Source organism: Rhea pennata, chromosome 11 (genome assembly GCF_028389875.1).
Source record: "Rhea pennata isolate bPtePen1 chromosome 11, bPtePen1.pri, whole genome shotgun sequence".
Lineage (NCBI taxonomy): Eukaryota > Metazoa > Chordata > Aves > Rheiformes > Rheidae > Rhea > Rhea pennata.
Window position 1 is genome coordinate 4,526,248 of NC_084673.1, and position 71,322 is coordinate 4,597,569.

Genomic DNA, 71,322 nt, shown 5'->3' on the forward strand with positions numbered 1-71,322 from the left:
AAATCATGTGATTTTAAAGCTTGACTAAATCTTTAGTCTCAAGAGCTTTCACCTGTCTTACAAATAGTTTTGCTTTATGAAGATCTTTATAAAATGAAGCTGTACCTATGAATTACGAGGCACGTTAACTGGTTGAACATGTCACCCATGAGGTTGACAATGCTGGAATTTTCCCATTAAGTTTTCCAGAACCCTTAATGTGATATGTCAATCTCTGTGTATTACCTTAGACGTTTCAGGCTGTCTTTCCTGTGTCATCTCTGAAGTTCTGTGCTTAGATCCCATTTAAGGGGGAGTTCTCAGTGGCTGTGGACATGTGTTTTCACCTGAAACTCCTTTCTCCTCGCGGGCCCACGGGTGGAGGCATGGCTCCTTCCCGCTGGAATCGCTGCCTGCCCTCACCTTAGGTGCGTTGAGGCCGTCCATTTCTTTCTGAGATGACTTCCACTAAAGAAGGATCCGGGCTAGGATTTGTGGCCATGCTGGGTGAGTAGATAGAGCAGTATAAACACTGGAAATGTGGAACATAGATGGACTTTTCCTAGATTTTACCGGTACCGTAAAAACACTGAAATTACAGACTTCCTCTGGAATCACAGTAAATAAAACTGTTTGCTGGTATAAGTAGGTCTGAGATGTTTTTTTATCTTGAAAGGGATATAGTACCTGCAGACCTACAGTTTGCAAGTTGGGCAGTAACCTCTAGAGCACAGAAAGGGATACAGACAGTTAGCTGTACCACTTAGCTGCCAGATGTCTGCAGGAGGATTTTGAGGGGTCACTCTGCAAAATACAGTGCACGTAGGCCTGGGTTCAATGCTTTGATCACAAAACCAGCATCTGGGCTCCCAGCACTATCCCAGTGTCTCTCCAGAAACTGCTAAATGTTCCTAATATCTCTGAAAGAACAGAGACTATTCTCCCTGGGGAACTAATAACAACAAAATCTAACCATAAAATCCAGTCTAAAGCTTTTGTGAGTCATTTATTTGCTTTAAGAGAGCTGTTATAAAAGAAAAGCACAATAATAATATGGACTTACTTTCCTTATTGCCAAAAATAATATTAAAAATTGCTATAAATAGCTAAAAGTTAGGATTACAAAAGCCCAGCTGGGAGAACTTTGGGATACAACACAGCTGTTCAAGCCTAGGGGAGATCAGCCACTAGAGGAGGAAAGAAGTCAAGATATATCGAGAAGGCAGATCAGATGCCTCTTTAGATCTCAGGTCTATACTGAATTGTATATGGCTAATGGGGCTGACATCCGGGTACCTCACTGTATGGTCAAGAACTTCTGTCTTGGAGGTTTATTTCTGATGATGTTGCAGTCAGAGGTTGTCCCAGTCAGAAAGCCGATATCTTGAGAATCCTTCAGAATAAGATCTGGGAGGGTTCTAGTTATGAGTGAGCATAGTGACTAACTAAACTTGACAGCAATGAAAGCTTCCTGATTCAGAATGCTGTAGTTAGCAGGTTATGTAAAATGTTTCTTCTGTTTGTATTCGCATTCTGCTCCCAATGGCCCGTGTATGATCGCCTATCGTTCTGCAGTACCTTAAACAAACTGTCTTCCATTGTATTGCGTTGACATCACCACTTGAGTTCATTTAATGTTTTCACTCCTACTTACCTACAGTACAAACAAAAATCAGTGCAAGAAGCAGAACTGGAACTAGAAGAGCAAACAAACTCCTATAACTGATGTTTCTACATTTAGTAAGGCAAGATTGAGACTCATACCAAGCCTGACCTGGATGCTGTAGTGATGATAATGAACGTGCAAGAACAGGCACTGCTCCTGTGTGAAGTGACACCAAGCAGTGCCAGATGGTCCTTCAGCTTCTTTATGTTCAGCCTCTCTGGTGAATCTGCTCCTGCTGTCCATGTTTCTGTAGTATCACAGTCATGAAGAAATTTTGTCCTTTACAAAAATTCCTTTTGTCTTATCAACTGTGGTGTCACTGAAGAGGTGTCAGAAAAAAGAGAATTATTGTGTATTATAAATGCATCAGTATTTAAAAAAAATAGGAAATAGACACCCCAAAACATGTATGTTCATTCAAAGTCCTTGCATTCGTTCGATGGTAATTGGGCTGTGAGAATAAGCTTTCTTCTGAGAAGTTCAGGGTGTCCTTTTTTGGAATGAAAAGTATATTTTATTGGTACTTCAAGAAGGCAGCAGAGCTGGAAGTAGGGCACTTCAGCAGTTGTACAGTTCTTTCCTTTTCAAACTTTAAACAACTCTTTCCCCTGGATTTCATTCCTCTGTCTCCTACTTGAACCACCACTCTGGCTGAGGGTCTGCTTTGCCTCAGATCAGTTTTTCTGTGCAGCTCTGTTTCCCAGCATCTGTGTGTCTTTAATCACTATGCCCAGTAATCTCTTGGGAGCCAGGACTGTCTCAGTGCATTTGGCAGCCCACACAAGTTAATGGGGCTTCAGTCCTGGGCTTAGTCACTTTGAGCACCTTTTCTTTTTTTTCCCCCAAAACGGTTGGCCCACTAAGTACATAGATGGATATGCTGTATGAGGTTTGAACTTTAAATTTAAGAGACTGTGTACGAGGCTTGTTTTCTGTGAAATGCTAAGAGATCTTACTGCATTTTTCGGAGTCCAACTGGTCAAGGTCATGAGACGTGGTATGCTTCTCCCAGTGGTGGTGGCTGGGATGAGCACATATAGCTAGCTCTGGCTCCTGGGCATCTCTGCTAAATCTTTCCACTCTCAGACTCTGTCTGCTGTGCACATTTTTTTATTTCCTGCATATATGAATGTAATAAATGAGCCTTCTGTTTGGTTCAGCAAGGAATACATGACCTGGATCTCTCATTTCAGCATGTAAATCCGGTACATAACATGTTATTCCTATTCAGGCACTTTGGGACATGATGATTCAGTCTCTGAAGGTTCTTGCTCCTCAGCTGGGCATCACCATATGGGCCATCTTCCTTCTAGGGATCAGAGCTATGGCTGTGTGCTCTGTGTTTGGAAGATGTTTCTGTAGTTGCTATCTATGTATATATGCTATAAAGGGCTAGGGACTCCATGGACAAGACAAATTGTTAGGTGCCAACCTCTCAGCATGCCCTAGGAGCGGTGGTCCAATCCACTTCCTGTGCACTCCCTGTCAAGGTATCCAAACAGAAAAGTTCAGGCAGATTGTAAATGAGAAACTGTAGCTCCAGCAATGTCTATATTCCAAAACATTTGACTTCCAGGATCGCTTGCATTCAGTATTATTTTGGACGCATCCTGATACACAGTCTTTCTCTAGCGGTTGTGGTTAAGCTAGTATCATAAGCAAATTACTTGCAAAAAGAAGCAGATTTTAGTTATGCCATATCCTTGGGCCAGACTAGGCCACAGCAATGGCAGGAAGAGAAGTGGGCCAAAATGAATGTGAAAATCGTTGAACCCTGCTGCTTCCACTTATGAAAGAGATTGCAGGTTTTTTGGGGCAGCGCTGGGCTGGAAGAGGAGGCTGTTGGAGGGAGTGCAAAGAGAGATTTCTTTGCAGCCCTAGGACAGAATTGCTTGTGTTAATCAACACATGAGCTTCCTCTTTTCTGAAGAAAAGGAAGCTGAAAGAAGTACAGACATCAACAGTAGGTTAAGTCCTACCATAAGCAAGTCAACAGGGTATCATACTCTGTGTGTGTGGTTTGCATACATATATACACAGGACTTCCTAAGACAGCGGAAAGTTAGTGAATTTGATACATTTATATCTTGAAATTTCATAAAACACCAGTCAGATGCTGTTTGGAGGGGAAATAATGCTGTTTCTCCCACATCTTTCAGCATGCTCCTGTTGACTCTGGAGGCATTTTACTTCAGGCAGTTGGGACTTATTGCAAGAATATATTGCTGTGTAGGGTTTGAAAGAGAGAGCTGTAGAAAGATAATCAAGTTGTTACAGATGTCCACAATGTTGTCAAAATTTTATTTATGATGTTAAATTTTCTGCCCAGATTCTCTTGAGCAGAATCCAAACTGAAAAATGACTGCATTTGAGTCATGCTCTTAGACTCAGAGTGCTGGTATGTGCTTCCAATTATACAAAAAAAGCTGAACCCAATTCTCAACGCTGTAGTCTCTATTCGATCCAATTTTAGATGTGATTTGTTCTGCCTGTTTTTGAAGAAAAATGGAGCAAACAGTGATTACAACTAGGCTACGGAGAAGGAGAAGCAAGCCTGTGATAAAGGGATAAATACACCCGGGTGGATCTCACCTGGGGCTAAGCTCACCCAGGACTAAGCTCATGAAGCCATGCTGAGCTTAAGTTTCTAAATGGGACAAAATAACAGTCCTCTGTGGTCATCGTTGCTGTTACAACACTGTTCTTCATGCAATGAGTATTGTTATTGAGAAAGATACCCATCAAAACAGGTGATTGCTGTTGAATAAGGGGCTATGGGGCTTTATAACTTTGAATAGGTGTTAATATTTATTAATATTAATCTTAATATTCAGCGCAGTAGCTGAAACTGAGTACTAAGAAAATTCTGTTGGGCATCAGAAAGAAATAGCCATAAGAAAAGGCAGCTAAGAAAAAAAAATCAAATCAAATGAGATGCAGACTAACTACACTAGCTCCATACTCCTAGACTGGTAGAAGTATTAATTAATATGACAGATGAAGCTCGGAGAGTGCTAATTTAAGACATCCTACAGATTGGAAGCAGATGCCCAGATCAGCTTGCCATGGGAGATAATCAAATAAAAATAGCCTTGAGTTTGCTGCTACAGCTTTTTAAAATCCATTGTTATTATAATAAAGCATAAAATGATTCAATGTAAGACATGACCAGTGAACCATGACCATGACTGCAAAAAGGCAAAGGGAAAACTTGAGCGGGTGAACCCAAAACATATTAAACCTCAGCGTCTCTATTAGCCCTGCGGTAGGAAGCCAGCGTCTCCAGGGCTTTCTTTGACCTAGGAAAGGGGTTTTTGGTGCCAAACGTTAGGACAAAGCTGTCTCTCTCCAAGTCCCACTTAGTGCTTTAGCTGGTACACCAAGTTGCCGTTAAGCAACAGAAACATACAGTAAAATTCTGCATGTGGCAAAACAGCATCTTTCTGATGGCATTTGGGAATTTCCTGTCCTTGCAGTGGAGGATCCAACCTTGCTTTTAACTTTCTGCTCCAGAGGCTGGGCCGGTGCCACTGCGGCGTGTGTGTTTTGCAAGGCTCTGTTTGTCTGATATCCCCTCCTCCTGGGCTAGGACCATGTTACCTATTTTCTTGAACTTCTGCTAATTGGCCTTTACTCTGTGACTTCTCCAGGTGGAACTACAGGCTAATCCGTTTCTGGAGTCTTCCTGCTCTCAAATATGTGGGAGGAGGTGACTTGATAAAGGCTTTCAGTAAACTCCTTTTGGGTAAAACAGAGAAGGAAAGGTTATCGGGGGTTATCTTTGTGTCTAAACTCAAACCACTTGTATGTAAATAAATTACCTTCCTCAGTCCCAGGCCAAGTCACTTTCAGGAAAGTCTAAAAAATATATCTCACACCTTTGAAACGATTCAGCGAGCAAACAAAAACACAGTCAAACAATTGATAGTATCTGGGAGTTGCCTGCTCTCACAGCTTGGCGACAGGCATTAAAGTCTCCTGCGTTTCCAACTGCCATGTGCTAAAAGCGTGATGTGCGGCTTTCCGGATGCATGAGCGAGGGAAGCACGAAGGTGGGAAGGTGGTGAGGCAGCAGGCGGTGTTTTGCATGTGTTTAACACCTCCGGGGAATCGCTCTCGTCATGCAGGCTGCTCAGCGAGAATAAATAACTCTGGTTAGCACGGCAAAGTTGTCATTTCTAACAAGGCTTGCAAGGTGCAAACGCTTAAGTTTTCCTTTGTCCAGGACTTGCTGGCAAGGTCAGGAATACCATTATCTGGAAAAACTGGGAAGAAACTTTAGCCTTCTAGTTAGCATCCTAAAAGATTGGGCTGAGCTTGACAGAAAGGTTTAATCACTTTTAAGCGATTGGCAAAGCCTATTTGGTAGGCTCTCTGAAAATGTAGATAATTAAATGTCACCTCAGCCAGGCTCTGGGGACTGCCTAGAGGACTCAATCACATCCCCTTTGAGGAACCGAAGGACTTCTAAGGGAGCTTTTGGAACTCAATTCCTCCCATGGCCTTCCACTCTCTTCGCTCACACTTAAATCTCTTGATCTGAATGTATCTCTGAATAAAAAAGGAGATTGGCCGTAATGTCTGTTAGGCATTACTGCTGACAGATGATGGTGTGCTTTAGCAAAGAATCAGAACAAGTCTGGTGTTTCCTTTCTGCACTAAATAGGACTAAGCCATAGAAAACATACTAGAAACAGAAATAGTAACTTATTTGAGGTTGTTTGAGCCAAGGAATAGGTCTTACAGAGCAGCAATTAATTGCATGGGAAATAAAATATTAAGATAAAGAATCTTTGGATATTTTCTGATTTTGAACAAATACAAGGGTTAAATGGTCACGATCACATTCTCTTACAAAACCTTGTAATAGAGGATATTCTTGTATAGATAAATGCCCTTTGACAGTTAGGCCAGCTTTCAGTACACTGCTATATGACTCCTATCTTTTCCCTAAAAAGAGAGAGGAAAAAAGCTTATTCAAAGCAAAGAAGGCTTTCTTTGCCGAGTGAGACTCTCCCTCTGATTGTATCCTAGTGTTTTACCATCAAAAGAGCTGAAGGGGGACAGGAAGAATAAAAAAACGCAGAAAGAGGTGTTCTGTTACAGTTTGCTGCAAATAATTTTTAGGCTGTAGTGGCTTTTTGTCCAGAGACTGACTTGCTTTCATAGCTGCAACAGAAATGTACACATGGGACTTTGTTCTGATCACCGGAGTGTTGCTCTATAATGAACAGTCCTATTCCCAAATAACTGTGAAAAAGACATTCTCTAGAGTAAAGAGCCGTCGTTTCCAACACTGAGCAGCCGCCCCTGTGCAGGTGCTTGGCTGCAGATGGCATGCTTAGCACGCACTCTTGCAAGGTGTCTCAAGTCAGGCATCCAGAAAAGATGGTCTCAAGTCATCACTGCGGTTTGAAAGCTTGCTCAGTGAGGTGGATGGGCCCCACCATCAGGACAATCAGCCTGATGAGTTCACTACTATTAACAAGGAGTTGTTTCTTCATCAACAGTGAGCACAAAAACAATCCCTCTATAGAAAATAGTTGTCACAGGCCCGTCAATGCCTGGAGATCTATGAGTCACATTGCCAGCTCCTAGCAACCACTGGTGAGGACATTCTGCTTGCCCAAAAGAAAGCACCCAACCACTTTTGCTCTCTGGAGGTGACTGCTGAGATATGTGTGCACCCTCATAAATCTAGTGCCAGCCCTGGCCAGGAAGGACCCTGCCAGAAGTGAGTGTCGCTATGTAAGAACTGACCTATGTTAGGTGTAAGCTGGTAGAAGGATGTGGCAGTTGAGGAGGGAATCTGCTGTCTCTGGAGAACTGTGCTTGCACTGTGACCATCCTAGGGGTTGTATCATCTCCTTGAAAAACCAAAACATTTGGGCAAAAAGCAGCTGCAAAATCGTAACTATTATCATTAAGTTTGCAATATAAAGATGAAAACGTAAGATGGAGGCACATGTGAAGGGTGCTGTGTCGAGAAGTGAGGTGGCTCCTATGGCCTGTGCACAAAGGTGGTATTGATGTGGGTTACAATGAGTAATTTGCATGAACCACATTCCCCCCTTGTCAGTGTGGGGATCACATGCACATACTAGACAACAAGAAGAAATGGGCATAGTCAGTTTTTATATAAAGTGGAATCTGTGTTGTAAAGGTTGGGGAGAAGTCCAGAGCTGGTGGCGCAAAAGAAGACAAGGAGAAAAGTATCCAGAAAAGAAAGAAGTAGGTACTTATCCATATGGCTCGGAGGTCATCTGGGTGGCTTTAGCCAATACGAGTGACCTAGGCTCCAAAGCTCATGCTCATCTCAGCACTGCATACAAGCTAAGCTTGGCATCTCTTTAGAGGGGTGAGGAATGGAGATAGTGATAGCCAAACAAACAAGTTACACTTGTTATCCTTCTTTCACAATTAAGATTGAACTTTGGCTCTTTCTCACCATCCTGCAATGAAATTGGAATTTCTGTCATGATTGTATACGGCTTAGGTGTTGTGTATGTTGTTTAAACGATGTCTGGGTTACGTATTAGTAAATCTAAGCTGGAAGAAACAGGAGCAGATACAGAAGGAATAGGCTGAAGAGGGAAAAGGAAATAGCCAACACACTATTGTTAGGCAACAGTGTTAGCGAATGTTAGACAGAGGGTGGCAGATATCAATAAAAGTGAGACATTTTATATTGTAATCTCACAAAAGAGCTTTCAAATATAATTAAATCCAACAAAAAAAAAAAGGCCGAGAGAAAACAGCAGATTGACTCGTGGACATATAGTTGTAGAGGGACAGCTGCAGGGTTTGGATGACATCGTCAAGCCTTATTGTTAATTGGGCTTTCATAGCCTCATCACAAGATGGTTGTGTATGTGGTGTGTCTACTGCATCATCTAGGCACGTGATACAGACAGAAGTGACCCTGAAGCCAATACTTGCTGCTATTTCTTCTTTTCATGGCTCTGTCAAATCCCTAGTTTCCAATGCCATCTCAGCAGAATAAAAGAGGGTGTGATAAAGCACTTTTTTTTCCTCAGAAGAAAAATAACTTTTATTTTCCTGATATTAGTCCAGCAGAAATTTGTGTTTCACAGGTACGAGAGGATAACCTATATACTACTTACAGCTTCCACCGCTAGTGCCTCGGAGACACGTTCCAGTAGGTAAAAAGGAGGACAGGTTACACCACTATAGGACATGAAGGCTCTCTCACCAGAGTTTAGGCTTTCTCTCTGAGTTTTAGCATAGTTTAGACTCTGATGAGATGGTTAGATGAACCGAAATGCAGGGTGCCCATCACAACACTCACTCTGTTGGAGGACTGCTTCTCGTAAAGGAGATCTCACACTGGTTAGCAAAAGTCCTTGTCTCTTTTGAGGAGTACAAATTGCATGAGGTATGTTTGAGTTCCTTCCTTGCTGAACGATCTTTCAGATGGTGAATGGGGTAAAGTCTGGGAAGGAGATCCATGCTGTCTTCCTTGATCTTGAAAACAAAAAGGACTAACAGCTTTACGAGGAAAATGTTATTTACCATTTTACATCAGATAAGGTGACTCTGAGTTTGATGCAGAAGAGTTAGTGGGATGACTTGTACATATTTTCAGGGCATTTACCTCTTTCTGGAACCATCTTGATAGTTCTACAAGTCTCCTGTCTCTCATAATACTGAAATTTGATGTTTTTTTCCTCCTTCATATGCCATCTTAGAAATGTAGAAAGTCAAACAGGAAAACAACATTTCATGCAAAATTATCATAATGTTGTTTTATCCTTCTCTGCTTCCTATTAAAAGATACAAAGTCTTCATAAGCAGGAGGTTAGAGTTCCAACACTTCTAGCTTCCAACCTAATTTTTTATGCAGTTCTAAATAATACAGTTCTAAGTTCTGTGGCTGAATTAATACAAATATTCAGGTTAAGTTGAAAGAGAGAGATAAACGATTACAACAAAATAAAAATATGTTTTGGAAAGAAAAACCAAACATTTTTATTTTTGGAACATCAAAGAAGCTTAAATATTTTAACATTTCCCCCGTTTTTTGAAATTCTTAAACTCTTTGCTGAATTTAAGAACATTTTAGTCATTTTGAAATTCATTTCTAATGCATTTGCTATTTAACAAAAACACATCTCCCATCTTCAGTGACTTCTTCACAGACACTCCAGTCATTATAAAACGGACTAGAGTGACTTGATCTTGGCAAATATAGTTTAGCTTGTTTTGTCTCAACTGGGAAACTACCTTTAAACATTAGCTAGAGATTCACCTTAAAACATAAATGTATTAAAGTGATAAAGACTTTAGACTTACTGGCTCTGCTTTATCACCCTGCTAGGATCAACGGCTTTTCAAATGGCTGCAGAATGTCCCTCTTCTGTTTGGGCTTTTGGGCAAACATGTTGCACAGATTATCTTGGAAGGTTGTATCCTCTTCCTCTTCTCTCTTTGTCTCTGCCTGTGGTTACTCGTGTTCAAAGAAGCTTAATTTAGACAGGGAGAGGTGCAGAGAAGGGATGCCAGAATGATCAGAGAAACTGAGATGCGACTAAAAGAGTTTGGTCTATTTACCTTAGGAAAATCAAGGACCTTAAAAGGGAAATGAAAGCTATAGACTAAAAGCAAGAGGGAAGAAGGGAGGAAAAGTGTAATGGGATATCAAAGAAAAAAGAAAAAAAAGCAAATTAAGCCTAAGAACAGTTGTCATAAAGTATGATTGATCTTCAGAGATGTTAGGGTGTGAAACAGAGCAGCAGAGGGAAAACCTAACTGGTTAAAATGAGGTTTGATCATTCTGAGATAGGAATGGAGTGATATTACCTTCTGCAGAATACTAACTGCATGATGCTGATCTGCCTTCTCCAGACTTCTGCTTTAGGTTCTTCTGATCACCACAACAACCCTTCCAGCTAAAGACACTGATTTGGATTAACACTTCCAGATCATCCATTCTAATAAGTCTTTATAGAAATGCTCACATTTTTTTCCTGAGCCTGTTGTAAGAGTGCTTCATATCTTCTTTTAGTAAAGAGTAAGATCCAAATGCCAAGTTTGTTAACATCCAAAATATCTTTCAACAAAGACACAAAATTAGCCATTTGCAGTCTATTTTATTGCTTATGACCTTAGTGTGCCTGTGAAATACCTGACTTTGTTCAGAGTGCCACGTGGTAATTGCATTCTTGTGTTTGCAATCTTTATCTTTCTAAGTGAAAGGACTGAAAAAAGTGCCTGTGTTGTAAATATTATGGTTGAAATATTCAAGCTATTGGATGTGCCATCTGGCCTTGATTTGGGCAGATAAAGAAGGACCCGACCTGGCAGCTTAGAAGCAAAGCTCCATGCAAGTGTCACAGATCGGACTCTTCACTAGGCTTCAGTTTCCTTACAGTAATCCACATCCACTTCATCTTGGCTGGTGCATATCCGTGGAGAAAGCATGTTAATTGTTCAGTGAGCCAGTGAACCCTGAAAGGTCTAATTTATTAAAAAATAATCACCATAAATGTACCAGTGTTGCTGATTAAACTGATACCATAAGTAGTTCTAATCTTAGATGGGAAAATGTTTCTTTTGCAGCACCATGAACCTCCTCTCAATCTTCTGGAGGTTAACAGATGCAAAAATCTATTTGACTAGTGTTGAATTTATGTTTGTGTGTTGCCTCTTCTTCTAATACCAGTGTTTAGTTTGGTTTTGGTGTCATCTTAGCACTAGGCATATACCTGGGCCCTTCTCCAGTAGCCCAGTAAAGAAAGCAACCACGATTTATACCCACGGAAGATTCAGGTAACTACTTGTTCTATTTCCATAGACATATATATCGGAATAGAAGTGATCAAACTATGTGCTGAACAATTCCTTCTTTCTGGAACTATATTCCAGTATCAAGACTCATTTCTGAGTGAACAAATGAAAACATCAACAACAACAACAAAAAAAAACCCCTTTACTCCAAATGAGAAACAATTTTTTCTGTACCTAGCAATGCTCTAATTTAAAGGAGTGTCTCCTCTACACAGAATCTTGTACAACCAAGACTGGCATATTTTACCAAAAGTGAATGTTTGCTGATACGGTAACAAGCATAGCTGGAAAGAATACATCTAAATAGATGTAAGTCATTCAGTATTCATCATCCAGTGTATGACACCATGATTCAGGGCATCATGTTTCAGGACACTGGAAATCCCAGGCGTTATTGCAGTGTCCTATATTAACAGGCACAAAGTGTGCTAAGCGCAGTTCTGCTTTCGTACAGCCACAAGATGCTCATATTACACAAACTATTAAGAAAAAGGTGCTGGAGTGTTTGTGTTACATCTTGCACCACATCAGATGTGCTTGGGATGGAATTATTGAAGGAAGTTTCCCAGGACATTTCCCAGGACTCCTGGCACTGCACTGTGCTATTGGAAAATCATATTACATGATTCTCAAAGGAAGCCTGTCTTGATTAAAAAGTCTAATCATATTATATAATTACATATTATATATTATAATACTACATGATTAGATTCTTTAATCAAGCCAAGTCTTCTCCTTTTGATAGCTTGAAAATATACTTTAACTACCTACTTTAGGCTGCTATATGACAAATAAGCCTACTTACGCTGGTGTGAGAGGCATGTCTGCAAAGCATTTATTTTAATATGTGAACAAATACAATCTCTGTGCCAATTTCTTGGCTTGAAGTAGCCATTTTGTAAACTTCGGGGGCTTATTACTAATATTAACTTCTTGCTGGCTACCATGACTCTGCAATGGATTTGTACAGCCTTTTTACGTGGTGCTAAAAGCAGTTTCATTTGCTCTATGTTGCGTGGAGCCGTTCTGGAGACTTTCCCATCACAGAGAGCAAACCTGGTTCTGTAATTCAGCTTTTACAACTGCTTTTTTTTTTCTTTTTTTTTAATAAAAATCCAGACATAAACCATGCCTTCAGCAATAAGTAAGTGAGCATCTTAAAAGCAACTAGATTTTCACCACAAATTGGAGTGGCTCTTCCAGACAGGCTTCTGTTGATTAACATTTCCTATCAATCATAGAGTATATGTTAACTTTCCTGGGCTACTCAATCCCCTTTTTCAAGGGTCACTGTTGCTATATTCTCAGCAGTGCATACGCACAGGTTCATGTGTCTTGCTTCATCACGCGGAGAGGATGTCAGCTCAGTTTCTTACTTTGCATTCCTGCACCGTGTGCAAACTTTTTTTGGCAGGTCTGCCTGCCAAACAAAGAGAGATTTGAAATGAGGAATGTGGGAGATTACAGGATTGCCAGACTGAGATTATGCAAACAAACGCATGGCTAAAGAAAAGTTGCCGGAACTTTGTGATCAGTAAATTGCTGGATTGCTGCCGTCAGAAGTTGTGGGTAATTGCCCCACAGCTAGAATGGAAAAGCATGACTTCAGAATACTTTTTTCACTTGAACATTAAAATTAGGTACAGAAAGCACCCAAAATTCATGTTCTTAGAAAGAAATTCACAGTGCAAAACTTAAAGTATTATGAACAAAATTAAATCTCTTCTATTTTGAGGTGCGTATCCCTGGGCGTACTTTACAATACAGAACAGCTGCAACTTGGTGGGAGCAGGTTGTTGGCACTGAGTGTTCACTGCTACTTTAAGCAATACAGCAGAGCAGATAACCACAGTACGTTGGTAAATTTTGTCCAAAATTTGTGAATGGTTAATGAGATATTTTTTCTACTAATTGTAGCTGTACTATGTACCTTAACCTTTTCTTATATCAGAAAAGCTTTATCTCTTCAGTATGCAACGGTACTTGCCAGCCCTTCTGTGAAAGGAGAAGAGATAAAGCTCTGTTTGTTCAGTTTGAAGCTCTGATCTCATGTAAATCATGGAAGCTAAAGTGCTGAAATTAGGTCTAGTAGGGTGGAGCTGCCAGTAAAGATAAACTTTTATACTGCATAACTAATAGCAAAGTGTCTTCTAAGGAAACTCTGCCAGCTATACATCCACACAGAGACATTGCATCAGGACTGTACTCAATCCCTTACCCTTCTGTGCTGAGATTGCTTGGTGACTGATAGAGACTTTGGCCCTTCCCCCAAAATAAATTACCAGAACAAAATGGCAATGAAGTGGAACTGAAGTCCAAAACTGTGATCCTCAAAACCTCATGCTCAGATGCTGCATAAGCCTAAGGTGTTTAAACACTAGAGGCCCTCAGGTTAGGTATGGGAAGTCAAGTGCCTAGGCAGATGCTGAAGTCCCTTAGTGTTGACAGTCCCATGTGGCTTGATTGAAATCAGTGTTTTATCAGAAAGCAGGCTCCCTTGGGGCGGTCTGGCCCCAGGGGATATAGGAGCAGGTGCTCGGGGAGCATGCTTAGAGGGTGCACCTCCACGCAGGTGTTGGCACTGCTGTCTTGCTAACGACAAGGCTGTGAGGAGAGGGGAAGTTGCTTGTAACCTCCTTTTGCTCAGAGGCATCCCTTCTGCTGAGATTTGGGGGGCAAATGTGGCTGTTTCTGCTGCTGCCCGAGAAGAGGAGCTGCTGATCCTTTAGAACAGGCTGGAGGGACAGCTACTAGGAAGAGCCTGAGCCCTAGGGCCTGAGCTTCTGTCTGGCTGCGAAAAGAAGGAAAGGCAGGGGAGTGGCAAGGTTTGTGGGAACTGAGGTGTGTGCTCTGGGTATTAAAATAACTTGTGGTGTTCTGATTAAAGCACTTTCAATTCAATTATGGGTTATCTGCGGGGGATGAAGTTTCTTTCCTCTTTGAGAAGATCCAAGAATATCCCCTGGCTTCATGGGAAAGGGGTATCTTGATGAAGAAGGAGGAAACTGTGGGTTCTGGGATCCATGGGTCCAGTCCTTGTGCCTGCAGCTGTTCATATGCTTTCTGTTAAATAGGTATTGGGTAAAATACTGGAACAATCCTACTTCTGCTCTCTTCTCTGTAAGTGCAGTGTAAAAAGGCCAATTCCTGTTATAAAGCATTATTAAATCTAGTGATGAAAAGAGCTATGGAAGAACTAGCCAAGCATTATTATTATTACTGTTATTTGTATTCTTTTGAATGGCCTTTTATTTTCTTTTTAGTTCTAAAGGCATTCAGCTAAGTAATTGTTGTTCTGATGTCCCGGTGATGTGGTTAAGCTTGGGGGAGTGAAGTGCTAAAGGCTGTACGTTGCCGTGGATATTAATGTACGAATTCTGATTTTCTCTTTTATACTTAGAAGTGCCTTATTTTAAGGGGTGATTTTGTGGTGCAATTACTTGATATGGGGTAGCATTTGCTTACATGAGCAGTCCACTGAGTTGGATAGGCCATTTTGGAGAGTAATTGCTAACCTACCGGGATAGATGTCGCACAAAGGAGAGCGTTGACGGAGGTATTTCCCTTCCCGAGATGTGGGGCATGGCTTACAGGCTGCCTTTTCTCCTGCGGTGAAGGAGAACAATCACAAGGGTAATTCTCTTGGCGATCGCATAGCGGGACTGTATCTTAATATGTAAAATTACCTGAATGAAAGGTGGACTGAGTTAAAAGCTCTTTGTTTTATGGTAGTCGATGCCTGTATTTCAAAGCCTTGTTGTTTGTCAAAAGCCTCTCAAGAATAGGCATTTATTTCATCTTCTGTGAGAAGCAGTTTGTGTAACTAATAAGGAGGCGTAGAGGTCAAAAAGCGTAGCATCTCCTGGCTTTGCTGAACTCCACAGACATCAGCACTTGATATCGGGGAAAAATTTGAACAGTAAACCGATAATAAGATTGAGGGACTCACTGCAGCAAACTTGAAAATGGGTATCGTATTTGTTCATGGGCTTCACTGTACTCAATTAAAAATGACTCCTTAGTTTCTATGTCCACACCTCTGAAATATTTCCTAATAGGCTAGTCATTATATTCTGACACTCGTGCATTCCCCTGATCATTAGTCTTGATAATTGCATGCTCCCAGATTCTAGTTTTCATGTGCTTTTGTCTCTTCCCTTTTAGTAGTTGTATCTGTTGTTGTGTCTTTAACGATACTCACCTGAGTTTTGCGTTTCCGTAGTGTTTCATTTGCTCAAAGACAAGTTGAACGTGTTTGGATCACGGCACTGGGACAGTCGGGGAGGGGACGGGTGGAGCAAGGCCTGCCTCGTGTGTCCCTGGCGATCCCAGAGGTTTGTTTGGCACCAGGCTGCTTAGCCCTGGGAAAGCTGAGCTGCTTTTGGTCATGCACAGGGGCCGGACTGGGGCGGGGAGGGAGGGGAAGAGGAGCTGGAGGCTGCAAAGGCAGTTGTTGGCTGCGCTTTGACTCTGCAGCTGGTGAGTGTTTCAGCAGACGTTTTCAGGGGTTTGCATACTTGATGTAAAAGCCGAAATTATACTTTATCTCACTTGGAGCACCTTAGCCCTCTTGATGGATTTGCTCCGTATTCTAGATGGAGCTTTATGTTTGGGAAATATTACTAAAATTTTGAGAATACATGCGATAAATGAACAAGTTCTCATAGATTGTGGCTTCTAATGTTCAGATCAAGTACCCTAGAGAGAGAGAGCTGATAATTTTTATCAATAATCTTCAGATTGCTTTGATTAATTGTGTGGATGGAGATTTATAGCTCCGCTGAGTGGCTGGGACAGCAGAGTCTTCTGTCAGACCTTCTAAAGGATGGGTAGTATAGAGATTTTCCATTTTACTGGCATATTTGAGAGATTTTTATTTTTATCTGCCTTATTTTTTTCCCACGTGTATATGTAAAACATCGCAATCACTAACTTGATTAGCGTGTATTATGTTAATTGAAGGTTGCAGCCTACTAAAAATGCCCGCAGGCAAAATTGCTTTTCATGTAGTTTCAAGTCTCCACCCTCCAATATAAAAGAGGGATTTTCCTGGAAGTGTGACTTAAATACAAAATGCATCAGCCTTCTATAGTGGACATTTGCAGCTCCATTGCTGTGAAGAGATAAATGAGTTAGCTTTCAGGTGTCTAATATAGGTGCAGTAGCAGAGCATCCACAAGTGGTAAGTAGCTCAGCAGGAGTAGCTCAGCTGCCTTTCTCACCTGAGATGGCCACATAGATGAGTTCAAAAGTGCTAAAATGAGAGGGTAAAAAAAAAAAAAAATCTCTTCAAACACCCATCTTTGAGATTAGGTCAAGACAAATCGATTGCATAATGCATAATAGAGAACATCTAAAAATTTTATGGAGGTTTTCCTTCAGGCTATCCCACTCCTCCATAATTTACAGATTCACATCAAATATTTCAATTTTGGTAAAACTATTGATAGAAGATTTCTGAAATAATTCAAAACTAAAACAGGTTATTTAATTTTTTTTTTGTGGTTTGTTTCCACTTTCTGTTTATTTCTTCTGACTTGTATCTTTTATTCTAGATTGTAATGATAGTATTTTATAATTATAATAATGAATCAAACTCTTTAAATAATAGTAAAAACTTTCCATGATCTCTATGCTTCTGAATCAAAATGTCTTAGAATTTCCATTGTGCAAAACTGTTGATGAAAATGAGCTCTTGGCTGTGAGTTTCAAATGGAGCAGATGCCCCACTTCTGATGGCCTCTCGAATAGCAGCGATAAATATCCCAGCCACATAGAAAAGGAACAAAACTGAGGAAGGAGGAAAATAGATTCAGGAGAAAGGATACATAAGAGCATCTTCTCCTGCAAGCAAAATCCCACCCCCAGCCCTGAAGGGAACAGCAGGATTGGCAGCAGAATCTGGCTTGTGTCTCAACTGTCTGACTCGTGTGAACTGCTGGATAGGGGCCACTGGAATTAGGCGAGCAAGTATTGGCCCAAGGACTTCTAATAATTAATTTCCACTCTCTTCGTGTTTTATTATAACCCATGACAGTCTGCTTCTGTAAGTGCCTTTCTTTCTTCAGTCACAGACCTTGCACTTTGGGAGCAATGGTCTTTGTGTAATGCACATAGCCCGTGCCGTTTCTGATCCGAACGCTGCCTCTCCATCTTGCCTCCTGAGCAGAAGGTCCAGTTCTTGCTCTGCTTTCTTCCAGGTATATTTCCATCTTCCTTACTGTTGGCATACGATGCAATAGCACATTTCGTGCTGGATGGAGAATGCTATGTTGCTTTCATGGGTTACTTGTCCAATGACTGACTTAAGATAGTGAAAAAGTTTTTGACTTCATTCCAGATCACTGATGTTCAGTCTACCACCAAAGAAATTGGTTAGTTCATCATTGCCTGGAGTATTTAAATCAAGGCTGATGCTTTCTTAAACAATAAGCATTAAATTAAATATGATCTGTAGGGCTTGACTTTGTTCAACTGTATCAGAGTATAATTCCTGCTGCTTTGGGAGCCAGTGGCTTAAATTTTCTGCTTTGCTTCATCTGTGAGTTCGTAGCCATCCCTTCTGGCTTTCAGATCATCTGAAGACATCATCTAAAGAATACAACGTAGCTGTGGAATCCTGGATGACAGTAATTATGTGCTGTTGAGAGAAGGTTAGATGGTTTATGTCATCTTCAGATCCCAGAGACCAATTTTCTTTCTTTCTCCCCCTCTCCCTCCCCCCCACCCCCAATGGTTGCATGTGTTACTGCCATCTGGTTAGCTGAGATTTGCCTGCAGTAAGGGGAAGCTGGTGTAGAAGCTGCTGTGCTGATGCAGGAATAAAGGAAGTATGAGGAGGCTGTTGAGGTCAGGGGACAAATACAGATGCATAGCCCTTCACTCCAACATCTCTGGCTTTGTGGAAAGATATGACATCCTTGTCATGACCATCTAATCCATGTTGACATGTGCCTTGTTGTTTCTTGGTGCTGAGCAGGTGGATAACACCACACTGGGTACCATGGTGCAAGTGTCACGCAGCTACACTTAAAGACATGCTGCAGTGGCAGCACACTAAGTGTAGTTTGGTTCCTGTGACCAGGATGTATGCAGATAAATGTATTGATGGTATCAATGACTTGAAGACAACAGGGTCTGGTGCCGTCAGCTTTTCACACAGCGTTTTTGTACACTAATAGTAGTTTTGACCGTTGGCTTTGCAGAACGCTGATAATTATTCCTGTACTTGGCCTCTTGCTTATTTTAGGCTCTCAGCTAGGGCAGAAGCTGTTTTGGGCTGTATGGTTCATATCTCATAGGTGGACACTTTAATGTGCAACCACATTTGCTGCTCATTCTCCTGTAAACAGGAGAAAACTTAATGTATTTTGGGGTTCCTGACTGTTTTTCCAGGATTCCTGCATTTTGGAGCAGGTAAAGCTGCAGGTGTCTGTAATTGCATAGACCTGAGCTCAATGGCTGGTCACTGGTGTGTGTCCCCACTTTACAATTGTTGCTGTAACTCAGGAACTGTGTGCTCCCTAATGTGACTGCCATCGCTGCAGTGGATGTAGATGATGGTTCCTTTTTTTTTTTTTTTTTTTTTTTTTTTGGCTATGACTGTTAGCACTGAAACAACCCTTCCTGTTCAACATTTACTGATTTTCAAGTGCCTGCTGTTCTTCTGAATCATTTTATTCTGGGGAGGACTGTCTTCCTTCTAGGCACATCAGGAATTGCTTTTTACTACTTTAATGCAAGGATTGCTACTACTCTAAAGCCATTGCTCCTCTTTTCAGAGCGTATTTTCTGGTCTTTAGCTCCTGTGCATTGGCAAGGGGAGAAGTAAATCAGCACTTTCTGATAACTCAGTTCTGAGCATGTGTGCCAGGTGCCAATTTCAGTAAGCATCACTATCACAGAAGGTATGATTTAAGAATAAGATGAATAATCTATGTTTCTTAAATAAGCATGCATGCCAAACACATCTACTTCACTGCCATAGCTGTGTTCATGTTAGCTAAGGGCGATACCCAACATGCAGTAACATCAGTGGTATAACTAAATGGAAACTGTGGGTAGCTCCCATTCCTAGGAAATGTTTGCTGTGTTGTCAGTGCATTAAGCATATTATTAATGGTCTTTCTTTATTTTCTTTTATTTTTGTGCTCATAGGATGAGTATAATCCTTAGTAAATGGAGACCATAGTAATTTAGGGAATACTTTTCCAGAGCAAAAAGTGACTTAGATACCTCAGTTACACTGCTGGGAAGGAGATGGGAGATCTCATCTTTGCTGGAGCTAAGCTGGCTTGGCTTGGCTGGTTGTTATCTCTGATTCCAGCTGAGACATTCCAATGGTAACTAGCTTACAGGGTTCTCGCTGGATGGGTCCCATGCTAACTGTGAGGGAAGTTAGCCTTCAGGGCTTGAAGTCAATGGACTCGACCTCTAGCCAATGCAAATCTAACTGATGTTCTACTTGGCTGCATATCTAACACACAGGTAAAACAAAGCCCTGCTTGAGGCGCAGTTCTCTCCTTTAACTATTTCCGTCTCTCCACTGATCTTCCCTGGTATTTTGACTCTTTTCTTTCTCTCTTCTCCTTTATATGTGGAAAATGCGTTAGAAATGAATGTTCACATGGTCAGAAACAGAATGTGCCCCAGGAGCCTGCAGTATAGTTTTAGTCATCTTGAGTTACGTGTAGAGAAAATGCCACAGTAAGTGACTCTACAACATTACAACACACACTTAATCCTAATAAGGAGGGAGAGGCTGTGGCTACCAGGTTGTTTTTCATCTCACTTTATTTCTAAATAAGCTGATAATCAGCTCTGAATCATGAGTTTGGAAGAAAATCTGGTGCTATTGTCGGGCTCAGTATTGTTACAGAAACATTTTCATTTCCATCTGAGAGATCTGGTGACCCACTGATACCAAGTTACCCAGAAACCAAAGTAGAATCATGCTGTCTCAATTTATACATAATTTCAAATTCATGACTCAGAACAGAGTAGTCAAAAAAAAAAAAAAAAGCTTGTTTAGTTCATGTACAATTCATATAAGCTTTGAAAGAGTCTTGACTGATACGTCAGTTTGTCCTCAGGGTAGGTGAGTTTTGTATCATTCCCTACAGAACTAGCCTAAAGCTTGGTGTGTCTTTCGGTGATTTGAATTTGTTTGAGCACAGAATTTACAGGTAACCTGTGAAGGAACACTTTCTTGGTTGCACAGACTGCATCATGTGGAAACGCTACAGTTCCGCTTGCTTTTCATTCAAACAATGCAATATAGTGGCATTCTTCCAGTTTATAAAATAGTCTCCTAGAAAATCTGCTGCACAGATTGATAAAATATAATCTGATTTTACATCCTGCCTTTCAAAAGCTGTATCACACGCTTCTCATTCTTCATATACCTCCTATTCATAGCCAGATCGAGCTATGTGGAATAGCAGTTTACTCAACAAAAGGTCGCACTAACTGAGGACGGAAAGTACGTTTTCATCACAGCGTGAATCCAAAGGAAGATAAGCCATAGAAGAGAGCAGTTTGAAATGGAAAAGAGCTATTAATCCAAAAGTCCACATTTGTTCCCTTGCCCCTGTACAGGCAGGGTGTAGATGGACCCTTTGTGGCCTTAGGGGATGCCCGGGCAATGCTACTTTGGTGCATGAAACGGGAGTTCTTTAGGAAAACATCTTTAATTCATTACCTATTTAATTCCTCCTCTGAGGGTGGTTTTCTTTTAAGACCTACCCTTTCTGTGCCTGTCCTGTGCATGGGAGGTGTGTTTAGAAGCTGAAGTTGCCACATTCTTTAACCCCCTGGTGCCCTTTGGCTTCCTACGAGAAGCCACCTTCTCCTGAGCTGAGACTGCAGCACGCAGAAGAGAGGAGGAAGGAGAGGTAGGAACAGATGAGCGTGAAGGTCGGATAGGTAGGATGGGGCATGTGAGCAGGGGTCTACTCGCATGAGCCTGGACGGATGAGGCAGCGGGGCAGTGGTTAGACAAAGAGGCGCAGGCATCTAGTGGGGATGTGTAGAGAGGCAGAGGAGGAGCACGGGTCGGGCGGGCAGGAGAAGGTCGGTGCGTTTGGTGGACAGCTCTGGAGGTGGGTGGCAAGCCGGGAGGCTGCGGCGGGGCCGGGCGGCTGTCTGCCGAGGAAGTGGGTCGGGGCTGGAGGCGGGTGGCTGCGCGGAGGGGCATTAGCGAGGGGAAGTGGGCAAGGGGCAGGGAGGAGCGGCCGGGGGCGCCCGGCGCGGGGCCGCGGGGGCGGGAGGTGCCGCAGCCCGGCGGCTCCGCCCGGCCGCGGGGCAGCCCCGAGGCCGCGGTGGCCGGCGGGGGGCGGGCGGCGGCTCCGATAAAGGGCCGGGCGGTGGGTGGCGCGGCAGAGCGGAGCGGCGCGGCGGCGATGGGGATGCTCAACCTGCCGGGCTTCCTCTCCTGCGGGAAGAAGAAGGTGGGTCGGGCGGGGGCCGCGTCGGGGCACCCGGGCATGTGACACTGATCGGGGGCCGTCCGGGCAGGCGGAGTCGAGACAGGCACCCAGGCTGGTGCAGGGCACTTGAACAGGTCTGGGGATGACTGATTAGGGGGCTGAGCTGCTGTGAGCCCCTGGGCATGTGCGTGGGGCACATGGACAGGTGAGGGGGGCTGGGAACAGGACAGGCACCTGGGCTGGTATGGGGCACTGAGACAGGTAGGGACAGGGGGCTGAGCTTGGGTTGGCACCCATGCAAGTATGGAAAGATTCAGACAGGTGGTTTTAAGGTGGACACACAGGTATGTGCTGAAGTGAGCACCTGGGCAGCTACAGGGGCATCTGGGCATGTGGAGGGGCAAGATGGGAGGGAAGCCCTAGATAAGCTGCTCCCAGGAACTGGCAGCCCAGGGGACTTGGGTGGGAGCAGGATTGTGGGACAAGGCTGGCCCTGAGGATGCTTTGGGTTCTCTGAGGGGACCCTCTCTCTGGCAGGTCCATGCTGCTCTGCAAGGGACCAGCTGGACCGGCAATCTACTTGTCTATGCCCACCTCATCTTGCTGCCTTGCCTGGCAATCCCTGGGCTCTGCTCTGGCTGGAAAAAGGTGTCTGTGATCAGCCCGTTTGCCTCTGGAGTTCTCCTGAGTCTTCCCTCTTCTTCTCTTCCAAGGACTTCAGTTTGTCAACGGAAAAAGATGCCCATGCCAGCAGCAGCGATGAGAACCAGGAGCGTGGCAACTGGGCAAACAAAACTGACTACCTGCTCTCCATGGTGGGCTATGCCGTGGGCCTGGGCAACGTCTGGAGGTTTCCCTACCTCACCTACCAGAACGGCGGAGGTACTTATGTTGAATGGCGGTGACGGGTGGGCACATCTTGCTGTCTCTGAAAGATGAGGGCCATCCTCTGAGGCTGGGCATGTTTTGTTGTGAACTGGATGTAAACATCACCCTGGGACTTGGGATAGTGCCCATTGGTAGGAGTGGGCAGAGGAGGAGGAAGCATCTCCAGTCTCTCTGCATATCAAATTGAGGGGGCGAATAATATTTGTTTTTTTTTTTCACCACAAACTTCCATCTGAGAATTCCAGAACTCCTCTGAGAGCAGGAAAATTGGCTGGACTTGGAGCTACTGAGACTCCAAAGATCACAGCTGCCATTCAAGCTGTAAACCAAACCTGTCCTGGTCCTTGTCGCCAGGAAACTGAGCTTTTCCAAAACCACCCTGGATGGATAGAAACATTTTGGTTTCCAGACTAAATTTATTCATGACTGACTTGCACCTTTTTGTCAATGTGCCAATATCCTCTGTTAACCTAGATGGCTGTTCTTCCTCCTCAGTGTTTACCTCCCTGATGTGTTTATAGCGAGCACTTGAATCCCCTCTCAACCTTTATTTTGCCAGGCAAACAAGCTAAGCCGGAATAATTATCCATGCTCAATAATTATCTCCATCAGATGCTTGGGAAGTATGAGGTAGAGAGAGCCTCTACCTGCTTACACAATGAACTAGTGGCAAAGCTGAAAGGAGGCTCTGGATTCCTCCTCGGCTGCTAATCCAGAGCTTTACCTACCCGCCAGGCAACCGCTGGTAATTAAAGAGCGTAAATGCCAAGTAACTGCAGAGGACTTACTTGTGTGTGCTTAGGCGCTCTACCTAACAGTCATTTTAAGCCAGTTTCTGGGCCGTAAATGCACCAGGGTCAATATCTGGGGGAACACCAGATGGCATTCTTGGTACAGAGGTTTTACTGGAATGAATTTGGCTTGATTTTGTTGCTCATGGTGGTTGAAGAAAACTAAACTGAAGACAAAATGAATGCTAATAAGTCATGATGTTATCCCATCTACTATTTTTTTTTAATCTACTGTAGCAGAATATTTAGTGGTTTTAAAAATTCACTTGCCCTGTTTTTTTTTTTCCTACTGTTTTCTGTGCCACTTGTACATGACTGAGCAAGTGTTAGACTTGTTCAAAACACAGGAGTAATTCAGTTAATTCAATGCAACTATTTACTACTTTAAAATATAGCAGGTATTTGCAGTCCTTTGCAGATCTGGGTACTTCATTATTTTTAAGTAGGCTGCTGGTAACCAGGATAGTTTTCTGTTTAGTTACATGTGCAGATATCAGGTTGGATATGCAGTGGTGCTTAGGAAGCCTGTGCACTCACCTTCCCTATCGTTCGCATACCCAAAACAAAAACCAAAGCAAATACAAAAGAAGTGCTGCTCCTTTTTGCAGAACATGGTTCTCATTGATGGGCACTTTAAAATGGACTTGCACAAGAGATTCGACTTGTCACAGGAGACCGCCAACCATACAAAATAACTTTCTTGCTTTGACGTACAGCAGCTATTCTGCTAGTGCAGCTGCAAAGTCAAAGCCATAAGGCGAAGTAGACTGCAGACAGAGCCAAGAGGACCGACAGCTGAGCAGTGCTCCTTTTTCTATGAGCACAGTATGTGTTGGATATTTTTTATGACATCTTTTTAATTCTATGAGAAATTGTTCCATGTACAGTACCAGTTCTCCTGGTAATCTCCATTTCTTTGCGCTGGTACTATTTAGTCTCACAGAAAACAAGACTTAAGAACAAATCTTTATGTTGTGTACAAAAGGAAGAAGCACAATAGGATATTGGCAAAAAAAGGTATAAAATGCATTACAGTTGTGGTGAATGCTGAAAGGCTCGCTTTTTTTTATTATGACTTCTTTTCCCCCCTCAGGTGCCTTTTTAATCCCGTATACAGTGATGTTGGCGTTAGCTGGCTTGCCTTTATTTTTCATGGAATGTTCCCTCGGGCAGTTTGCCAGTCTAGGGCCAATTTCGGTATGGAGAATATTACCATTGTTTCAAGGTTGGTATAACTGTGTTTCTGTATAGATTTTTTTTTAATTATTGTTATATTAATAAACAGATGTGGATTAGTGATTTCCCCACAAAATTATTACATCTGGGAGGCAGTTTTCTGTGTGAAGAATATTGCCAGTGTGTCAAGGTCAGTAGTACTATGTCCCAAAATAGATCTTTTCCCCCCCCCTCCCCTCACAGTTAATAAATCGATGTGGATGAATGATTTTCTCCCGGAACTAACAGCTTCGTAGGCCTTATCAATGATTCTCCTGGTGTCATGCAGCATGTCACACTAACCGCAGATGTGCGGACTGGAGGAAATAGCATTGCTCGCTTTGCAGGGGAAAGCCCAGGTGAAAACCTGGTGCTGCTTAAAACAAGTTGCAAATAACAACTTTATTGCCATTTCTGTGCGCTTTATGTCCTGAGCACCTTGCAAGGCAGTTACACGTTGGAGGTGCTAATTCTGCATTTGGCTGCTGCTGTTGGTGCTGGCATGTGGCATGTATGAGCCAGGTCCTTGTGCTGAGATCCCTCTGCTGATGTGATAAGACAGGTTAGATTCTGGCCTGGTAAGGTGAGGTGCCTGTTGTGATAGAAATAATTACACTCTATAGTGGTAGTTTGCTTAGCTGTTTGGATCTGATGGGGAGACTTATGTGTTTGGAAATGAGTAATCTCATGCTTTATTTGCCTATATCCCTCCAGGCTGTGTATAGAAGGGTGTAAAGGACTATGTAATTGGTCCTGTTTGTCCTCTTTATCTATCAGGGGAATTAATGCAGGAACAAGGAAGTTATGTTTCTGATACAATAGGAATTTTACTTGCCAACTTCTATGGGAACAAAAGAGATTGCCGTCCTACTGATTGACTGAACATCTATACTTTTTTCTCCTTTTTTTTTCCTCTCTAATCTTCTGCTTGCAGCACAACCAACCTTTCAAAACAAGAACAGGGAATTTAAGTTAAATGAAAAAGTTTATAGACACAATAAAGTCTTTATGTCTCTGTGCAGATACAACCTTAAATACGCTCTCTGAAACGATAGGTCATGGTTGGCAGATGTCCCCCAAACACGTGGAACAAAGTTCATTGTAACAAAGAAAGACAGGAGTATTACTGGCACAGAAATACTACTCTGTTGCTTCTAATTTATTGCCACAAGTAGCCATTACACAGAGTTCCTTACACTGGCTGGGTTAGCTCTAGTTCTGTGCATTTTTCCCTTCTGCTAAGTGATCAAAACTTCCTGCTGAAATGTTGGAGAACATAATATTGAACCTACCCTTTAGGGGGACTTCAGAACCAGCCCCATTTCTTTTATGAGCCCAATTCAAACATTGTGTTCGGGGGAGGGGGGGGGGAAAGAACAAACAAAAACAAAAAAAACCCTGACATCTGAGATGGTCGTTTTGGATCATATCCTGCATTTTATGGCTTTAGCCTTCCCACGTTTTGGTTGCTGCTCACAATTAAAAAAAAAAAAAAAAAAAAAAAACAACCAACAAATCAGAAAAAAAAAATCTCCCCAAGTAATCTTTTAAAAGGCAATATACTAAATTGAATTTCTTCTCTGTACTTGTTTCTTGCACTCTCTGACCCCAGCAGGGCAGGATGCAACAGAATAAAGCAGCTATGGAATGATATTCAGGTATTAGGAATTTCTTTCACATCTTGTCCTAAGCCTACACGGCAGCCTCTGGAAGGGGGTCTCGCAAGTTAGCTTTACATGTTTTGACTGTGCAAAAACTTGTTCTGCCTTGTTCTCACACACTGGCTTTGCCTGGCCCCTGTCTTCTCTCTTCAGCCTTTGCTGCTCATAGTCTGTGCAAATGATTTGCAGCCTGGGGGTCAATGAACCAATAGATTGCAACAGACTCTGCTTTTTGCGTACTGTAGGAAAAAGTTACTGTGTGATGTCTCTACCTAGGGAAGTGTCTCTTTGTACTTGTGAGAACTTTCAGTCTGCAAGGTAATGAAGTAATTTCAGGGAAATCTGCCGGCACTTGAAGGACAATGAGTACGTTGAAGGCCATTCATTTTTTTTTCAATCTGTGTTTGGTGCAGTTAAGACATTGCTTTTTTCCCCCCCCCTCTTTCCTAGGAGTGGGCGTCACTATGGTCATCATCTCAACGTTTGTGTCGATCTATTACAACGTTATTATTGCTTATGCACTCTACTACTTATTTGCCTCATTTCAAAAAGTGCTACCTTGGTCAGACTGCTTTTCCTGGGCAGATGAGTTCTGCAGCAAAACAAAAATAGGTACTGTACTTACCAAGTAGGCTCTAATATTCCTGTTTTGAATAATTACTTTTTGTGCCATTTTCTGGGAAAATTTACAGGAGCCAGATGGCTACCAATGGTGCAAAAAAATCCATTTTTTGTGGGATCAGGTCTTGCCTGTTTCCTTTTCACTGATTCCAGGTCCTCATGAAATCTATAAAAGAGCTGGAGCAAGTCCTCCCTGTTGGTCACTCTTTCTTCTTTAAAATCTAAGGTTTCTCGTACTGCATACAATCCCCAGAAATAATGCCTTACCCTTTAATCAGGCTTCAAGGCATTGCAAATACCTTCCTTACTTAAAATAAGAGGCTTTCCTCTGGTGTTCTTCCATTACCTATTTTATTTTATTTTTTTACCTGTCCCCACTGGCTATGGTAATCCTGAGCCCCAGTGGGGCATTGCTATTATGCTTTATTAACTCTTCAGAACTTATCTCTGTGCTAATGTTCTTGATGTTTGGCAGTACACGTGCTGCCAAATGCTTGTTATTTCACCAGTGTCCATATCAGATTAATATAAGGAAAAAGGTGAAGTTGGTGAGGTAACTAGCCCAGCTGGAAGCGTGTTGCTGTACAACCTCTGTTGAGACTGTTGAAATTACAGGGACAAGATAATGGATTACATTACTTGAAGTGTTAATAGAACTGTAACTTTCTGAAAAGACATTTTCATATCTAAAGCTAAGATGTGCGTAACAGGAAGTTGATGCTGTATTTAACAAAAAGCTGCTATGTTTTTATGGGCTGAACAAAATTATTTCAGCCTAAAATTCACAGGTTCTGGAGGAATGCAAGACTGAACCGAAGCGGTTGTACCAAAATAGACTTTCACTAGACTTTCTCAGTAAATGCTGATACAGTGCTCTAACTTTGAGAACAGATCATATTTATTGTATGTTCTAGCAAAAAAAGGCTAATATCTTAATTGTAGTCACATCTGCTTTTTGCAAGTATTCTTTATCTTTGCAGTAAGTAAAAGGTGGTGCTGAGCACACCGGATTCCTGATGTTTGAATTTACTGACAAAGTAACACAGTCACAGCTGCAAGTGGTAGTTCAGGTTCGTTTCTAAATATTGTTACTTTAGTGGCAAAAAACTAAAGCTATAACTGTTTAAAGACTGTGTGCTAAAGTAGGATTGTTGGGTTGTTTGTTTGTTTGTTTGTTTGTTTTTAATCACTGCATGTTAACAATCCGCTGCCTCTTTCTTTCAGTAAGTGACTGCAATGCAACCTTAAATGGTGAAATCATTCATGCAAACTACTCTTACATCAAAAGCAACAATCTCACATGCATCAATGACACCATTAACTATAAACCAGTGCAATTTCCCAGTGAGCAATACTGGAAGTAAGTGCACATAAATACTTAAATTGCTAAAGTGTGTTTGTTTTGCGTTGTGGTTTTTGAATGAATCCTCCATTTTTGTCTTATCTTACCTTCCAGGAACAGTCTGGTTCTAGGGGCATGGGTATGCAAATCTGTACAGAAGGAACTTAATTTAACTGGTAAATCTGAGCCCTTAAAAAAAATAAAGCTTAAATCACAGGGGAGCAAATGAGTCAACATACAGCAAACTAGAAAATAGTCCAGCTAAAGAAGCCCTCTTCTCTGGAGTCCTGCTAGGGACTACTTAGCATCTCTGTATATGATACATATTGTTTCACAAGTTACTGTGTAAAATACATTCAACCTATTCTGAATCCTGGCCTTTTCTGAAATGCAATCTCTTTAGCCACCTGATTTATATTTGCCTCATGTTCGCTGAGTTCCCGGGAGCTGACCTTCCTCCTCCTCCTCGCTGGCTCTTCTCCTACCATGAGAATTTCAAGGTTAACTTGGAAGAACTTAAGTAGGCATGATGGGAGAAGCATGGCGAATGGAGAGCTGATGGACTTTAAAAGGAGCAAAACATGGGATAAAGTATTTTCAACTCCAGTGGCTCAATTCTAACTGTGCACTCATGAAAGACCGCAAAATATCTGCAGAAACCTGTGCTCTCGCCTTCTAAAAGTGGCTAAAGAGAAGGAGTGTATGTTGCTGTTGCTCTCTTCTCATTGCACTGTTCTGTGCTTCCAGTAAAGTGGCTCTTCAGCGCTCAAGTGGGCTGGATGAGACTGGCCACGTTGTGTGGTACCTGGCGCTCTGCCTCCTCCTGTCCTGGATGATTGTTGGAGCTGCATTATTTAAAGGAATAAAATCTTCTGGAAAGGTAAGTCAGGAAGAGCTTAGGAGAGACTTATGGCCTGGCCTGATGCTGCCCAGCAACACTTCTAATGTTAGCTGTAATTAAGGGAAGTTAGCGCATGGCAGCATGCGGTCCTAACCTGCTACCCTCTGCTGAACGTAGTATTAGCCTTTATTATTGCTCTTTACTCATGTTTTATGTAACAGTTATGAAGCAAGTGTGCTGATTACATAGCAGATAGTTAATGCACTGGTCTCTTCATTTGAACAGGGCTGCCATGCATTTGGGGATTTTGCTGTCATGCGAGAGATTTAGGCTCGGTTCTGGCAGTCACCTGGCCTACTGTGAAGGGCACATGCCTGTGACTGCACGCGCACACCCTGGGAACACCCATTAATTACTGGCACCTACAGACTGTTTGAGGTGTTTGGAAAACACAGGTCAAGCCCTGCAAAAAGAGGTGCATGTGCAGGTTCCTGCTGGGCTGTAACATCCTGTTTATACCTGAGATTTCAGGCTGCTCATAGGGACCAGGTCTGTGGGTGCTTGTTTTCAGACTCTGGCTCTGCTGAGCTCTTATTTCCAGTTGCTTGAGCATGGCTGCCTGGAACTGCCCTGGGTTTAGGTCGGCTCCTCTCCAGCCACTGGGCAGGCCGAATTTCATTCTTTCCTGCCTGATGCTCTTTTCCTGGTTTAGTTGCTCTCTTAAGTCTGTGTTGTAGCTCCATATCTTACTGCTTTGCTCTCTATTGCCTTCCCTCACCCTTTCTGCCCTTTCCTTCTCATTTAGCCTGCTTTTTTTCCTGTCCTTTCTCTCACTGTGCCTTTCCATGATTCCTCTCTGCCCTTCTTCCTTTTCTCGGTCTAATATTTCTCCTCTTCTCCTTTCTCTTTGGAGCTTTTTGCTCTTCATCTCAGCACTTCAGGGTGGAGTATCTGTGCTTTCCTAGTCACAGCTGTTCTGCCGCATGGTTCCTCTTACCCTCACATTCTTTGAGTTCCTGGGAAATGGCTCTTCCTGTTGTCACTCCTTTTCTGGCATGAAGGCAGAACTCTTCCAGAAGCAAGGTAAGACTTGGGTAAGGCTTGGTTGTGACCAGCAATACTGGCTCAATTATCTGTCTGTGTAACACTGAAACTGAGAATCCACAAAGAATATTTTTGATCACATCCTGCGTAATAATAGCGCTACAGAGCTCTGTTTCTGGCCTGGATCATACTGTACTAGAAGTTATATAGACAAAAAACAGCAAAACAATGTGTGTCTGAGTTTAAAGTCGTTTTTCCTAGAGAAGAAAACTTCCAGCATGGCTTTATGCAGTTGCATCAGGAGATAACTCCATCCTAATCACCTGACTTTGGCTTTAAGCTCTCATTTGCCAGAAACTGTCTAGCAAGAGACCTCTGAGATAGCCGAGTCCATTCATTGCTGTGACAGTAAATCATGTCAGAAGGCACATTCAGAAATGGAGCACTACCTTGAAAGTGGTTAGGTGGCTTGGGCCCTCTGCTTCTGATGGAATGCAGTTCCAGAACTGGCTAATCCACATGATTAGTACTTGACATACATATTTACCTCCAGTCTCACTTCCTTGATCAGCCATATTTTTCACTTGAATCCAGCAGCTTTCAGTCTAAATCCTGGTCATCTCTCAGGCCTGAGAGGATGTGTGTTCCCTCAGTTCTCATGTGTGTCCCTGCTCTTCTTTCTACAGGTTGTCTACTTCACAGCGCTCTTCCCGTATATCATCCTGCTCATCTTGCTGGTGCGAGGTGCCACCCTGGAAGGTGCTCTGGATGGCATTGAATATTATATTGGGAAACAGTCCAACATTACCAAGTTGATGGAAGCAGAGGTGAGGTGCTGTCAGCTCCAGAAGGGTGATGAAATTCTGTGGTTATACTGGCTTGCTGTCTGCAAAAGCCACCATATACCTATATACCTCCCTATCTTAAAGAGGAGCAGCTGCTTTCTGCCTTTTTTTTTTTTTTTTTAAACCCTGTCGGATGCCTCTGTTTGTTGCCGTGGGATATGCATCCACAGCTGGGTTTTCTAGCAACTCCCAGCTCTAAAAAGTCCAAGCCCTCATCTAGCTAATCTTAATCTAGAAAATTTTACCATCAGGTAGTGATAGTTTCCATGGCATTGCCTCCAGAACAACTCTCTGGACACTTGTTAGAGTTTCATCCAGTGATAAACACATAACCAGGCCTGCTGAGAAAGTTCTTGCTGCGAGATAAAGCATTGCTTGCATATCAGGTCCACCTGGTTGGGTAACTAATAGCTTCAAGGGATTTTCAGACTCAGAGGTCCTGTCAATCTTCTGATAAAGTCAGGCCATGTCTTGCCCAGTAAATCAGCTCAGAAAGGAAGGCAGACAGGGAAGGGCACTTCGGCGCTTTGTGCAAGGGAAGAAGGAGCCTAGCCTGCGTTTTTGTTTAGGTTTATGCCAACATCAGTTCTGTCTGATGAAAAGCAAAGATTCAATGCATCTGATCTGGTTTATGTGAGGATTTGCCATTAATTGAAGGGATGTTATAGGGGCAGAGTTAATCTGAGTCTCACCGAAGTGTCTGGGTCTTCAGGGTCATGGTGTGGGGAATACGAGTGGGAGACCGCACACAAGTTCTTGTTTCTGCAACTCTATGCTGGTTTTCCTTATACATTTGGCTCTGTGACAAGATTCGTATCTTGACAACCCACATATGTGAATGAATAAAATCTTTCTTTCAAGGTTATCTCAATAAAGCTTAGATATTTGGCAACAGACACAGGATGTTTCTATGACCTTCCTTAGATCACAGAAGGTAGTCTTTGTGTTAGGGACAGGAGGGTCACCAGCATGGTATTTCTTACTGACTCTAAAACTCTCATGAAATAAAATTTGATGTAAAGGCTAAATCTAGAGAAGCCCTGCAGCTTCCATAGAGGGACTTGAATATTTATGATTTTTCCTTTAATTAATAACATATCTTCCTTGTTCTAATCACTGGTAGGTTTGGAAAGATGCAGCCACCCAGATATTCTACTCCTTGTCAGTGGCGTGGGGTGGACTTGTCGCTTTGTCCTCGTACAATAAATTCCACAACAACTGCTACTCGGATGCTATTATAGTCTGTGTAACGAACTGCCTCACCAGCGTATTTGCTGGGTTTGCAATATTCTCTATCTTGGGACATATGGCGTTTGTGTCGGAGAGACCCGTCTCAGAAGTTGTAGACTCAGGTAGGCTGATCGTTACACCGTCAGTACCTGGACTTATTTTGACTAAAGCCTGACAATAACCTCTTTCGTTCTGCTGCTTTGCAGGGTTTGATCTGGCATTTGTTGCCTACCCAGAGGCTCTCTCCAAGTTACCAGTTGCTCCTCTTTGGTCCTTTTTATTTTTCTTTATGCTTCTGCTCTTGGGCCTTGACTCACAGTTTGCCACCATAGGTGAGTGGGGGCTTTAAGTAACCCGTTGCTTTTCAATTGCAAGTTACATTTCTTAGTTCTGCCTCTGTTCAAAACGCACACTTGTTCTCTTGCAGAAACACTTACAACCACCATACAAGATATATACCCTAAAGTAATGAAAAAGTTGAGAATCCCTGTAACCCTGGGTGTGTGCATATTGCTCTTCTTTCTTGGTCTTATCTGTGTCACTCAGGTACGACATTAAACTATTCTTGGCAACAAGTTTAATTGTGCTTCAAATGATAAGTTAGTTTGCTCAGGTTAAAATATCCTTTCCTGGTGTGACATGAACTTTCCTGCATGTATTTGAGAGAATCTTGAATTCTATCAATACATCTGGACGTGCAAATAAGAAATTACCACCGTAATTTGTTTTAATATATTTAACATATTAAATTTACTTAAAAATATGTCTTAGCACAATATTTATAAATGGAAGGCCTATAAACATACCATCAACATGGCTTTGCCGCTCAGTTCGGGAGACTATATGGGTAATATCAAGCATATCTCTCTCTATATATAAATATTTATATATATATATATATATATATATGAGAGAGAGAGAGAAAGAGAGTGTCTGCAACGCTCTTGGAGCTGTTACTAGATGTTGATAGAATCTTGTGTTCAGAACCACTTACCAAAGAGCGCCACTTCCAAGAAATAGCCTATTTAAGTCATAAAGAGCCATTAGATCAAAAACATCTGTAGATAGTTTGGCTACTCCTTCTGAAATAGATCTATATTAGGAATTTTTAGTACAGCATGTACACTTTCTAGAGGCAATTGCTTTTAAGAGTGTGAAGATTCATCCTAACGGCTATATCTAGGAATGCAGATTTATATGTGTAATTACACTGAGCATGTAAAGAAGATAGCCCTGGTGAATAGGTGGTTGTATAGTTAAGCAAAGCACATAAGAAGTAAAATATGCTGACAAGAAAACTTGCAAAGGACTTAGTTCATAAGAGTGTGAGATGGTACAAAGCTTGTTCTGTATTTTTGTTATCGCAGACTGGTATTTAAAGCAGTGTTTAACCTACACAGGAAACTTGAGAGAGTAACAGCCTACTAGAGCTAATTACCGGTACAGCTTTTTCTGTAGATCCTTATTAAAGCTGATGCTTTAATACTGTAAGTTACAGATCTGACTCTTGCTATCAGCTGTTTATATATATTTTGCATGTACATATATCTAGTTAATCTACAGAGCTGCAGTATTTCATCAGATGCGTTCTTCAACTTTACATAGAGATATTTGAACGAAATAATGTTCACCAATCTGTACTTCACCCAGGCAGTCAGGAAGTTTAAAAACTTACTGATAATTATTTAAATTGGCTTAAACACAGCTTAATCTATTTGCATAAGAAGTTACTAGGACTGGTTATCTCTTTACCTATTTGTTCTCTGTTCTACAGGCAGGAATTTACTGGGTTAACTTAATAGATCATTTCTGTGCTGGATGGGGAATCCTTATTGCAGCTGTCCTGGAAATAATAGGCATCGTCTACATTTATGGTAAATTATGTAAACTGAAAAACCCTGACCTGACAATACAGACAGTTCCAGGCATATTGTATATTAAACACTAATTTCGGCAATAAAATGCGTATAACATCTTAACCATAAAGCCAGTTATTGCAGAACTGGGGAAGTTGACCTTGACCATTCTGTCCCTTTCCTTCCCCTGCTTTACAGTAGCTGCACTGGCGTGATAGATGCCTATTTTACAGTATATTGTATGACTGTCTGCCTTTCAACAGGAGGAAACAGATTCATTGAAGACATCGAAATGATGATTGGCAAGAAGAACTGTTTCTTCTGGTTGTGGTGGAGGATGTGCTGGTTTTTTATTACTCCTGTGCTCTTAACTGTGAGTGTAAATGGCTGAATTGCATTAGCATCACACAACTTACTTGATAATGAACAGGCTTCCACGTAAAGATTTAGGGCTGAATTTCCAGGCCTCGCATGTAAAGACGAGATGTGGCTGAGCCAATGGAGCAATCTGCAGGCTCTCTCTTTCCAATATGTGCTGCTCTGCCTTGGGCCTTCTCCAGGGGAGGTCAGGCCTTCAGAGCAGTTACTAACGAGCTGGGCCTACAGTCCGTGGAGTAATGTGCAGCAGTCGGACTAGCAGCTGGCATCTCTTCATTTCAGATTGAAAAAAAAAAAACATGTTGAAAACCTAGACTTTCCCATTGGAGAGAAGTCCCATTTTCTGGATGGATCCTTGGCATGAGTTTGCTGCTTGGATGTCCAGCAGTTCTGTCTCACTGAGCTCCTTCTTTGTCCTGTCATGTTCCTCCCAGTTTCTAGGAGGGGAAAAAAAGACACAAGCAAAATGCCCCAAGCCTAGGAGCAGTGGCAAGTTCTAGCTACAACGCTATCTTTAATCTCTCCAGAGTGTAATTTAGGAAATACTTCTTATAAATACCTTACATCTGCAAGAATGTTTGTCAACACTTCTCCTATAAATATAGGACTAAAACAAAAGGAGAAAGGTACTAATCCTATTCAGCAAAGCATGTACTCTCCAAGACAAGAACTGAATAGAATCCAGAAGACTATTTCTGTTTAAACATTAAGGTGTAATTAAAGTGGTGGGCTGCATAGCAGTGTTGTCTTTCAGTTCTGTCCTTCAGTCCTACTGCTAGGCCATGGTTTGAATACAAAACTCCTGCGTAACAAATCTATTTGGAAAGCAAGAGGGAGCTGTGCAGACTTTGCAGCCAGTCCTATAGTAAATAAGTTGGAAACAGTGTTCAATGCAAGTTCAGGTCACCTAGAACTCAGCCTTTTTTCCCCTTAATTTTTTCCCCCTCTCTCTGTGTCTCTCCTTTTTTTTCTTTCTTTTTTTTTTCTCTTTTAAATAGGCAATTTTGGTCTGGTCTCTGGTCACATTTTCGACTCCCACTTATGGCTCCATCCTGTATCCAACATGGGGAACTGCTGTTGGCTGGTGTATGATTATCTTCTGTGTCATCTGGATTCCCATTGTCGCTATCGTAAAGATAGTTAGAGCTGAAGGAAACCTGTGTCAGGTGAGGGCACAAAAAGCGGCTGTCATAGACTCAAATCTTGCTCTCCTCGGCATGATCAAGAAAGCTTGTGCTCTCTTCTCAAGAGCATGTTCCATACCTGGGAATCTTCGTTAACTGGAGTTTTAGACCAGAACACATCTCTGGTAGTTGCACCAGAGGCAAATTTGCCCTGCTGTGTTCTGATACGAAGATAAAGTCTGATTCCCAGGGAGTACACCCACACATTCAGTAGTGATTTTCCTGGTTTCTGTTACTATTCCAGCTGCTTTGAATTCTCCACAGAACTTAAATCATTTTCTCAGTTTTGCCTCCCTTTCCTCGCTGAAATCAGCAAGTCCAAGATCCAAGGTGTATCTTTCTTGCCAGGCTTTGCCCAAGAGTCCTGTTGGTCACAGCTCTCCTTACTTTGATCTCTGTGCCTAGAGTCCTCTAAAACCAAGGACTTTTGAAACGTTTAAAAATGAACAAAAAAGTAGTTTGTTTGCTATTTGTTGAGTTGCAGCCCATAACAGGTGTCACACCTTAATGGAAAAGTGTTCAGGGCTAAGACAAGACATTAAATGCTGCTTTTATCCTCGCTTTCCAGCGTGTTACAAGCTGCTGCAGACCAGCTGCAAACTGGGGTCCCTACTTGGAATGTCATCGAGGAGAAAGATACAGCCACATTGTAGATCCCAAAACGGAAAAAGAACATGAGATCCCTACTGTGTCTGGCTTCGTGTACAAACGAGAATGAGATGCCTGTTTGGATGAGAAACCTTTTTAACATAAATGTAATTTTTTTGGACTATTAGAAGGTGACAATGCAAAATCGAAAAACAAACAAAATCCCCAATCAACCCTCAGCCCTCAAACCTATCCTGCAGAAGAAAGCAAGCCGTATTATTTTTAGTGCTGTATGTCTGGGGAGCAACAAATCATAAATTAGACACTGAGGTCTCCCCAGATATTTAGGTTAAGAGGGCAAGAAAATGGATTCCACTCTCCCCAGGCTGATGGACTGGGCATTCTCAACCCAGTCCAACCAGTATCCAGCTGGACTGCAGATGCTGGCATGGAAGAAAATAAAAGAAACATTCTAGTGTTCTCCAGCTATGTGAAGTTTGAGCCAAATGGTGCTGTGCTTGCGTGCACCTAAATACTACAGCCTGGGGGGCAGTTACCGGGTTCTGCTGTGCTCTGTGCTGCCCAGGGTTGTGCAGGCAGCAGAGGGGTCAGTGGGGGTGCTGCTGTCTGGCCCTGTAGCCCAGGGACTATGATTTTTTTTTTCTTCTGTCTAAGCCTGCTGTGAGGCTGCTCAGGATTTAATGTTGACTAAAGTGTGTGTGTTTTGTCCATGTATATACAAATATTAAGTGGCAAAAAAAAATTGCCTTGCCGTGAAATAAGGCTATAACATGGTGAAAAGCAGACTTCCTTATATTTATCACTGTTCTTCCAGGAGTCCCCAAAGGGTCCTCATTTTTCTTTTTGTCATGCCCTATGCTGAGCATTCGTGTGTCTATAATTCAAAACCCATATGTCCCCGTACTCTGTCACTAGCTCAGGCTCTGCTGAATGAAATAGCAACCTTTGATTTCTGCTGCATCTGCTCTCTCTATATTCATCAAGGCTTTACCTATCAGTTTGTTCTCTGTATCATCTTTCACTCTGGCTGGGGTTTTTCCTAGCAAATGGAGAAGACCGAAGTGACTTTTAAAGATTCAAACAGGGCATCAGTCATGTGGTACAACCGAAAGAAGCAGAGGTTCGCCCTAATACAACTAGTCCAAGTACTCCAGAATTATGAGGCTGGGGCATCCAAAATAATGAGATTTTTGAAAAGACTGGAAATGTTCAGATCTACTTGATTTTTGCTTTCGTGTCTTTAAGATTCAATACTTCTCAGCTTTTCTTGAGGAAAAGAGAGCAGAGCTTTACATTATAACCCAACTCCAGGATTTGGGGCGTTAAGGAAAATGCAGTTTGTAATGCATTTGGCAACATCTGAAATTTGACTTCCATATACAAAGTAGAGGGTTAGGTTAAGAGAACTTGGCTTCATTCATAATACAAGAGCATTGCTGATAAACAGGAGAAAAAAAAAACCATCTGACTGAATCCATATGTTTTGTGTGCTGAGGAATGTCTCTCTCACTGTGAAAATGGTTCCTTGGGAATGATGTGGCAGGATTTCTGTCCACAGCTTCTTCCCAGGGCTTTGTTTCTGGGCATGAAGGAATGTGGATAGGGACTTGTTGCTCAAGCTGCATACCTTGGTATATGTTTTATACTGGCATTTTTTGTGACAAATCAACACTTTATAGCAAATAAAATGTAATTTTCTGTTTGTAATGGTTTTGGAGAATTTGTGTGAAGCTGTGGTACAGTTGGGAGGTACCAGTGCACCTTTCACCAGGGCTTTGGGAAGCTAACTGGAAAGGTTTGCATCCAGCAAGCATTTTCTTGAAGAATTAGGACCTAACGTAATAGCCCTGATCTTGCCCTGGCTTAGAAAATACATGAAAACTGCCTGTGAATGCATGATTAGAAGTTGTGATAGGAACTGGTTAAGAGGATGCCTCTCCTGTCCTCAGCTGCTCTAGGGCCAGGTCTGTCACCCCTTCGCAGTGGTGTGCTCCTTGGGCGAGGTGACTCTCCTGGCTAGGGAGCTTCTGAGGAGCCTTTAGGCATCTTTAGAAGTCAGCGCTGCTCCTGGAGGAAGGCTGGACCCTGCAGAGCTGGGCATCTTCGTCACCCACCCGGGAGCCAAGTGTGCCACTGCTTTTCGGGGATGTGGAAAAATCAGCGTCTCCCTGAGCCTTCACTGTAAGGGACGATGTCCACGGCTGGGCAGGTGGCCTGAATGATTTTCTTTTTTTCCTCCGTTTATTTTTCTCTTCTTTGAGGGAAAAAGATTAAAAGAAAACAGTTCTGCTTCAGTCACGTCAAACTGAAAGGAAAACTCTTGGAACTCTTCGAAGTCAAATAAAAAAAAGCAAAAATAAATTCGCTTCTCCCACGGCACCTCTCTGCAGCAGCGCGTTTCCAGGCCGGGGCTGCGGGGAGCCGCGCCGGCCAGCAGAGAGCAGCGCCGGCTCGCGGCTGCCCCGGCCCCGCTGCCGGCGCCGGGGCGAAGGCCGGCGGGCGACCGGCCCTCCGCGCTCCGGGCAGCGCGCTGCAAAGCGGCAGCCTGAAGCCTGAGCCGGTTGGCACTTGCTCCTGCCCGATCCTTGGCTGCCGACCGACGCCTGAGCCTCAGATCGGACCTGCCAGATTGGAAAGTTGTTTTTTTTATTATTGTTATTTTTCTCGTGTTCCAGATGTTTGAAGCAGATAGCCGGTGCGCTCGTGCAACGCCCGCGCGGCTCGGAGCCGAGCGTTGAGGCAACGATGCAGCCCCGCGGTTAAAACCGCTCTGCAAGCTGGAGCTGGCAAAAAGGTTATCTTGTCTGACCGGCTTTCCCCAGGATCCCTTTCCACCCCCGCAACTTGGCTTTCTGCCAGGGCTTGTCCCCTGCTGCCTCCCAGTCCCAGGAGCTGAGCCTCATCCGGTTGACCAGAACTGGTCACGAACTAAGCTGATGTCTGCTGGCCCCAAGGAAATTACAGAGGGAGAAAGATTTTACGTCGTCGGAAGAAACTAATTTCAATGTTTTTCAAAGTGATTTTGCTTTTTTGGCTGAATGCTCCTTTCTTTTAAAAAAAATGGTAAATACAGACTGTAAAGGACTGAAAAAGAAAAGAACTGAACTTTAGTAAACACCTCTTTTGAAATTAAAAAAAATGCTTTGCTCAATCCCAGCTGCTTTGGGAAGCAGGTAAGAAGGCAGTTGACATTCTGACTTTTCTACTTGCTTTGGAATGAGGAAATCATCATTGCTTTGAAACCATTTGAAGGATGAAACAAATCTTTTCCAGTTTCGCTCTAACTATGATGCAAAGAGGGAGAATACTGAAGCAACCCTTCAAAGAGAAAAAAACATTTCACTCTGATTGCATTAGGCAGTTCTTTCTCAAAAATCAACATTCAGCCCAGCCTTAAAGGGTTGCCAGGAGCCAAAGTCTAATCTTGGTCTCCCGCGAGCCTGGGGGAGCTGCAGATCCTCTGTGCAGATCTGCCTTTTGGCCAGATGACTCAGGGAAGAGTAAAAATGAGCAGAAATTTGTGTGTTGTTGATAAATGGCACTCGATGAAGGGAACAAGGAAAGAAGAAGATATTATATTGACCTGACGATTCCCATGTGAATGTTCCCATTGATTTTATGGTCAATTCTTGTCTAAATAACACAGCCGACCTGGGTATCCGACTGAAACATGGAACCAAACCACTGCCCCGGCCCAGAGCATGAACGAGATGGGAGGCCGGCCACTGGCTCCAGTGCTCCCCGTCCCCTCTGCTCTGCCACCCTGCTCTAAACCGCCTCTGTGAAACGACTTGTCAAAAAAACCCACAGCAACAACCGAATGTTGCTGGTAGTTTTTGTCACTGCATCGCTCAGTAAATCCCAAATAAGGTAGAGGTGCAGGAATCAGATGAATCAGGGGCAAAAACCTCTGCTGGAGCAGGGAGGAGGCGGTGTGAGACGGCGACGCTGCGGAGACGGAGCAGCCTGTTAAACCGGATCTGCCACCGAAGGAATCGCAGCGCGGAGCCGCGGCTGTCCCCGGGCTCGCTCCGCTCCGTCCACGCCAGGCGTCTGCGAAGCACAGGGTTAGTGCGGCGGTGAGTTGTACGTCCTAATCATGACACGCTGCTGCTCGCCTGGTCCAAACCGCTGGAGCAGGGCTGGAGAGCAACGGATAGCGGCCAGAGGGCAGCTGGCGAGCTGGAAGGGCTTCTGCTCCACTGCTGGGACTTCCCACAGCAGAAATAAGGGCTGGATGCCAGGCACAAGAGACAGCTCCAAAATCACAAGAAGAGTGGAGGACTAGGGAATGGTTGCCTGGTGTGTCTTACTTTTTAAAGTGAAGAAAAAGGTATATTTGGTGCGATGCTCTGTCTGGCTGTGAAACACCTCGCTGCAAGGTGTGGGATGCCCAAAGGTTACATAGCTTCAAATTCTTTCAGAAAAAAACATGAAGAAGAAAGCCTTGATAAACACCAAGATCCTACCTCTGGTTCAGGGGTCCCAGAGATCCTGGGAGCTGGGGGGCGCAGGGAAAGTGGGGCTGCAATGCTGCTTGTGCTCTGTCCTAGGCATCCTTGCCTGGCTGGGGTCAGGGACGAGACACTGGTCTGCGCCTTTAGTGTGATCTCATACAGCTGATCTAGAGAGCAGAACTTGAAATCTGTGAATTGTATTTACAAAGTTAGTTGCAAGAAAATGCAGAGTGGTGCCAGGAGCAACCTGCTGCATTTTGCATCCCCTGTGCGTGCTCTGCCAGGCACAAACGAGGCATGTTCAACAGCACCCGAACACAGTTTCCTCTGTCCATCCCCCTGCGGTGTATAACCTCTTCAGCTCCAAGGTTTCATTATTTCTCTGTGAGCAATCAGGAAAGTAGAACAACTGGTGCAAAATTTCGTATTGTAACCAAAAAAAGAGTGAAGTCCAACTAGCTTTGCTACAGGCAGCCTGAGCTTACCCTTAATCTCAGTGCTTGCTGCCTGTTTCACACTGACGTCAGCTCCCCTTTCTCGGAAGAGTCATCATTCTCCACTAGCATTGCTAAAGATAAGATAGAAAAAGATAATTCATTTTAAAAGATGAAGCATGCGGCTTGCAAGAAAGCAGAGAGCTAGTGCTGAACACCGCCTGGAGTGGATGCAGATAAGAAAAAAGGGTATTCAGGGCTGCCCGTACTTGGCTTTGACCTCTGCAGACCGGCGCACACTCAGCTGGTGAGCTGGGCCCTGACCGAGGGTGGCCACAAGAATGAAGGTCAGAAAAGGAAGCGCTGAACTGACCGTATCCTGTTGGAGCCCACAAATATTTGGAATTGCTTCAGCATTGTACATCATGCTTGCCAAGAGCCACCATCCTCCCTTGTGCCCCAGAATAGGAATTCAAGAGATGCCTCCTCCTGGGACTAAGTTTGTGCAAGGCCTAGAGTAAGGAAGCCTGGTTCTCGAGATGTGCATCTAATTGCCGTTGTCGCCTAAATAATTGGGCCAAGCCCTGGCACAGCAACAGAGCACCCGAGGAGCTGCTCTAGTCTCCCAGAGCCCCGGGCGAGCTTCAAGGCTGGGTGTAAGCCTTTCTGGACAGGGGCCATTGGGGTGAATTTAGCTGCTGGGATTGAATCTGGTGTAAGTGGAGGATCAATCCAGTTACAACATAACCCACAGAGGTTTATCACATATTTTTCTGGGTTATGCAGATGTTTCTGCGTATTTATGGAACTGTATACTACTTTGGAAGAATACCAATGACCAGACAATTTGAAAACCTGGGTGGAAGCATACTTTGGGGTTTGACTGAACCATGCTTCCAAAAGCTGACATCATGGTACTGAGCTACAGGCAGCTGTAGCTCCCATGCACTGTGCTCATCTGCTCCAGTCTGGGAGCAGGGACATGAGAGAGTTCAGCACAGCAGTCTGTAATGCACACTTTCTCTCATGATGACAAACGGCCATTTTCTAAGCTTTATGCCATGTTTAATACCTGCTATTATTTTATATGAAACTCTTTCCTTTCATGTCTCTGCTACTGCCTGAGAAATTATATTTAGTATTTATAAAAAAATAATTCCCTTATACAATTATGACATCCTGGCACTAAGTAGCTAGGGCTAAAATACATTTTTTTAGTGAAACTACTTTAATGCGGACATGTTTCAGCTTTTGAGAGTTGCATTTCCTTGGGTTCTGTTGCACAGAACTGGTGAAATCTAGAATTTTCATTCCCTAGTGAACGCTACCCATGGCGTGAAGAACAGATCTGCTTTGTGCTGTAAAAGCACAATTTGCAAAATTTGCCATGCAAGCACCAGGAGGGCAGAGCGGGCTCAGGAGGAGGGAATTACTCCTGTGCAAAAATGTCTGCTAAAGTTTGCTAGCTAATAAAAGGTGCCAGGATGGTGAGAGCGACTTTCTGTGCAGACGGTTGTGCGTGGGGAAGGCGATCGGGCCCGGTGGAGAGCCGGGAGCTGTAATCCCTTCCCTCTCTGGCAGGCGCCGAGCAGAGGGGGCTGGATCCATGGCTTTGATGCATCTTGACATGCGCTGAGCAGAGGGGCCTGGAAGAGATACATCCCTCCTTGCAGCTGCAAAGAAAAGCCTATAAGGTATCCTGTAACCACACGTGTTTGTTAAAAAAATGCTACCAGCATGAAGAAAGGCAGAATTTCCCCGCCTGTTATATAATCAGAATAATTAAACTCAGGTGAATGACTCCTAGGAATTTTAGCCCTTAGAGTTTTACTTTGCTGAATTTTATTCAGACACTTTGAAAGCAAAGGAGGAGACAACTGTCCGGCACAGTATGGTGTAAATCACTGCAGGAGCAGCCCTTACTAGGATGAGGAGCTTCCTCTGCTCTTGCTGAACCCCGCTGCGGCCTCTCAGTACTCCCACTCACCTGGCATCAGCGCTTATTTTATTCTTTTGGCTATTTTTAGTTTTATAAATGAATGCACAAGCGAGGCCCAATAGGATTAAGCCATTTCCTTCTTTTGGGCCAAGATGTCTTCTACTTATTTAATATAAAGAATCAAGACATTTCTACCCCTCAGCTCCATTGCACCAACACAGTTGCACCATCTCCACCTGCCAACAGCAGCAGAGCTGAACAGACCCTGCGCAGATAAGAGCTGCAGGTCCAAGCACAGACATCAGCGTTGGGCAGAACAAGAGATACGCCTATTCATGCTGAAAACGGAGAATGATTTCGGCATGCCAGGCAGGACAGTAAAGCCTGTCACTAGAAGACAGACGAGGGCAGCGTTGCCCTGTAAAGTCAGGACAGGCGTGTTCCTCCCTGAAATGGTTTTCATCTTACATTGGCTGTTGGGGTCCGAGCCCCTTCCAGGGGAGCCTTGCCAAGTGCTGTCCTGTTGCTGCAGATGTAATGTGGGGGGCATTTTGCTCAGGCTATGCAGAAAGTGCAGAAAAACAGATGTTGCCTTTGCAGTTCTGGGAATTCAGTTATGTTAAAGAGCTTTGCTTTCCGTTTCCAATGGTTTTGTCAGCATTGCTTGATTTTTAATAAATGTGTACAGTGAACAGTGCCTCTGCTGTTTCCATATTTTTTTAATGGGATGAACATCCATAGGAGCCAGCAGGGACCTATGTTTATAAACCAAAGTGCTGCTAAAGTGATTTGCCTGCTTATATAGACTGCTGCTGTGTTTTCCCAGGCTGATGCTATAGCATCTTTCCCCTACTGACGTTTCCCTTGGTCCATAACCAAGCCCACGATGTCATGCAATGTGACCAGGGGGGATTTAGCTATGAGGACCATCTGGGAGGTCTCCAGCTGCGATTGGTTGTCCTGGAAGGATTTCCCTTAATAGCCAGCTCTCGCCCGTGCACCTGGCTCCAGTGTCTTGCAGTACTGCGTGGCAAATCACCTATTATTTCGGGGAGATTTACAACTTAACTGATTCCTCTGGTCTGCTGGTAAAGCCTCAGCTTTGAGACAGATGTGTGACTCGATGTCCCTGCTGCTGGCAGCAGACCACGCTCATGCCGGGTGGGAGCCGTGGCATTCCTGCAGCAGGCACGACTCTGTACTGCCAAGCAATCGGTGGGCAAAGCCGCTCGCCTCTCTCACTGCAGCGCTACAGTGGCATGAGTTGATATTTTGCTTTTTGCACTTTTGGCTGAAAGTTGGATCCTCTGGTCCCTGCTTAGCATGCAGTAGTGCAGAGCCAGCTCTCCTCCCATTGGTCCTGAGGTCCAAGATTCATTAGTCTGCATTTATCAGCTCTTGCCAGAGAAATGGTGAATAATGAGGCCTGGTTCAGGTAATGAAATGATCTCCCTCTTGCATCTAATTACATTGCTGCTTATTGTTTCCTCTGTGTGTAATTTCACTTCCCAGGAAACTTGTTTTGTAAACACTAATGACTGTGCAGTTATGAACTAAGTTAAACTTCCCAGCAGTGCTGCAGGAGCCCAGTGAGCTGTGCAGGCCTGGCTATTTGCGTTACAACGTACTTCATTAGGTGGCAGGGGCATGGAGGAAGCCCCTGTGGCTCTACTGTGAATGCCTGGGCCGGCACCATGAATGATGTGGCCCTTGGCATCCTTCATGAGCAGCCTATATCTGGTTGTTCTGGTATCAATACTGAGATACAGCCTACGTAAATGTCCTTCTTCTCTGGTGTGGACCTTCCTCAAGAGATAACCAGAGTGAATGTTCTCCGTATTCATTTTGTTAGCCAAAAAAAGACCCATTCCTTTTGCTTCTTTCATCATTCCCTTTCTTTGTTCCTCCCTTTCTTGAGTACAAGTAACTCAGGCAGACTATTCCAGACATCTCATGTAAGGATATTGAAACCATTTTCTCTCTGCTGCATGACTTCACTGGTGCATCTTAAAATTTCACCTATGTTTTCCATGATGGCATCCGCTTGGCCGCCCGGAGTCATCCTCTGATAAACTAATACATCCAGAAATCTTCATCCTTAGCCCTGGAGGGATGACCTTGCATTGTGCACTCTTCATCCCATTTCTACAACACGAGACTTGAGGTCATGAAGTTTTCCTATGTGATCTTCTCAGCTTCTGCATTACCTTAATGACCACAGGCAGCTCACCAGCACGCTCTAGTGCCAAGGTCAAATAAAAGAAGCCTTGCTCCAGAACTGACCCTTGAATAACTTCATCTGTGACTCCCCGCAATCCTCCTGAAAGCATGGGTCCCTGCCATCCCCCCTCTACCTACTACCTTCTTCAGATTAACATTTTTATAGGAATCTCTGCCTTTCTGAGTGTTGGATTCATGCCCTTGGGAGATGTTTTACTGAAGTCTAAGCAGAGGAGAGCTACCTTCCTAACAGGGACAGCACACCAGAAAAATGCCATATATCTATGATAAGCTGGAGTATTGAACAAATTCTTCTTTCCATAAATCAGCGGTTTTACATATTCATTTTCATGACACATGCAGCCCAGGACAGCTTTGTGTTATCGTCAGAGGAGTAAAGCCTGGTTATGTAGGAGCTCTGGAATAATTTCTTCCTCTGTAGCCCCTAGCTTGCCCATAATCATTATGTACCTCCTTAAGATCAATCTCTCATTTCCCTCCTACTCCTTCTCTCTTTACCATGCTCTACTATGCTATGCTCCAGTAATACCTGGGACTCCCTTACGCAATGCACTGTGCAAACATGCAGCAGAGGGAGTCACCAGCCCAAGTTCAAGCCCTGTAATGGTATACGCAAGCCGCTCCCCAGCAGAGTACAGGTGGATGTAGACAGGGGTTTTATGGAGGCAGTGAGACAACATGGTTGCACCAAAGGCCCTGGATGACAGTAGAAAGCTGTGTGTGACAGATGATCATCACTCTCCTGCTCTCTCAGCACTTGCACTTGGGTGGACTATGTGTCTTTTAGGAAATGCATTCCCCTAATGGTCCCTTTGGTCATATAAAAGCTGCTGGGACAGTAAATCTCATCCTTTAGGTAGATTGTGTCTCACACAAGAGCATTTGGAAGAGTTTTATGGTCTCTTTGGAGGGGTCCTCAAGACACAGTTGGTAAATTTGAGGAGACACTGTGCCATTTTATGATCTACTGTGGTATGCATCGCTGGGACAAATGTGTCCCTGGGGTGGTGCCTCCCCCCGGTATTACCCAGGATACGTTTGCACCTGTATTGATTGCATACTTATTCAGCCAGTCATTAAAAAACAAAATCTGAATTCATAGTGCAGGAACTCATACCAGTCTGGGCAGATTTATCGGCCTGATCAATAGAACATGTCTTCACTGCAGGAGCAGAAAAACTGTAAGTCATCCTTATGTTAAAACAAGTGCGAGGAAAAGATGTTTCTGCACAAAATTGTTCAATCTTTTTAAATTAGGTTTCTTTTTTTCCCCCAAACTATTGGCTATTGGACTGAAGAATTCCTAGTTGCGTCTGTTTTTGAAGACAATGCAATTTTTCTCCAGGAAGAAAATCATTAAATGACAAGCGAGCAACGAGTCTGTCCTTGTCAGTGTGTTCCTAGGCTCAGCTGGGGAAGCAGGTGTGGAAAAGGTTTCAGTTAAACAGTTCTCCCATTCTGAGTCAAAATGTAAATTGTCTGGACTCCAGCGGCTACAGGTTTTTTTTACCTTTTAGGCTTTTGCACCCTTCTGCTATAAAAAAGTCCAATTTTGTTTTATTCCAGACAGCTCTTGCCCAGTGCAAAGCTTATCAACATATTAATTTCCTTGGCTGTAAAAGCTGTCGCGTCCTCACGGCGCTCCGAACGCCGCGCTGCGCTTCCCGGGTCCTGGGATCGCCGCTGCGCTTCGCCCGCCGCCCCGGCGCGAAGCCGGCTCCGGCAGTCCCCGCACGTTTCAGCCCACCGGCGCGCGGCCGCCGCGCGCCCCAGGTCACCCCGCCTGGGAGACCACGTGCTGTTTTATTGCTTCCGCACGATCGTCCCAAACCCAGGGGAAAGGGCACAGCCGGGCTCGCCGGGCTCTGCTGGAGCGATGACTAACCGGTTGTGTCCTTCTGACACCAGCTGTTATAAACCCCGTACTTTGGATATTCAACCCTTCTCAACTCCCTTTTAATGCCTTTTTATAGAGGTGATAGCACCTCCAGGCCCAGCTCACAGGTTTTGCTCGAATGAATTTGGCTCCTGTTAGGCCAGTTCACAGCTGCGTTCCTTTGACCCACAAATGCTGTATTGCACCTTAGCAACTGCTTCCTGTGACCCACAAATGTTATATTTCATCTTAGCTGAAGACCTAGAGCCGGCAGAGCGTAACAGAGCAACTGTAGTTTATAGGTCCTCTCCACTTGAGCAATCCTCCTTCTTTGCGGGTGTTTCCATCACGGCTGGGGGGCTCAGCAAGGCTGCAGCAGGATTGGGCTCTGACACTGCTCCAGGAGCGTGCACATCTTAAATGGCAAGATGTGCCATTAATTAACCCCATTAACTGGGGCTTAACTCCCTCGAGAATAAATGTGCTTAATGGTGGCATAAATGCATCTGCCTAGAGAAGGATCATTGGCAGATCCTAACATTGAGCACCTCTGCTCGGACCAGGCGGCTGGGAAGAGAGGAAAACAGTTAAACGCAATTGCTCAGAGAGAAGGCCAGATACTGCTCTTTCTTGTCTTAGTGGCAGACCTAGAGGACAGTTCAAACCTTCTTTACCCGGGGAGTAACAACTGCTTCTGTTGCAGAAAGCACCACGTGGGTCACATTAATTACCTTCCTTTATTGGGAGATTGATAGGCAAAAAGGCTCAAATGGCATAAATTAGCAAGTTAGCCTGCAGTCAGTAGAGTGGTTGAGCAGTGTGGCTTGGTGTTTTATTTATTGGTGCTAGGTGGGCTTTTTCAAATTATGTTATCAAATTTGATGAAATAGTGACAATATAAGCAGGAAAAGGTAGAATTTTAGTTACTGTGGAGCTAGAAAGGTGAATTTTTGTTTGATTTTGTAAAAGAAAGCTGAAGCTCAGAACTGGAGGGGGGGGGGGGGACTCCTTACTACCACTGCTCTGTTTTTGCCGGATGCTTTGTTTTAGGGAGTTCTGAGATTATCAGAAATGACCTTGCTGCCGTGAAGTGATTAATGCTTCATGCTGGTGCCTGTTTCCAGAGCTCTTTACAGACCATCTCAGCGTAGTTTTGCTGTAGGAGGCTATGGCTGTTTCCTCGATTTGTCTTGGCTAGGGCAAGATGTGCTTTAGGGGGCTCTTAATCTCTGTGGATTTGCATTGGAGACTCCTTAGGGCAGGTCACTTCCCAGTCCCAGGAGGGCACAGAGAAAACCCAGGCACGTGGAGCGGAGCGTTGTCTCCTGGGGACCCGGAGACCGCGGGAAGGGCGCTCAGGCTGAGAGTCTGCGGGTAAGTGAGACGTTTCGAAGCAATTCACGGCTCTCGCTGTGTTAAATTGTGCTGCCAGAGAATACGCCGTTGCAAGGAGAAATATTTCCTGGCTCGCTTAGAATTTCATGAGCTGCGAGCCCGTCCAGGATTGCTTGTTTATCTCGGCTGGGAACCGAGGCCGAGCTCCGCCGCACATTTAATTAGATTGGAGGAAGGCAGAGAATTTTAAGGTAATCTTATCTTCTACCACTCATCACAACTCTCGTATTTAAAAACTCTTCATACCAGGTGAAACAAAGCCCAATATTAAGCTATCTGGTTTTAAGGACACTGCCCTGGAGAACAACTTTATAAGGAGCCACTCTTTAATCAAGTATCCCTATTCTGTGTATATGACTTTAAAAAAAAAAATTGCTGTAGGATCTTAGGAAAACTAACCAGGAGATGCAAAGAGGAGTGCAAATGATCTTACCTGGGCTTTGGGGGGAAGGAATATATTCTTCCAAGGTGCCCTTTCTTGCAATTGTTGAAAGAGGAAGAACATATTAAAAGAATCTGAGTCAAATTTACCTGTTGCTACAACAGTCTGGCAATAGCCAGGGTTAATGTACGGGGAAAGATGGCACAAAATCAGCCAGAAATCAGAGCAATGAATTTCATACAGCAGCCCTGCAGGGCTGGATCCACAAAGGTCTTTGAGTATGTTGAAGGAGGGGAGGAGACCAGCAAAGCCAGCTACTGCGCTGGCCTAAAGTTGATGCTGTCCCCTGTTGCTTTGCAAGGGGAGAAGGGGTAAAGCAGCTTCCAGTTTGTTAGAGGCTCAGTTTGATAAGCTAAAAGAAACTTCTTTGGGAAGAAATCAGTCTCTTGTCCTCAATAAAATACCAGCCAAAGCAATGATGTTTGTAGAATAAACGTGTCTTGCACATTATTTCAGGGAGACATGTCTTTTTTTTTTTCTTTTTCTCCAGTGAATTTCCACACTCTTGTGCTGAACAGAATGGGTGCAGCTCATCCTCAAAATCTGAAAAGCATCATGTATATATTTTGTGTATATATATTATATATATATATATATAAGCAAATTATCTTCAAAATACAGTTGCTCGTAGTGAGGCAGCCACATATGCTGCAAATGCACTTGGTTTAGTGAGCATCTGGGCAGTGTTTTCAGGCTGCATCACAGGGAAGAGCCAGTTCCTGCAGGTTTTCCTGGGCCCTCCATGGAGAAGGGACACTGGTGTCAACGGGGCTGAGGGAGGGAAGTGTCACAGCAAGTCCCCAAAATTACTAGAGTATGGGAAGAATAGAAGTGGAGAGAGAGTGACTGGGGAGTGGAGGGATGTTTTTTGGCCGTTTTCTTCTCTTTCTCTGCAAAATGTGACCTCAGATGTGCATCACTGCAAAGGAGTAGACAGGTACTAGCTGAAGCCAAATCAGTGCTTGCTCACCCTTTGGATTTAAGGGGGGTGGCAGGGCAAGTGGATAAAATACATAATATTGGGAATACTGGTGCCTGGTCCAGTGTGCTGTCATGCATAGTTTTTTATTAGCTTTCTTCTGCAGTCAAATTCACCCTAGCACGCTAAGTGTCCCCAGTGCAAGCGATGCCAGTAAAATTCGGGGACAAGTAACTGCTTTTGTGGTTTCACGGGGACTTGTCTGTCTCTTCACACTTCCTAAATGCTGGCATAATAAATCCTGAAGTGCTTTCTCGCTCGCAGCGGTTGTGATTAATATAGCTGTTAGCTGGTGCCTCTTTTAGAGGAACCAACTGACAGCCCCATGGTGGATAAGCACCGGAGGCCTGGAAATCCAGCCATTTGCTCTGCATTTGAAAAGTGAGGAGATGCAATAACAACGATAATTCCTTCTCTTTAAATTCTGACGTGGACACAGGGTAAAAACAGTGACATTTGCTGTGAGAGTTTCAGAGAATGCCTTTTAAAGCAGAAATGGTTTCAAAGACTGAATTAAAGTAGCTGTTTGAGATGGGCCACTGCTTTCTTTTTAAGTGGCTAGAAGTCATTAGAGTGGATGATGTTGGTGCCAATAAACAATTTTGGCCCGGAGTCGGCCAGGGCATCCTTGACTTTGAGGAGCTTTTCCAAAAGCAGCCTCGGCCGGCTCCGCAAGCGGACCTGTGAGTATTCCCGGGCTCGCTGAGCCCTGTAAAATTCATCCTGTGAATGCACTGTTCCCCTCTGCCTGGGGCATCTCCTCGCAGTGAAATCGTGAGTGGGTCGTGAATATCCCCGGCAAATTTATCAGGTTTTCACTCTGCTTCATTCAGCATAATCAGCTCCACTGATTTCCGCTTGTTTGAGGCAAACTTTGCAGCTGGGAGCTCGAACTGCCATTTATTTTCTGTACGGGCTCCTAGTCTGGAAATGGATCTAATTTGCCTTACTGAATTACAAGAAAATTAAGCTAAACATATTGCATTATGCACGGATGCACTGTGGGGCTTTCATGAAAGGGGTGGGGGGAAAATCCCCACAGTTGTCATTACCGCAAGTTTCTGCTTTCCCCAGTATCGATAACTCTATGTCCTGAAAAATATAAAACATCTCTAAAAACGACAGAGTTTTTTTTTTTTTTTTTTTTTTTTTTTCCTCCAGGCACTGGGTAGCTCGAGCTGCATCTGTCTCACGTCTTTCGCCGCCTCGGCCCTTAAGGAACATCCTTGCAAACAGCCGAGCCGTGCTCCCTCGCGCTCCCTCCCGTCCCGCTCAGGCACGCTTTCGGCATCCCACACTGCTCTTAAATAGTTCATAATGCTTCCAGTGTGGAAACAGCTCCTCCGCTTTTTGAACGGAGATATTCCTGCCGGGTGTAAATCGCCCTCAGAGCCTCAAGGAGGCTGAGTTCGAAGCGGGCAAACGCTTTATATGTTCTGCTATGTTTAAATGACAGCACCTGCTCGCTGGTAAATGCTACATCGCCTGATGTTTTAATGTGTATTTCTCAATTTACCAATTTAAAGCTCATCTGAAATATATTTCAGCTCTTGGAGGATTTCCGGTCTGAATCTGGGACTGTCATGATCACAGGACGAGCTTCCACCCTGCATTTATAGTCACAAATACCAGCTTTAGTGACCTGGTCCTGGAAACAAGCAAACCTGCTGGTTTTAGCCAGGTATCTGTGGAGGGGGGAGGCTTAGGCCACAAGTCACGAAGTAAATAAATAATCCCAGAGGTTGGCACCCGAAGGACTGAAAGCTGTGGCTGCGTTGCTCTCGTCTTTGCAAATGCTCTAAAACCGACCTCTGGCGCACCTGCTTCGGTATTCACAACCCCTGTGGTTTTTTCACATGTAAGATCATTTCTGAAGAAATGAATGAGCAAAGCAATTTTTATTCTAGTTCAGGATTACTGATTTTTTTTTCTTTGCCAACCCATGCATAGTCTGAGACAGCAGAAAAGCCTTTCCTCTTCAAAAAAGTCTGTTTAATGCAATTGCTCTGCAAGATTATTACTTTTGTTTTTTTAGCTGAGAACAATTAAGAGCTTCAGCAGGTTAACTGGCTGTGACGACTGCGAAAGAGCAAGAAAAAACTTTAAACGCCTCTTCCCACGGCGTGCGGCGCCGGAGCAGGGTGACCGCTGGCCGCGCGGCTCGGAAGGTGTGTCTTTTTGGCACACGCTGGCAATAAATTTAGCGAGTCACCCTGACGCAGGCGGAAACACGTGACGCTCCCCGCTCGCAGGAAACGCTGCTTTTCCCTGAACCGTCCCCGGCCGCAGCCTTTGAGGCCGCTGCCGGCCCGTCGGGGCGATGCTGGCGAGGCTCCTGGGCGGCGGCGCCGGGCGGCGGTGGCCGGCGGCTCGGCTGCGGGGCCGGCACCTCCGAGCGGCTCTCCCGCCCCCGCGCCCTCCCGGGAGGGGGTTCGGCGACGCGGCGGGGGGCGCGCGGGACGCCGCCTCCCGGGCGGCGAACCCAGGTGGGTAGCGACGCTTGGCCGCTGCAGCGCAGCAGGGAGGTCGCTTAGGGCGAGCGGCGAGAAAGCGACCCTGTTTCTTCTCCGTGGCGGTGTCAGCGCAGCGCCGCGTCCCCCCGGGGTTGTACGCGCTCCTTGGGTGCTGGGGACTCCGGGGACCAGACCAGCACAGCATAAAACTTCCTCTTACGCAGCATTCCTGCGGCATCTAATGCAAACTGATGCTTCGTGTTAGGAAACCGAAGGGCAAAAAGTACCGTTCCTCTGGGTTTCTGAGGAGGGATGAGAACCACGCGGGGATGCGATGCCCTGTCCTTCGTCAGAGATAAGGAGGTTGTGAGCTCAGACAGCGAGCAGGGCTGGCTCAGCACCGGCAGCTTCCCGGGTGGGTTCATTGCTCCCTTGGCGTGAAAGATGGGGTCGTGCCTGGGCACCCTCCTACCTGCTTCTCTTTTTAATCTATGCCGCCAAGTCCCAGCTGCCTTGCAACGCTCTCCGCTCACGGATGTGCAATGCAGAAACCAGGCACCGCACTGCCATGGGATTTGGGCTGGCCATTGCTAACTCTGTTCCAGCAGCAGTCGCTCTGCCATCGGCCTGGTGCTGGGATTATTTCCATTAAGCCGTGCAGGAGTCTCTCTCCATGCAGCATAGTGGCATCACCTTGGCATCAGCTGTATCGCAGCAGCCCTTGCCTCCATCGGCATTCTCGGGACAGGGATGCGGGCAAGTAGTTGTTAGTGCTGCAGACAGTTTGTTCAACCTGGTAGCTGGGCTGATAATTGGGCTGTTGAATCGTACTGACATTTAAAAAGTGTATTTGGCCCTTAAAGAACAAGGGGGGAAGAAAAGCCATTCTGAACCCTGAACCCTTTTTCCTATTTCATTGTAGCTTTTTTGCCTTTTTCCCCCCCATCTTCCTTAATTTAAATGTGTCTCACTACTTTCTTTCATATTATCTCTTATAGCTTACCAAGTATTCAAAAAAGACAGAAGGCCTACGAATTTTGATAAAAAGGTGTTAATCTGGGCAGGCCGCTTTAAAAGGGAGGAGGAGATTCCCACCCTCATATCGTAAGTAGATCTATTCTCTCTGCTGCAAAATCCTTTTTGCTTGGATGACACTTTTAGATGCAAACACACAGATTGAAACTCCAGCCTGGGCCGTGGTCAGAAGGACGCTCATGCGGCAAGGGGGCCTGCGTGGCATTGGTATCATGTAAGTGGGCTGCTACCACTATCAGTATCCCAAAATAATCCAAACTTTTGGATGCATAAGGTTTGGTCACCCCTTGTGAAGTAAGCTGGATTCAGTTGCTTTAGATCTCAGAAATTTCACACTAAGATGAAATGTCTTTTGTAAAATGAATGAATTTAACTCAGAAGTCACCAGGGCAAAATATGTGTTTTAGGTTTTACATGCTTTGCTAGTTTTTAGTGATTAGCAATTAATAATGATGCATGAATTTTAAGAGAGTTGGGACTATCTACAGCATTGGTGGCAGACATCTGAGAGGAGTTTCTTGCACCTAGCCTACGGCTTCATGTCCTTGTTGAGGTATTTGCTTAAAGGCTTGCCACTCATTGCTGGAGACCTAATGCTGCCTGATTCGTGACATCCCAGGGGGCTCTTCCAGTTGGCGTTCCCCTTGCAGATGTGATTAAAGCCACAGCTGGATGCCATTTCATGAATGACTGGAGCTGTTGTGCTAAAGTCTCTTGCAAGCATCACCTGTCAGAGAGATGTCAGGAGTCGTTTGTGGGAGGTCGTGGAGATCTGAGTGATGGCTATGGCTGTTCAGCTGCTTGGTGACACGTCTCCAGATGGATCATGGAGCCGTTAGCCTCCAGGCTCAGCCTCTGCTGGCAGTAATGTCCCTGGTCTGCCCAGTCTTGCAAGAGCTGGGTCGGGGGGACGCTGCAACCTGCCAAAGTCCCCTTGCAGCTCCTGTGGCATTTGCACGGGACAATATGACAAACTGGCTGATGGCTGGCCAGGCTCGTGCAAGTCTGTTCCCACAGCTTCACCGAGAGGGGGGCTGCAGCCCTGTGTACAGCTGGGATGGGAATACAGCCACGGACCACGGCAGTGCTCGCAGTGCTGCTTTCTGCAAGAAAACTCGCTATTTCTTCTAGCCCAAATGTCATGCAGGTGCTCTTGCAGCAGCATGGGCAGCATGGCCCGGCGCAGGCTGCCCGACTGCCATGAGTGTCTCCCGGAGCGCTGCGGGTGCTGCCGTGAGACACCCAGGGGTGTGCCCAGGCTGATGTCATTGCTGCAAGGAAAGGATGTTCCTGCCCTTGTAGTTTATCAGCTGTTCCCTCTCTCACACATTAAACAAAGGCACAAGAGCAGGATATGTCACTGCTGACAGCAGCAAGACCTCAGCTGTGCAGGGTTTGGCTAAATCTTGCCCCACTCCCTGCCTCAAGTCCTGTTATTAGCACCTGAAGAAAGAAAGCAGAAGAGCATTGTATATAAATAGCTAGTTGCTAGGAGGGTTCAGGATTCATTACCCAGCTTGTCATCGCCTCTTGCTTTACTGTTGCAGTGACAGGATGGAAACTCTGCTCTGTTCTCTGCAGGTCTGAGGTCCTCGATGCCGCAAGGAACAGCGTGAGGATAAAAGTTTGTTACATCATGATTGCGCTGACCTTGCTGGGCTGTTTGGCCATGGTAATCACAGGCAAAGAAGTGAGTGGGTTTTTTTGGGGTTTTTTTGGGGGGTGGGGGGGAGGGGAACAATCTCACTTCACATAGACCATGCACAGAGCCTCTTTTTTAAAAAGCACCTGAGTGAGACAAAGATTTTAAGGAAAAAGTCCGTATTAGTAATACTTGCAGGGGACTTGCCCCACCACATTGTCTGGGGGACAGATGGGCTTTGGGAAGTGCCACTGGCTGGTTAGCGTGTTCCTCTTGACCCACTTTGCCATAACTCAGTGCACTGCAATGCCCTATATATTGGTATCTCAGGGAAAGGCTGGTCCAAAGGTTGCAGAATAACTTAGATAACATCAGCAGGCTTTGGAGTAGGCTGCAAATGCAGCAGCACTGGTGTGCTCTCCTGTTTCAGCCATATCTACTCCTACCTTGCTGGACTGCTGCTGGCGATGGAGCTCCTGCTGGCTGCCTTGCTGGGGACATAAAAAACCTCGTATTTCCCAAAAGCTGTTACTTGTATTTGCTTCTCCCATCCAGCTTCTGGTGTGGACTAGCATGTCCCAGCCATGTATGCTGGGCAGCAAGCAGGAGCCCTGGTGGGAGCAGCTGGGTCCAACACTAACGGAAAAGGTGGCGTGATGCCCCTGGCCAAAATCAGCTGAGCAACCAGTGATGACAGAAACCAAAAAAGAGATCCAAGAATCTCTCTGCATCTGAGTCTTCATCACTGAAAGCCCTACTATTTTTCCTAGCTGCTCGTGCACCTCTATACAATAGGCAGTGTGATTTCTTTTTCTGCTAATTGAAAGGTACAAACGCTGGCAATTTGTTAAAGGAAATACACTAACTCTTGCACTGCAAAATATTGAAAGAACAGTGGGGTATCAAATTAAGTGGTGCAAAAAAGGGAAAATCTATTGCTGGGAAATGTTTTTGTGCAACGATTTTTCACCATTTATTTTCCAAGGCTGCTAAAAGGGATCGCACACTGCTGAGGATGAATACAGAAAAGAAGGCCAAATGGAGGGCCGAAGCAGAGAAAGATCAGGAGGCAACTGTTGAGACGCAGCAGTGATCGTGAACAGATTTATTTTAGCAGCAAGAGATATGTGTTTTGCACGCATGGCCTGCATACCTGTCTTCATTTAACTCTTTGGATCTTTATTGCTGCAACTCTCTCAGGGCAAAGACTTCATTGCTTAAAAATTGCTCAATATGAGCTGTGAAAACTCCATGGAAATTCCAGCAGATGCTTTCTGTGGCCTCTGGTCTCTGCTGCCAGGTTCAGCTAAAATACAGAAATCTCCTCTGCTAATGGAAGTTGGGATGGGTGCAGGACCCAGCTCAGGCTCAGCTCTGTGTGGTGCCGCTGATGTTCTGTGTGGCCACCAGAGTGTCTTCTCCATGCCAGGGAAGATATGGCCTGACATCAGGGAGTATCTGAGTCCACGCGATTCCTCTAATGACAACAGGCTTGGCCAAAGTGACTGGGACAGAGGAGAAAGAGGTCTGAAATATGTTTTAAAATCACGAAGAGGTCAACTGTGTCTCTACCTCTGAGTCTGCTGCACCTCTTTGGTTTTGCTTTTTGATCTCCCAGTTTGGGATACTGTTATAAAAGTTCCCCAGCACTTGTTTAGTTGTGGTTTTAGTCAGGATTAATTTTTAATACATGGTTTTCTAAAATTGGGTTCTTCTTAATCATCATAGTTCATTAATCCATAATAAAACAGCTGTCCAATTACATCTAAAATAAATGCATCTCTTCACAGCTTCATTTAAAGTGTCACCAAACTCTCTGGGATGATGTTTAACAGATGGGAAAGATCCTAATGAAATATTGAAAGTTACATTTCCATAAAGCAATTAAATTTTAAGACAGGAAAATGTCCCCAGTTCATGCTTGTGGGAGATGGTAGGCTGAGCCACCATGCATCATTCATAGCTTCATGGGCCTCGGGGGATGACCGTGCTGCACTAGACACCAAAGGATGTGGAGGGACAAAACTCATCTGTAACTGCACTCAGTCCTTACACAGGCTCTGGAGCAGCATGCCAAGGCCTTGCCTTGCTTCTGCTGAGTCTGTCACTCTGACCATTCACGCTGCATTTGTGCTCCTGTGACTGTGGCCCTTCAGTAGCTTTTTCTGCCCCTGCCCCAAAGATTTTTTAGGAGCCGGTGCAATTTTCTCCATGTTGTGCACCCACTTGGGATAAGAAACTCATGCAAGGCGGGTGTCATACGTGTCAGGTCTTAGTGCTCGCAGTACACGTTTCCAGCTCACAGATCTGAGCAGGACGGTGTGCAAGAGGCGACGGCTGCTCCCTGTGGTATTCCTCACGAGACGTGAATCGGGAAAGTGCAAATAATGGCCTAGGACAAGAACAGAGTGAACAAGCCTCTGCTGCTCAGGCGCTTCTCCCTGTGCTGGTAATGTGGGCTCCTTTGTTTTACATGACTCAGTTTTCTTGATTAGCACCATCAATCCTCAGGGGGTTCCTCAGTAATTCCTCAAGGTTAGTGCCCATTTGGCCTAAACTGAAACACCTCTGATCATTCCCTTATTTATTTATTTATTTATTTTAACTCCTAAATGGCCATCACGTGCATTTTAATGTGGCACACGTATCTCTTAAAGGAATGCTGTTTTGATGCTAGTGAACAAAATCACATCTCATGTTCTGGGCTTCCCTGGCTTAAGCAGAAAAGGAAGGGACCACAGCCATACTTAAAGGACAAGGAAATTAACTGTGCCTTGTTTCACATTCTCCTCTTCATTTCTTTCTGCTCTGGGGGGAAAAAACCTGCTTCAGGTGTGAACTGTTTTCAAGTCCTATTGAATAGCTTCCATCTTTGACTAGTGCATAAAGCGCTGCACTACGCATCCTCATTAAGGGAAAAATCAATTCCCCCTCTCCGAGCCAGTGATGACGGGCCACTTCTGAGCTACCAGATGATCTAGTTGCTTTTAGGCCCTTGCAAAAAGCTATGAATATTATGCAGGGGATAATAATTTACCAGTCCTGACTACCTGATTGTTCATTTTGATGTCCTAATAGTCCTCAAAATCAATCAGCCCTAATGACTGGCTCGCACTGTGGCGGTAGCAGGCTCTGGTGTAGCAAGCCTCCACCAGAGCCATCTACTGTAGTAACTGCAGATGCCACCAGAGGACATTGCACTGCTGATATGACTCTGACTCCCTGGGAAGTGCCACTGCTTGTTAAAATAGGTTTCCATCTGTGTTTGCAAAGTCCTTTGAAATCGCATGAAAAGCTTCTAATTAATGCAGCTTCTTGAATGCATATTTGGCCAATCCTCACCACCTTGGGTTTGTTTTTGTATTTTTTTTCCTCCCATCTCTATTGCTTAGATGCCACACCTGATCCTGGAATCATTTACAAGAGGGACGGGAGTTGTTACTAAGGTAGGAGCTATTTTTCCCTTTTTAATAACATGCCCTGTATTACCATAGCCTGGCCCAGAGGGTAACAGGAGGCTCTTTCCCGGGGCAGAGGGTGGGCTGGGAGCAGCATGGTTTGGTGCAGATGTTCAGCAAGACCAAGGTGAGTTCTTGCAACTCTCACTTCACCATTCATCTCTATACCAGGAGGAAAGAACAATTCCTCCCTTGTAGGATTTTTGCCCTTGTAGTGAATTCATATGTGGAAACGGTTAACAGTTTACCACTGGGAAATCTCGCCTGCTTGCTCTTTTTGCCTCTGTTTTAACCCACTCAGGAGGTTTCTAATGACACTTGGCTTTTTTCCATCCTTTTCCTATCTGCAGCTCCTGCCCTGGGAAGCAGCAGGGACCACGTGGTCCCTCACTTGCAGAACATTAGGGCATTTTCCCTAGAGGAAATTCCACTGTTCAGAAAGATCTTATTTTAAACATTTCACTGCTCTCTCAGCATTTAGTCTCCCACTAGGGTGGGAAACTGCTGCTTATTTTAATGCTGAACTCACCCAGCTTCAGCTTCTATGTGTTGCATATAGTCTTCTATAAGTAACATAAAACCTCCTGCCGTGTGAGCTCTTTCCTATGTGCAGCTGGTCACCCCTTAGCTGAATCTCAGAACTGGATTCACGTTATGCTCAAAGCACCTGTAATTTCTAAGAGTTGCTTGGTGGCTATCTCTAGATTACTCATCAGTGAACTGATTGACACTACAGTGAATCTGCACCTGTACTAAGTGATTTACCAGATTAGGATCCTCTTCATAAAAAATCCAGATTTTATTAGCTTAGAATCAATAATTTAGGACTTTTGCAGAAAGGATGCTGGCTTCTCTAGGGAATTTAAAAGCACAGTGGTGCTTTTTAGAAATCTCTTCTGCTTTGCCTGTGCCTGAGGAATAAATTCCTGCTGGGGCAGCGTGGCTGATAAGCAGCTGGAAGTCTGGGGAAATTATCTTGTTTCCTGGGATCTCCAAGAATCAGTTCAAAGGAGTTTCATCTCCAAGTGAGAGGTGGTAAAGGTTTGGCTCTGAAAAGGGATCTTTTCCTTTGGCGTGGAGGAGTTTTCTAGCTTGGAGCAGCCTCATGCTTTCTCCTCTGCTGCACATCGTTGCAGCAAAGGAGCTGCGGTTGCTGCGGGTGTCCGGGATTCTCATGCCCATCGTGATTTCACACTTTAAACACTACTGTTCCATTTGGGTCTGGTCCTAAGTCACTCCAGCCTAGAAACACCAATGCTCAATAATTTGATTTAATTAATGGATCATTCATTAATGCACTGAGGTAGCATTAAAGTAATTTGCCTTGATTAAATAGTTTGATGGCCATTAGTGCTGTATGATTTATTTCAATACCTCTGTGACTGTCCTATAATGAGTAGGTAGCTCCCAAAGGGCTCAGTGCTCTAAAAACATCTGAGTACTTTTTTTTTTTTTTTCCCTCCTTGGACACACAAACCTCAAAGCTACCATTGTCGAGCTGGCTCCACACCTTATCTGTGCACGTGTGCATGGAGAAAGCTTTCGGTGCGGAAATCACAGGGTCGGAGTGTGATGCTTCCTTGGGGGCATAGCGTTTCCCCAGCAAAGGGGCAGGGAATCTGCTTGGTGTGTGGTTGCTTGCCAGTACGAGGAGGTCAGGCGGCGAACAGGCTTTTGCAGGGATTCAGTGGGATCCCTCATGGCTTATGTACTCCTTAGCATGAGCATGGTTATCAGAAAGCGCAGAGGAGACTAGACCAGAAAATCAGGGGATTTGCATACTAGTGTGTAATATACCTCTCACAGATGGGGTCTGGGCCTGAGGCTTTTTATAAATGATACAAAATCTAAAAGAGCCTGATGAATTAGTAATATGCTAATTACAATCATTCCTAATGTTTCTGTTTGCAAAATGCCGGAATGCAAACACAACTCACGTGGGGCCCTGTGAATTGCACCGGCATTACACACAACTCCAGGCTCCCCATTACCTATTTTATCACTGTCTAAGCATTGTCCTGCAACAAATTGCTTAACAGTGGGACTATAATCCTTAGGAGGACATCCATTAAGGCTGTAACGCTATCACTAAGGTGATGCTGCTCCAGGGGAAATGGAAGGAGGCTCCGAAATGCAAAAGTGTGCCTGCACATGAGGCAGAACCACCTATCTCCAGAGTCACTTTTGGTGCACAAAACTATGCATCAGCCTGGAAGATGATTTGCAGTATCCCTCAGGTCTTTCTTTTAGGCATATATTTACATGAAAGAAATTAAAATCTCTGTAGCCTACCTTTATCTCAAAAGCAGGTTTCCCCTGAGACACAGAGAAATAGTGCGTCTGTCTCATCTGAAGGATGAATAATGAAAATTTCACTTTCAGCTGCATGAAAAGAAGCGGGCAGTTCTGCACTGCGAAGAGGCGGCCGAGTGAGCCTGTGCTTCCCTGCTGCCTCCTCAAACCGGGGGCTGGTGGCACCGGAGGCAGCACTGCGCACAGGATGGAGCCCAACGTTCCCAGCAGCTCTCCAGGCACAGTGTGAGGGACAGCAGCACCTTTTCATCCACTTCAGGGATGCAGGGCTACGGCTCCTGTAAACAGTCATTACTTAAGCGATAAAATGGGCAGAGGAGTGATGACATGCAGGCAGCAGAACTCTCTTGGAAATCAACCCTCCATGTAGGCTGTGCCGCTATGATTTCTGACCACGCTGCTGCTTGCACACACACCTGGGGCACTCAGGTGTTGGGGTTTGGTTCTGTGGCACTTTACTATTTGCTCAGGTTTTGCAGAGCACTGGGTGAGCTGTTTGGGGTAGTTGGGCTTCCTTGGCCAGTCCGGCTCCCACGTGGAAGGGGATAGGACTGCAGGTGAGCACAGGTGAGCTGGAAAGCATCGTCTGATGACTTGAAACCAATCTACTTACTCTTCATGATGCATATCTCGGGCCTTGACTAACGGCACACTTTTGTGTTTTACTGACCTGCTCATGTTGTGGCTGATAAAACACGTTGCTGAAGGGGAAACCTGTGTGCTTGCTATAAAGTGACATGTTTAAATCAACTGTATGCTGTTTATCTGCCCCCGCAAAGCAAGGAGCAGCTTCATGGCACGGGTCCTTCAGAAATGGAGGCTTCGCCCCAGAGAGGTGGAGCAGCTGGTCACGGCTTGTGCCCAAGAGGAGGGAGAAAGAAACGTGAATTCACTTGCAAATTGTCTTGCTATGAAATGCAGACTTCCACGGCCTTTGAGCCGTAAGCTGTGTAAGTGCTTAATTTTGGCAACGGAACCCAATTCCCTTAAGAAAAGGAGGACTGTGTGGCGTGTCTTGATGACGTGAGCTCTATCTGTAATGAAGCCCAGGAGCTAAGCACGGGGGCTGTCTCAGCCCTCCTGAGGCTGAGACTGTGGAGAAGCCCAGCGAGCCTCTGCACCGAGGTTGAGCAAAAGTTTTGTGGCTGCTGGGGTCCTTCTTCCCCTCAGCTACCAGCTGCACTCAGATACCTGATTTTGGGCACCGCTCAGACCTGGTGGCCGAGTCACATCCATGCAGAGGGTCTTCGAAGTGCCCAGGGAAATACACTTTTAACGGTGGTTCTGTTTTGTTTTGTTTTTTCCATATCTCCTGTGAGAGAGGAACAGGGACCTTATCTACATCTTAAAATGCAAAACCACAGCCTGACATCTCTGGAAAGTCAACCCTGGGGCAAGCACCACTTTAGTGACTCGGATTTTAATTGACTGGAGAGCAGCTTTTAACCCAGGTTGAAAAGGGAGGCGATTTGCATAACAATCGGTCTAAAAGCTCCAGCACCTCCCACAGCCCGAGCAAGGACACGTGTTTCTGCTCGGGTTTTCTGTTTAAGTGCTTCTAACAAAGGAGCAATTCAGCGTTTAAGTACGATTTGCAGGTTCTGCAACAATAGCCTGCTGACATTTCATCACTACTAAAACGTCTCTTTCTGAAGTTTTGCTCTGAGACCTGGGCATATTTTAGCTCCAAATTTCACCCTTCCTTCGGCTTGCCACGATGTTACTTGTTTAAGATTTAAGCAGTTCCAGAACGCTGTTTAATTTTTTTTTCTTGTGGCAGAAAAAGCCATTAAGCCCAGATTCCACTTTGTGAACACGAGCAAAATAGCTTTTATTAATGCTTTAGCGACGATGAGTGAAAACTCTAATCTGGCAGGACAACTCCTGGCGCTGCACGCAGGTTGCATAATAATAATAAAAAAAAATTTAAAAAAAGGAAATTGCATGTCAACATGTCAGCGAAAAGCCCATGAAAGTGAGAACACACAATACATCATTCTTTATTAATGTTACGGTTCGGTCAAAATGTGGAAGTTGTCAAGTGGGGAGATGAAAGTGAGACCTGAATTACCACCTAACACAGCTTCTCAGTCGCTGTTAGATTTTCTTTTTTTTCCCCTTTTCCCTCTCTTCTAGACAGTCAAGGCAAATGCCTTGTCTACCTCCTTTTATCAGCAAATAACAGCCCCCTCCTTGCTTAGGTTATTTCTACTCTGAGCAAATCTCGCGCAGCTTTTCTGTGATTTACTGATGCTGTTTTCTGCAATGCTGCAAACTCCGGTTTGGGAAAGGGACTTCAGACGTGTTCATGGACCCCCTTTGGCAGAGCGAAGCTGGATGGGGCAGCGTGTTTGCAGAAACACAGGTTTCCCTTTTTTTTCTACCCAGCAGTTTCATTTCGGCAGCGGGAGCAGGGGGGCTGCTGGTCCCGGGTCTCAGGGTGCCGGGCAGGAGCTTGGCCAAGGCGCTGGAGCCCTGGGGAATGTCACGAGAGACAGAAACAGCCAGGAGCAGGGTCTGCTCGGCGCAGACGTGTGTGGACATCTCTGCTACGTAACCTTGCGGTGCTGTTAATAATAAAACTTCCATTATATAATCCAGCAGTGACCGAATCTGGCCCCGACTTGATCGGGGATACAGGCGGACTGTGTGCTGACACCTTGCAGGAGCTGCTATCTCCTTCGCCAGAAACACGACTTTTAAAAAAATTATTATTATTATTATTAAGCAAACTTCTAGTTGCCATGGTTTCGGGGAAGCACAGGGCGTTATGGAGGCTGCAGAGAGCAGCCTTGCCACGGGGAGCAGCGCTGCCTGGCCCGGACCTCCGAGCGCTTCCTTGGCCGTAGGGATTTTGCAGAAATTGCAGCTGCCCCATGCAGTGGCAATGCCCTCGTTGAAAGCCCAACAGCCAATGCTTTTGGAAAAGTACAGGAATCTGGTTTGCAGAAGTGCTCCGAGGTACACGTGTTTCAGCAGGAAGTGTGAAATCCAGCCTTTTCTCACTGCTGCCTATTTAACATTATAATCTTCTTTTTTTCCCAGCTTGTTTAACATCTGCTCTGCCAATCAATACCATCTTGTCTCAAAGAAAGGATTTTGACCTTCAAGAATTTTATACCTGTGGGTGAAATCTTGTAGCCATTAGAGATAACTAATCTGTTACACACCTAGGGAACAGGCTGATATTATTAAAAATGCTAATTATCACCCTGGAGTATCCATGAAGAATGCAAGTGAAAACACAGCATTCAGGTAGATTTCAGAGGGGTTTTAATGGCCTCAAAAATGCCCTTGGAGGAGCTCTCCTCTTTGGTGCCAGCCAGCATCATGCTGATTAAACATTCTTAAAGTTCAGGGAATCCATAATCTTTTGGGGAAACGATGAGAAAGCAGAATTGCTTGGCAAATGATGGAGCAGAAGGCAGTGAGTGGGCTCTGAGGGTAGCACTTGCTCTCGATTCAAATAGGTCTTTGCCAGTGCAATGCTGAACTCTTGTAGGATCCATAAGTGTCTCTATTTTAACTTTTCTTTGACTTTTTTTTTTCCTCTTTGGGTGGAGATGATTTCTTTGGCTTTTGCTGCTCCTGTCTCTCAGTGAGGGTTGTAGAAGCCAGCGATGGCTTCTTCCCCAGCCCGTTCAGGTAGGGACACACTGAGGACGAAGGCTGACGGACGTCCATGGTGGGTAGGATGCTGAATCAGGAGCTCGACTAGTGAAGCCTGGTCCGTCCTGGCCACCCGCACCACCTCCGCAGGGGAGCACCCAGCCCTCAGCCCCTCCTTTTTTTTACCCTCACTGCAGGAAATTTCGGCAGGTTTTTGGTCTTGCAGGGGCTGACGAGCACCTGGGCTGGGACCACGCGCTGCAGGACCGGCCCGTCCTCGGGCTCTGCCAGCGGCTGGTGCGATGGGGCTGTGCTGGTGCTGGGTGCGTGCTGGGGGTGGTGGCAGCTTATCCGAGCGAGGAGACGCCTGGCTTGTGCTATGTCGCTCAGATGGCCATAGGGTGCCCTACTAGCAGCCCAGCAGCTCGGGGGATGCTGGGCTCTTACTAATCCGCTCTCCCATGCCCTGCAGGTTTCTGTGTGTGTTTCAAACGCTCAGACCTTGGTGTGGGTGAATAAGTGTGGGTGAATAACCCCAGTGGGAAATAGATAAAATCCAGTAACTCTCTGCATGGCAAGCCCTGGCACAGAGGGAGCCTGCGCCCTGCCTGCCTCCCCGCCGCCGGGGCTCCAGGCTGGACGATGCTCTTGGATGCCTTCCCGCGCTTACCGCTCCGCTTTCCCATGTGGATCATCATGTGGATGTGCCGGGGAGCAGGGCGGGGAAGCTGCCAGGGCTCCTCTGCCTGTCTTCACGAGGGTGATCGAGCCCTGCTTGCTTATGCGAAGAGAAACAAACCAAATAATAATTGTTATAGCTGTGGAAGAGCTCTCTTGGTGTTACTACAGACTCTCTTAAATTATCACTATCTCATTAGCAGTCTGCCCTGACGAGAGAAATCCATTATGCATGTGGGCTGGGAAAAGAAAGTGAGCGTTGATGTATTGAATTTATTAGCCCCTGCCTAGGCGCTGCCCTGTGAAACGTGCCTGGATCAAAGTGCAGCGGCACAGGGCTGGAAGGAGCTCCCCCGGCCGCAAAAACCTCCTCCCCCGGCCCTGGGGAGCTCACGTGTCTCAGGTCCACGGCGGCACGTCCCGGGGCGGCAAGGTGGCACAGGCAGGTCCTCTGCAGAGCATGCAGGTGCTGGTCTTGGGGGGGGAGTAAATGTGTGGAAGAGCATGAGTTCAGTGCTTCAACCATGCTCAAAAGCACACGATAAAGGAGCTACCTTAACCCCCACCCCGGGCCTCAGCGCGTCTGAACCGCATGGCTCCGTGGCTGTGGTCAGCGCTGGGCGTTGGGAAGGGGCTCCGGGCACGCACCTGCAAGACGGTCTCAGCTGGGGAAAAGCATCTGTGCAAGGAAAGGTGGTAAAGAGAAGCAGGAAGGTTAGAGTGAAACTGAGAGGAGGATTTGAGCTTTGCTCAAATCTTGCCCCAAATCTCCCACTCCCAACCCGGCTGAGGCTCGTACCCAGACCTTGCTGCCGCAGCGAAGAGCTCTCTTCCCCCGAGACCCCGGCACCCACAGCAGGAGCGGGAGAACGTGCGTCTGACCACTCCCGTCAGCTTTTCAAATGTGGCTGAGCCCTGAAAAATCTGACGGTTGGCCAATAAAACGCTCTCTAAAGATTTGTGGAGAAGTTGAAGCACATATTGTAAAACCTCATCATTTCCCCGCACCGCACAGGGCCGCAGTGCTGAGAGCTGAATAGCACATTATAGCGTACATAAAATTAGTGACATTGTGTTTTTGTTGCTTCCTTTGATTAGGAAAGTGTGTTGCAAGTGGTGTGTTTAAACAGATATTATGCAGGATAGTGATAACCAGTTTTAAGTCATTATACAAGCAGTTTAATTTGATGTTGCTCTATAAATAATCTAAGTCTATTTGCATGCATATTTTGTTGACAGGAAGATAAAAACCATAATTCCTACAAACAACATAATGATGTTATGTTGGTAGCAAAAAAAAAAAAAAAAAAAAGGAAAAAAATCTGCCATTCAAGATTTAATGGTTCAATCATTCAATCATTAAAAACTGAACTTCATCACAGCCAGTAAAATTAAAGAGTATCCCTCCAGCCATAACCTACTCTCCACGGAAGTAGAGAAAAGAAAATATCAACTATAAAAGTTCAATAAGGACTATTTTGCTTCATAGTTTAAGATTCGTGCTGATTTCAGTGTTCTCTGAATCAGATCATTACATCTTTGCAGTATGTCTTGGTGTAAAACTTAGACATGCAAACAAAGTACATTCAAGGTTTCTTTGACCAACTTCCTGTAAGAACACTACATGCTTGCAAAGGAAGAAAAGAAATAGTTTCACAGTTCTGTCAAGAGAAGCTGCCTTTTAGAACCGATTTCTCTTTGCTGTGGGTCCAAATACAGATCTCAGTCACCACAGGTGTGACCTTGCAGCCTCAGGGTAGTGTTGTCCCCAGTGTAGTGGTCAGCCTTGGTGAAGGACTGTGGCCAAAGCCAGCGTGCAGAAAGGTGGAGCATGTACCCTTGCCACAGGAGACACCCAAAGTTCCCAGGGAGTGGGAGTAACAGCCTAGTTTTTACAGCTGCCAATGAAAAATCTTTCATTTTGTAGTTTCTTGATGCCTGGCTTAAAACTTCTACATTGGGTGTCCTTAAAAAATTTCATTCCTCTTGCTGCTGTTCTGCAAGCAAAGCTTTGCAGAGGCAAACTTGCACCAAACAGGGTGAAATCGAGCTGTGCTGGAGTCTCTGAAGTGTAAAGAGTGGAGAAATGTGCAGATTGTGGTTGTTGCAATCTTGGGCAAGAGGCGTCTTGTCCTGACCCAAAGAGAGTCAAGATTCCTGGGACATGTAAAGCAACAAGTAAATCCGTTTCTTTCCATGCCAAACAAGCAGAATTACTTTTCCTGTTTTTTTTCCCCATGCTCTGTGAAACAGGCTGCTCTGAAGTCCACCTGCCTAATGCCTGAGGAACGAGCCAGTCCTCCTCATATCTCTCCCTCTGCACAAGAGACAAATTTTGGAAGCCAGCATGGTGCTTGTTGCCTTGCAGCTAAGTTTTCTAGTTGAGGTTCCCTGTTTAAAGCTGCTCACAGACTGAATGCAGGAGCTGCAGGGCGTGTGCCTGCTCGATGGCCTCATGAACGGTGGTGTTTCACGTGAGGGCGTTTCAGAGCCTGGAAGAAAACCTGCGGAGAGGCTTAGCTCTGCCCAGCTGTACTCGTCTCATGGCCACCCAACCTGGCCAGCCCAAGCTGCAGTGATGGATCCTGCAGAAAACTGCAAATTCATCCTGCAGATCTGCCTGCCAGATCGCAAAGGCTTCCCTAAAGAGAAGGGGCAGCAAAACAAGGCTCATCCTCACAAACTGTGAGACAATCTGGCAACAATCCTTTAAATAGTTTCTGACTTTTACTTATAAAGAATTAAACGTTGCTAGAAAAGAAAGTTGAGCTCAGTCATCTTCTATGTCTTTGCTCACTCAGTTTCTTCTGAATGAATCACTTAAAACTTTCAGCTGGGACTGCCTGTCCGGGAGAGGGACTTCGCTTTTAGTGTTGGTCCATTAGGTCTGCTGTTTGTTCACTATTTGTTACTCCGTAAGGCTTTGCTTTAGTTTAACAAACAATTTATTTCATCTGCCTGCAAAAATAAAAAAAATACATCATTTCTTCTCCAAACCAGGCGAAACCACATTTGCCAAGTCAGAGATGTGTTGCCATTTTCTTGAGGCATGGCATCCGTAAAGAAAACCTCTGTATTCCCCGGAGAGCACACTTCATTCATTTCACAGTGCATGTTTTTTGATTATCTGGGTTGAGTTTCTTAATAAAAGATGCCTGTTGTTGAAAATAATAAGCCAGAGAATATTTCCATGCTATAATTTAGCAAGTATTCTTAGCGCAGCAGTTAATAACCTAACCATTTTACAGGCAGCACTTTCCAGATTTCACATCTCAATCCTGAGGCTATGAGAAAGTGGAGGGTCTCCCGTCAGGTCCTAAAAGATAAACCACATTTTCTTGACTTGGACAAAACCTTCATTTGTTGCTAGCTTGAATAGTCGAAAGTTTTTCCATTCCCACCTAACCTCCTTCTGCTTCTTGTTGTTGTTTTTTAAAAAGTAACATCAGTGCAGAATACGTTCCCATAAAGAGCCAAAGGAATTGAGAATAGACAGCCCAGAAGCTCAGATCAACTTCGGATGGGGAGTTGCCCAATTAGGAATGCCATTAAAACACCTGGAGGTGAATTTTTAACTCGCTTATAATTTTTTCAAGAAATTATCTTAGAAATGTGAAATCACTCAGAGTTAATCCAGCTGAGAGTTTGTGTCCCAGCCAATTTATCACTAGTCCTGAAACAAGTAGAGTTCTCACTACGTGGCATGTCTTCCGTAGGGAAAAATCCTCAGCTGGTGTCCAGAGTCTCTGTTGGTAGAACGATCAACGTGAGCCAGCAGGTGGGACTGGCACATGCCACTAGAGCTCATACGGGAGGCACTGTGTTAAGTTCATTAAATTAGATTTCCCGAAGAGCAACACACAGATAATTGTCATCAGGTCTGGGTAGGTTTTGTGTCTTCCTGCATCAAGGACGTTTGCCCAGACTGCTAAACAACGACACTTTCCCTGTGCTTCACTGAACACATCTGGATATAGAATTATTAAGTAAATGTCCTTTGATTCACAGTGAGGAATTGTAAGTAGCTCTTGATGGGTTCACCAAATGGCGTGCTATGCAAGACGGCTAATGATTGATCAACATGCCATATGCATTTACTGCACATGGGAACTTAAACTAAATTGGTCTTGGATTTGAAATGAAGTATGAAGAGCAAGCAGATGAGAGTAAAAACAGTCCTAGTATGAGGCCTCTGATCCCATGGGCACAAGGACGGGAGATGTGAAGAACTAGCCACTGCTACTCTCATCCATCCAGGAACATTTCAGTGACCCAGGGAGCCCGGGAGGTGTCTAATTGACTCTGCTTTTTTAGCAAATGGCTAATTGATGGGTTGTTTGTAAATGATATTCTCATGGCTGGTTGGATACTCAGTGAAATTGGTCTGAAGTGATTGTTGGAGGCACTGATGAGCTTTGGTCCATTTGCAGAGGGGCTGGGGTAGACAGAGCAGAAGAGCATGTGACCTCCTTGGCAATACCTGGGCAGACAGGTAGGGAGAGGGGGATTTGGGGACCAGTTTCACTGTTATGGCAAGTACAAACTTTTTCACAGCCAGAACAAGAACCTGCCGAGCTCTCAGCTCTTGCATCCTGACCTCCCTGCACAGCAGCATCCCCTGGCTGCCAAGCATTTGCTGTGCTCTCTCACTTGGATCATCAGTACTTTTCACTTCCTTTCCTGCTTTTCCAGCTGCTTATCCTAAGTCCCTTTTCAGAGCGTTGCTCTGTTAGGGCCCTTTCTTTCACTAGCGCACAAAATTCCCTCTAACCGTTTGCTGTTTTTCTTCCTACCCACAGCAGTACGGTGCTTGCAAGGGCTGTTGTGAAACCGTGCAGTTGTCATGAACTGAAGTGATGGGAAAGCAAACAGATCCAAGCCTTTTGGAGGTTTCCTGGGGCAGTTGTCTGACATGCAGCATTGCACAGGCTATTGTAGTTCTCTAGCTGTTGGGCACGGAGGGAGCAGGGCTCTCTGTGTAGATGGTGCTGGGTTTGGGGGTTTGCTGCTCTTGCAAGAGATTCCTGGGGGTACAGCAGCAAAGCAGAGGTTAGTGTTGCTGGCTGCCTCCCCATGCCTTTTGGGTACGTCCTCTGCTCTCTCCCTTTGGGTTCCTTGCTTGGCTGCTGAACTGAATGGTTCCCTCCTGGTCCTCTCTGCTCAGCCAATGCTGCTGCCTTCCCCAAGGTGCTCGGTGACAGGGCAAATGCAAGTAAATTTGGCTGGGGGAATGGATGCTGAGGAGACTTCCAAAGGAAATAGAAATGCATGTGCAGACCCATATTTTCCTCTCTGGGTCTCCAGCAAGTAGGGCTGTGTGTCAGGCAGTGACTGTGCAGCATTGCCCATCCCAGCAGCTCTGAAAGAGCTCCTTTCTCTAAAATGTATAGATCACTTTGCCATGTAGGATTGGTTACCTTGATGTCTGATTTCTGTAACTCACCAATATAAATCATTTATCTGAGTCACTTGATTTAACTATAAAAACATGCTTGCCGTCCTGCTTCCAGTGATATTTTCCTATGCAGCAGGAAGAAAGGCCCTCCACTGCTCCTTACAAGAGCCACAAAACTAAATGGTGAAATATTCTTAAAAAGATCTGGATGGGATCTGAGAGATACCATCCCTGAGGGATGTAAATACATCCTTCTGAAGGAATAAATACATCCTTCAGCTGACTCCTGGCTCTCCTCTTTCGGCAGAGTTCATAATCTCCATCTCTAGCGTGAGCAAGCAGATGTTACATGTCCACATAGGAGCAGCTCTCCACTTTGGAGGTATTTGTGCTCTGGTGTGCAACCTGTGCTACAAGGAGATCAGCAGCTTGCCAATGTAGCGGAGTGAGCCTGTAGCTTCAAGGGATTTGAAACCCATGAGATTTCAGGATCAGGCTGCAGTTTGGGCTGCAGATGAGACAGCAGAAAATGAAGGTGGAAAGGAATTTGAATAGAGCACAGTGCAATGAGGACTTCTGTTTTGCCTGTTGC

General features: G+C 44.8%; 1 protein-coding gene and 1 long non-coding RNA gene across 2 annotated transcripts; both read left to right on the plus strand.

Moving 5' to 3' along the window:
- The first annotated feature begins 21,852 nt into the window (after positions 1-21,852).
- Positions 21,853-36,493, plus strand: SLC6A14 (solute carrier family 6 member 14). The gene is made up of 14 exons (XM_062584443.1): positions 21,853-21,900; positions 22,593-22,761; positions 24,652-24,783; positions 26,885-27,046; positions 28,280-28,415; positions 29,145-29,277; positions 30,969-31,109; positions 32,251-32,479; positions 32,564-32,689; positions 32,785-32,903; positions 34,132-34,231; positions 34,477-34,586; positions 35,590-35,757; positions 36,344-36,493. Exons 1-14 carry the CDS (start codon positions 21,853-21,855, stop codon positions 36,491-36,493), a joined length of 1,923 nt encoding a protein of 640 aa, XP_062440427.1.
- A 2,862-nt stretch (positions 36,494-39,355) lies between these two features.
- Positions 39,356-43,911, plus strand: LOC134145251 (uncharacterized). Its single transcript, XR_009959569.1, has 2 exons — positions 39,356-40,717; positions 42,857-43,911. It is a non-coding gene; the product is annotated as an uncharacterized LOC134145251 (long non-coding RNA).
- The last annotated feature ends 27,411 nt before the right edge of the window (positions 43,912-71,322 follow it).

Excerpts from the sequence above, each read along its gene's own strand:
- SLC6A14 (XM_062584443.1), top strand. The coding sequence starts at position 21,853 with ATGGGGATGCTCAACCTGCCGGGCTTCCTCTCCTGCGGGAAGAAGAAG. Across the intron at positions 21,901-22,592 it reads TCTCCTGCGGGAAGAAGAAG|GACTTCAGTTTGTCAACGGA; the intron begins GTGGGTCGGGCG and ends TTCTCTTCCAAG. Across the intron at positions 22,762-24,651 it reads CACCTACCAGAACGGCGGAG|GTGCCTTTTTAATCCCGTAT; the intron begins GTACTTATGTTG and ends TTCCCCCCTCAG.